Source organism: Barbus barbus (assembly GCF_936440315.1).
Source record: "Barbus barbus genome assembly, chromosome: 44".
NCBI classification, from domain to species: domain Eukaryota; kingdom Metazoa; phylum Chordata; class Actinopteri; order Cypriniformes; family Cyprinidae; genus Barbus; species Barbus barbus.
The window spans coordinates 21,211,123-21,283,211 of record NC_136722.1 but is presented as its reverse complement, the minus strand read 5'-3'; the positions used below and the strand labels follow the sequence as shown (position 1 = coordinate 21,283,211).

Here is a 72,089-nt window from a genome sequence, read left to right as displayed (position 1 = left end):
TCAACGGCATGGTCTCCACTTCCGTGAAACCGGAACGAGTGTATTTGTTGACACAGGAATTGCAAGCTCTGCTGGACAAAGGGGCCATAGAACATGTTCCCCTGCCAGACAGAGAGGTTTTTATACTGTACAAACTGTATGTGCTATTGCCCTACACCTAAACTTAGCCCTCACAGGAGACTTTCTGCATGTTTATTTTTAAACCCGTTTTACAAATGAGGACGTCCCCAAAGGGAGGTTTTTGGAGATTTTGTCAGGTTTACCTCACTTTTGGGTACAAATTTGTCCCCAAAATATGGTTAAGTAGGTACACACACACGCACACACACACACACACACACACACACACACACACACAGCTAAGGCTTTGTTTTATATATATATATATATATATATATATATATATATATATATATATATATGTGTGTGTGTGTGTGTATACAGCCAAAACTATCGTTACCCTTGGTAAATATGATCAAAGAAGGCTGTGAAAATTAATCTCCATTGTTAATCCTTTTGATCTTTTATTTTAAAAATTCACTAAAATCTAGCCTTTCATTGGATAATAAGAATTGAAAATGGGGGGAAATATCATTATGAAATAAATGTTTTTTCTCAAATACACGTTGGACACAATTATTGGCACCCCTAGAAATTCTTACGAGTAAAATATCTCTGAAGTTTATTCCCATTCATATTCACAATTTTGAGCACCCCAGGGTGATTATGAACATAAAATTATCCAGCCATGGCTTCCTGTTTCACATAAATATAAATAGGAGGGAAAACAAAGTCCAAATTCCCTTAATCATCCATCACAATGAGAAAAACCAAAGAATATATATCTGAGTGCAGCAGAAGATAATTGAGCTTCACAAATTAGTGAAGTGGCTTTAAGAAAAGAGCTAGAGCAGTGAAAATTCCCATTTCCACCATCAGGGCAATAATTAAGAATTTCCAAACAACATAAAATGTTACGAAACTGCCTGGAAGAGGACGTGTGTCTATATCGTCCTAATACACAGTGAGAAGGAGAGTTTAAGTGGCTAAAGACTGTCCAAGGACCACAGCTGGAGAATTGCAGAAAATAGTTGAGTCTCAGGGTCAGAAAACCTTTAAAAAAAAAACTGTCAAACAGCACCTACATCACCACATGTTGTTTGGGAGGGTTTCAAGAAAAATTCTCCTAGCTCATCCAAAAACAAACTCCAGCATATTCAGTTATCAGACACGACTGGAACTTCAACTGGGACTGGCTTCTATGGTCAGATGAAACTAAAAAAATTGCTTTTTAGCAGCAAACACTCAAGATGGAGTTGGTGAACACAGGGATAGAAAGTACCCAGTGTGTACAATGAAATATACTGCTGTATTGTTGATGTTGTGGGCCTATATTTCTGCTGGAGGTCCTGGACATCTTGTTTAGACACATGGCATCATGGATTCAATCAAATACCAACAGATAAAAAAAATCAATAAGTGACTGACTCTGTTAGAAATCTTATAATGGGCCATGTTTTGATCTTCCAACCGGACAATAATCCAAACACAAACCTCAAAAACAACACAAAAATGGGTCACTGAGCACAAAACCAAGCTTCTGCTGGCCATTCCAGTCCTCTGACCTGAACCCTGTAGAAAATGAGTGAGGTGAACTGAAGAGAAGAAGCACCGTCATGGAGCTGGGAATCTGAAGGATCTGGAGTGATTCTGGATGAAGGAATGGTCTCTGATCTCTTGTCAGGTGTTCTCTAACCTCATCAGGCATTATAGGAGAAAATTAAATTTAGAGCTTAAATTTAAACTGGCAAATGGAGGTTTCAAAAAGTATTGAATGAATTGTGGCCAATGTGTATCAGAGAAAAACATTTATTTCATAATGATATTTCCCTCCATTTTAAATTCTTATTCTCCAATGAAAGGTTTAAATAAAAGATCAAAAGGATTAACAATGCAGATTAATTTTCACGGCCTTCTTTGATCATATTTACCAAGGCTGTCGATATTTTTGGCCATGACTGTATGTATATATATATATATATATATATATATATATATATATAAATTGTATATTGTATATACACAGTATATTGGCCTGAAAAAATATATTTCAGGCCAAGCCTTTTACACTGTAAAATGAGAATAAAGAAAGAAAAACCATTTTTATCTAAACATTAAGGCTGTAGAGCTGTGTTTACCCATCACTTTGAAATGCTTTGAATTTTGGCTTTTAATATGCATGGCTGTCATTACCGTGAGCTGCTTTCCACTGCCAGAATTTTTACCCAATTACCTCCGAGTGCCTTTGCTTCTCTCTCCAATCAGAGCGGCTGATAACAAACATGTCATCAGACTGTCAGAGTGGCAGTTCATATGAGGGAGCAGCTGCCTCTTTCGCTGTCAATGTTCAAATATTTATATACGCTCTTTAGTGCATTATAATGAATGTAAAGTCTCTCTTTGTCCTGCATTTTGTGCATTTAGAGATAAAAAACAGTCCTTTCCTCACCTGTCAGTCTGTTGCTCAGAGTATTTAATAGTTTTAAATAATTGAAACAGTACTTAAATAATGATGAAATAGCTGTTTAAGCTGAAGTAACCTGTTTTTATGTGGGTGTTTGTGAGGATTGAACGTTCTCATTATAAGCAGCGATTATGTTTTACGTGCAGAGCTGAATGTAAACAAGCTGTAATTCGTTCTCATTAAAACCTTCCCTGTGATTATTTTGCATTCACCTGTATTTCAGACGGCTGCGGGAACAAGTTTATGATAAATGAGTCAGGAGTGTGATGAACAAGACATCAAACAGCTGCGTGATCGTGTAAAACATTCACTGTCATTCTTCTTGCATGTGATTAAGTCGTTGTGTCATGTTTAATGTCTGTTTGTCTCAAGTACACACAGAGAGAAAGAGGTGCTTTCCTGCAATACGCAACAAATTAGTGGTGGTGGGTCAATCTCAGAATTTTTTTTTTTTCTTTTTAATTAAAATATCAAATAAAAAAAGATTTTTATTATATAATACTGATTAATTATTTTAGGGATTAATGTTTAGTTAAAATATTTAATTAATAATAATTATTATTATTATTATTTTAATTTAAATGTAAATAAATAAAGAATAATGATAGTGTTAGTGGTGGTGGGTCAATCTCAGAAAACAGTATGTGGAAAAGACATTCAGATTTTTTGTAATACAAAATGGGAAAAAAATCTATTTATTGTGTTGCATTATATTACAGTTTTTTTAAATTGCTTAGACACTAAAAGTGTATATGTGCATGTACAGTATGTGCGAGAGCTATGACAAACTCCTGTGCTTCACTGCACTCTGAACAAGCAAAATACACACAAGAGTAGTGTTTTACATTTACATCTGTGTGTAATTTGGCATTTGGCTAATTATTTTATGTTTGTGTGAAGAGTTACTATGCAAAAATACCATTTTTAGAAGAGTTAAAACATTTTCAAAGAAGTATTTGCTTTTGCAAGATGTATGTGGCGTTTTTTATGTTGTGTGTGTGTTTTGTGGTTTTGTGTGTAGAGTTTTGAGTAATGGAGCCATAGTTTTAAAAACTGCGTGTACGCATTTTGAAAAAAAAAACTGTATTAATATGTGTTATTCTATTTAAAAAATAAAATAAGAAATATGCTATTATTAGTGGTAGTGGGCCATTCTCAGAAAACAGGACCATGTGTGGAAAAACATGATTTTTAATTTATATATATAATTTTTTTATTGGATAAAAATAAAACAAATCAAAATTTTTCAATAAAATGTCAAATAATTTTAAATAAAATTTTAAATGTAAATATAGAAACAAAAAGTAATAAATGTAATTATTTGTTATTGTAATTATATGTAATTATTATTATTTAGTTTTATTATTATTTATTATTTATTAGCTTTATTATTTTATTATGTTTGTTTTTAATTTCATTTAAATTTAAATAAATCAAAAATTATTTTTAGTATTAGTGGTGGTCGGTCAATCTCAAAAAATAGGTGTATAAAAGATATTTAGGTTTTTTATATCTAATTTAAATATAAAATGAAAAATTGTGATTTATTTATTTATTTGTGTATGGTTTATTCATTAAAAAAATGAAATAACATATTGTTAGTATATTAGTGGTGGTGGGACAATCTCAGAAATCAGATTCAGATCAGTATTTTATTTTGTTTTGTTTTGTTTTAAACAAGAACAAGAAAATTGCCTGATATTCTGATGGAAAAAACGAACATTAAAAAGTAAGTCATGGGACACAAATGGGGCACAAATGACACTGTTTCATGAAAACAACCCTCACTGAGTTCTTCCCTGTCACTTTGAATCCATCTTTTATGTGTCCCTCTCCCTAGATCTCCCTGTTTGTGGATTTTCCTGGAAATATCATTGCAGTGTGTCAGAAACAGAAGTCAGGCAATTAAGCCCTGTCATTGACAGCATTTCTTCAGTGTCCTTTTGATAAGAGCGCTCTCTGGAAATCAGAAGCACCATCACCACAGTCCGTCACCCCCCCCCCCCCCCCCCCCCCATCCATCCCACCTCCTAAATCAATCCCCCGCCGTCCCTGACATCAATCCCCCAGTGACGGACAGCGTCATTTGCTTCCATATCGATTGATTCTGGACAGAGAGTTTGGAAAGCGCAGAGAGCTGTAGAGAAGACAGAATGAAGCGAGGACTTCCATGCATTCTGCTCTGATGGTGCTGTGGAAAAAGTCAATATGCAATAAGCCAATATGAGTGCTGCTTGCCTGTGCAAAACTGTTTTGGTTTATTGCCAGGATGTTGCTATGTGGTTTTGGATGGTTGCTAGGTGGCTACTTATTGGCCTAATGCAGAAGCGCTCACCCTCAAGTCTCTGTGATAACCTAGTCTGGAAATATGGCTCAGGTCCCTGCTTCAGTGTAAGTCTATGGGATTTTTCTTGCCCACTTTGTTGCTCAGGAGGTGAAAATCGTGAGGAAAGCAGCACGATTCACGATAGCAATATCTAGCATAACCAAAGTTTACTGGGTTTCTGAAGTACTAATAGTGACGTTTGATTTGTCAAACTCTACTGTGTATAAAATTCAACTGTTAGCCACAGCTCTGTGTAGTATTTCATCAGCAGTTCAGCTTCAAATGGCCTCAATCAGATTTTTGAGCTGGAATTATTCATTTCATAATGTTAAAACTGACGTCATTTGTGCAGGGGATGGTGAGAGCTTGTGCTGCCGATATTGTTCCAGCACTTTCTGAAACAGCTTGCGACAGTGATGTATGTAATACACTGGCATCTTGCTGAGTGGCTGTCAGCAGTGAAGGAAAGCGACAGTGGCAATATTTTCTGGCGCAGACAGCTCTCCACTTCTGTATTGCATTTCCACAGCTCGTTGTTCATTCCAGTGGATTCCTCAAACAAAGTGCAAGGTGCAGATGCTATTTTGCTAAGCACCAAAACTTTTATTAGGGGGTATTAGAGACCCTTGTTTCCCTTGACACTTTTATAACCACCTGATTAATTATTTAATATATCATTAGCATAATCAATGAGATAATGAGATGAGACATGAATAACATTGTTATTAAATATTTATTTTTTGTATATATGTATATACAGTATATTTAAATTCCTATCTAAATATTTTTAATCAAATATTTAGAATTTAGTTTTGACTGAATATCTAAAGTTTTATTATAATCACCTGATTAATTATTTAATATTTTATAAACATAATCAAATTATTTTTACTGAGATAACACTTGAATAATATTATTACATATTTTTGTTTATCTATATATATATATATATATATATATATATATGTGTGTGTGTGTGTGTGTTTGTGTGTTTGTGTGTTATATTAGATTCTATAAAACAAAAAATAATTTTATGAAAACTACAGGTCTCTTTCCTTTTCTTTATTTCTTCAGTTATTTTTTTATTTTATTTTTTATAATTTTATTATATTTATTATATATTATTCATTCACTTAGTTATTAATTCAATACATTATAATTATATTAATTATAGTTATTATTAAATATATATTATTATGATTATTATTTTTTCAATACTAAAGGAATAAATACTCAATTCAAAACTACAAACCAGCTCTATCTCAGTAAATCCCATAGATTCTTTATAAAAACAGTAAAGTATCATATTAAAATGTTTGAGCATAACCTAATTAATATTCATGAAGTCTTTGTTATGCTGTGATATGAAGACAGCATGTTTCGTTCACAGAGTGATGCCTGATTCTTGCATACACGCACGTCTCTCTCTACCCAGCGGCATTATGGGTATTTTGCTAGAGCGTGATCGTGACTCAAAACCCAGGAAGTTTGAGGAAGCACCCGGGGTGTTTGGGTAACATTCACACAGTGTTAACCCTATGGCAGTGCTCGCTGTGCAGTGGCTGTGGTGGACTATCACACGAGGTGTAGGAGTTTCTCTCCTGTCTTCTCTGCATGTGATTGAGGGGCTTTTCAGGCTGATTGCTGCCTCAGTGCTCTAGTGTTGCACGGCAGGGCCTCGGCAGAGCCACACACACATTCACTGAGTTGGAAATCACACAGGATGTCAATTGGAGGGGATTCTGAGACTCTTAATGAGCTCATGGAGCGTGGACATTTTTAAACTTAAATCCTCGTCTTTTGTGGTTCATGAGCTGCCTGTACTCAGATCCAGACGTGCTGTTACTGGGAATCTATTGTACCGTAAAGGGCTCCTGCAGTGTGTGGTTTATATAGTAACACACACATACTCACACACACACACACACACACACACACACACACACACACACACTAACCCTACACCTAAACTTAGCCCTCACAGGAAACATGCTGCATTTTTAGATTTTCAGAAAACGTTATGCTGTATGATTTATAAGCTTGTTTCCTCATGGGGACCAAAAAATGTCCCCACAAGATTAAGATTTACTGGTATTACTATCCTTGTGGGGACATTTGGTCCCCAGGACGTGATGAATACCAGGTGCACACACACACACACACACACACACACACACCTCTATCTTTTTTGAGGGGGCAGCAGTGGCAGTTCTGGCTCACTTGGTGCCCTTGGCAAGATACGGGGAATACATTTGTGTTTAGGATTGCTTTTCTGGCAGAAAGTGTTTTTCTGGGCAGAATTCATGGGAGCTTGTGTTCAAATCCTGACCAAATATATTAAACAATGCTTTTTTCAAACAAACAAACAAACATTTGTTATTTATTTTAATATTAATAATATTAATAATTTATATAATTAGTTGATTTTATAAAAAAATCCAACCACGAACCACCTGCACTGACTTCAAGAAATATTTTTTGTATTTATTTAAAGAAAAAGTGTAGTAGTAGTACCACTACTACTACTACTACTAATAATAAACTATTATTATTATTATTATTATCTTAAATATTGCAAGTAAATAAATACATTTTTAAATATTTTAAATATTGTTTTAAATTGGAATACAAAAAAAAGTACTTTAATAACAAAAATTGGATTTGTTTGTTTGTTTTTATTAAATAAAAGACAAACACGAATAACAATTATTATTATTATTATTATTATTATAAATAGTGTAAATAAATAAATAATGTATTAATTATTTAAGATAGTTAAAATATTATTTTAAATTGGAATACAAAAAAGTAATTTAATAACCAAAAAAAAAAAAACAATTAATAAATCCAACCACACACCATCTGCAAAGACTTGTTATTTATTATTAAAAATGTTATTTATTTGTTCATTTAATTATTAACATCATACATTTTTTTTACTGTATAAAAAGAGCATCTTTGACAAAATGTTGTGATGTATTTTTCAGCATGTGCTGCATGAAGCTTCATATATTCAAGAGAGTTTCAATAAATAACACCACAAGTTCATTTATTCAACTAATACCTGAAACCAACAGCACCTTGATGGTAAAATCCATGCACTAAATAAGTTGAATTTCAATAGCCACAGCAAAGCGCAGATGGTGACCGGCTCCACTGGATTGTGGGTGGTTAGTGAATAAAGTAATTCACCCTTTAGCCTCCATTCGTTTTTTGCAGATGTGTGATCAGATTCGCCATGAAAGAGAATAACGTGCGGACAATTGAGAATCCCACAACCAGCTGCCGTAAAACACAGGCCAGCGAGAGATCAGCTGGCAGATTCTGGACGATCTTCTACAAACGCTCCGCACAAGAGATTTATCTGATAAGAGGGGCAATTTAACACATCTTTGCTGATTTGCGAATGTTCTCGCCTCCCTGTCCAGTATCATCAATACGGGTGCCAGTGCAGAGGCTCTAAATAACATGCTGCTGATTTGCCGGCCGGAGGAGGAGGAGGGAGAGGAGGCCCCTGTCCTTCTGAAAGATCGAGGTGGTGTAAAAGCGCTAACCTCACGGCACTGTAATTGGGCCTGGACATCAGTCACAGGAATGTTCTTAAGGGGACAGGCGGTACAAAGGTTGTATATTTGCTATTTTTTATTACAGCGCTTGTTCTCTGTCAAACTGCTTTTTCGGTTTCGGCCGCAATTTATCGTCCACGAAACCCCCAAGAGCTGCATACCCAAAGGAGAATGTTATTGCTCAAAGGTTTCACAGCACAGGAGACCTCAAGGAATAGTTCAAGCAAAAATGAAAATCCTGTCATCATTTCCTCACCCTCATGTCCTTCCAAACCTGTATGACTCTGGCCTTCATGGAGCACCAAAGTAAATATATAGCTTAATTCTCCACACAACAAAAATAAATGGGAACTCGGCAAGCTTAAAAAAAAAAAAGCACCATGAAAGAACCATAAAAGTGTCCTAACTGACTCGTGCACTATATTCCAAGTTTTCTGAAGCTGTACAATAGCTTTGAGTGAGGAAAAACTGAAAATTATAATAGTTATTTTCTTCAATATATATATATATATATATATAATCCAACCATGCACCACCTGCACTGACTCCAAGATTTATTTACTTACTTATTTGATCAAATTATTGTTATTAAAAAATAATTTAATAAACTATTATTATTATTTTTTTAATTATTATTATTATTATTATTATAATTTTTATCATCATCATCATCATCATACAATTATATTATTTATTGTATTTTATATTTAAAATATTATTTTTAATTGGAATCCAAAAAATAAATGTAATTTAATAAACCAAGAAAAAAACTTCAACTGCACACCATCTGCAGAGACATAAAATGTTATTTATTTATTTTTTAACACAAGATCAAAATGCATTTTTTTTACTCTATATAAAAGAGATTTGTCGAGATGTTTTGTTCTAAGTTTGGATGTAATGATAGACACAAATGAGACAATTATTGACATTTAAGGCTATAAAAAGGCTAATAAATAAGGCTCTAAAATTAACGTGGATCTGCTTTTTACTTTTTTCTTTCTTTTTTTTTTTAAAGAAGTTAATATATTCTATTCAATAGGAATGTATTAAACCAATCAGTTTTCTAAAGTTTTAGATTTTAAATAATTGCCTTTTTTGTTGTTGTTCTTTTTAAATTGCTGTTATTGGTTTTTTTTTTTTGTTTGTTTCTTTCTGTTCAAGGAATCCTGAAAAAATGTATCACAGTTTCCGCAAAAATATTAAGCAGCACAACTGTTTTCAATATGGATTATAATCAGAAATGTTTCTTGAGCAGCAAATCAGCATATTATAATGATTTCTGAAGGATCATGTGACACTTGGAATATTACTGGACTATGCTGAAAATTCAGCTTTGCATCACAGTAATAAATTCCATTTAAAAATATTTTTAAATAGAAAACAGTTATTTCAAATTGTAAGAATATTTCACAATATTAGGTTACTGTTTTTACAAATATTTTTGGTGTCTTCAAATCTTTGAGACATTGTTGAGATCTGTTCTGAAACTCACATGTGATCTTTTTCTCAGGATAAATATTAGAAACAAGATATGTACAGTAATTGGTGTTTTGGTGAGCAAACCCCACATGGGGTCACGATTCATGACCTTAAGGTTAAACTCTAAGTTTGAGACCCTAAAGTTGAGTTATGTTATACTTAAAAGTCCACTTAATCTCATTTCTGTGCAGGACAAGCAACTTAGATTTCAAATAATAATTATATTTTTCTTTCTGTGGGCAGAAATGAAAGAGAGGAAGTTGAAGAGAGTGCTAGAAAAAGAGGAATGTGCAGGTCTGTTCGCCAAAATGATCCCTGTCCAACATGAAAGAGTTTTCTGCTGTTTTTATGGCATGATCCCGTGGCCACATTGTGGCTTGGGAAATTACAAGAGGGCATATTTCACTATTCCAATTTCTGTCTCCATGAATGACTGCACACACGAGAGTGCGAGTGTGTCTGTGAGCGTGTCTGCGCGTGTTTGGATGTGTGAGCCTTCAGCCAGTACCGGTCCTAGAATGCAGGTAACCTTGGAAACTAATCCTATTTACAGAGTATTGGATCCATTATTCAAGCATTTGGTCCCCAAGATAAATAAATCTAATCTTCATTTCTCAGTGACAGTAGAGAGCTTTAAATTCTAACTGGCGTTTGAAGACGTCGACACAAAATACTAGTGTCGTTTGGTGATCAGATACAAACCTCGATGTGACACGATTTTTGTGAGTTTTCCTGTTTCATACCGAACACGAAAGCAGAGCAGCAGCGTATGCTGAACTTGATTTCTGGGTATTTCCTTTAATAAGTGTTATACATTAAAATAATGGTTATCAGGAACGTGCTATTCAGCATTATGATAAAACTGATTGTCTCTCAATCAGTTTTACATAAGGAAGTAGATAATATACATGAATTGTAACTCAGACCACAAACTTTATCAAAGAAAATAATTGTGAATATAAATGCCAAAACATGTATTTTTGATCTTTTACTAATTAAAATGTGCATATTCTTACCTACCTCACAACTCTCATTTTCTTCTCCATTAACACATGCTCAACATTGTTGTTGTTATTATTATTATTACCTAAAATTAAAATAAATTAAAATAGTAACTAAAATAAAGCTGAAATAAATAAAACAAATATTAGATGAAAAAAAAAACTGTACTTAAATTAAAATTAGAAATGTTGCTTTGGCAACTAACTGAAATAAGTTTAAGTATTAAAATTACTAAAACTAATAAAAAAATAAAAAAATAAGACTAGAAATATTAAAAAATCAAAAACTAATAAACATGATAAAAAAACATAATTACTAAAATTAAAATACTACAAAAAAAAGCTAATTTAAAATATGAATAAATCATATAATCATATATAAATAATACTAAAATAGCATTGACGCTCAAAAAAAGAATTGCATGATAGAAACTCACAATTGCGAGTTACAAAGTCAGAATTCACAATTCTCCGAAAAATTCGGATTTGCGAGATATAAGTTTGCAATTATAAGAAAATTGCAAGTTTATATCTTGCATTTAAGAAAATTTGTTTATATCTTGCAATTCTGACTTTAACTCAGTTGCGAGTTTTTTTTAAACAATTCTGCAAAAAAATCTGAATTGCGAATTTATATCATGCTATTCTGAGACTGAAGTCAGAATTTACAATTTTGCAATTGCGAAAAAAAGAATTGTGAAATGAACAGTTCCAATTACCTTTTTATTGTTTACTAGTATCTTCTGTTTATTGCAAAAGATTGTGATGATAAATAGTTTTATAGTCCAAAAACAGACAACTTGCATCGACCAGAAGTCATTCATTTTTGCTGCTACAATTTATGCAATAAACACTTTTCCTTGCATGTTTATTTCTACGATTTCAGATTTCCGAAAGCTATAGTGATGCAGCCCACTAATAACATTATGGCACCCATAAATAGTCATGCCTACTAGTGTCCTGTCGACCTCCAGCGATTACAATCACTGTCAGTGTGAACGACCCATCAGCGGCAAAATTCAACACTTCTGCAGCTCAACAAATACCAACTCGACGTGTCGTATTCGGTCAGCGCCTTTGATTCAGACACACTGTCTCACTAGTGTCTCCATGGAGCTGCATATTCATTCTTGCTGTCTTGTGAGAGTAGGTCGTTGACAGCGTGAGAGACAGAACATAATGCATCTCTGTCTCAGACAATAGCAGTCACTGTCTCTGAATGTGTGTGTGCGGGAAGGGGAGTTGGATGGCACCCAATGGGAGGATCTCGCTGCTGTTCTCTGATGTGAAGACTGACTGACTGTGTGTTCACTGAGTAATACGGAGACTGCATAAACCTGAGGCCTTCATTTACTCTCTCTCAGCCGCGCGCCGCTCGCTTTCTCGCCTTCACACCAGTGCGCTCACAGAGATTGCTCATATTCTCGCACATTTATAGACACAAATAAACACATGCATCTCTCACGTACACACACCAGCGCTCACTCATATTCTCACATATTCAGTGTGCTGGGCGGTGTGGATGTTAAAAACACTGGTGCTGTCGCTGACACGATCTTTTCAAAGAATCAGTAGGAACAAGTCTGTAGGCTATATACCATAAAACAGCAGTTTAATTATTGTTATCGCTCCAATAGCTGTTCTTTTATCATGATAAGGAAACAATACAGTGTCTAATCCTAAAATCTTTATGATGGTAAAATATGAAGGTTGAGTCAGGGACGTAGAATACACTGCAAGTGCTTTTAGAGAGTTTTTTGGAAGTTTGTTCCACTTTTTGTTAGATAAATGTAATATTACGTGAATAGTTAACCTAAAAACTGAAAATGTATACTCGCCCTCAGGCCATCCACGATGTAGATGAGTTTGTCTTTTCATCAGAACAGATTTGGATGAATTTAGCATTACATCACTTGTTTACCAATGGATCCTCTGCAGTGAATGGGTGCCGTCAGAATGAGAGTCCAAACAGCTGATAAAAACACACCACTCCAGTCTATCAATTATTGTCTTGTGAAATCAAAAGCTTCATGTTTGTAAGAAACAAATCTATCATTAAGACATTTTTAACTTTAAACCGTCGCTTCTGGTCAAAATATGAGTCCATAATCCATAATAACGCTTCCTCCAGTGCAAACGTCCACCCCCTGTTGTCCTCTCACATCAAAAACCAACTGACATATTTGTTTAAACATATTTGTTTTGGACTGTTTTTGCTTGTAAACAATGCTCTATCTGTGTATCTTTCCTAATTCAGAAGAGATTATTTTTCCACTGGAGAAAGCAATTTATGGACTTCATTTATTTTATTTTTACTTTTGAACAGTTTAGGAATGTTAATTGTATTTTTTTGTACCAGATCACCAACTTCCATTGTCCATCATAAATGATCTCCAAACAACATCGTTGAGCCAAGTGGGAGATGCTCCTTGACATTCTTTGTTGGCCTTTAACTTTCCTAAAAATAAGCCACAATTTGCAGTCAGTTTAAAAAAAAAAAGTAAAACAGGGTTTACAACAAGTGTAAAATTTTGAGCAGTACTTGATTTTGCACTATAATCTGGATTGGAACATGAAAGTGGTTTCTAGTGTATATGAGAGGTAGCTGGAGAGAAGTGGTTGAAAAATAAGAGTTGGCGACATGTTAAGGATACAAAGACAAAAATCTTGCAAAAAATCTTTGCCATAACATCACTGATAAATCATTCTCAGTAAGATCAGAAAGTTTCATTACAAAAGGGATAGTTCACTCAAAAAAGAAAATTCTGTCATCATTTACTCACCTTCATGTTGTTCCAAACATGCATGAATTCCTTTCTTCTGCTAAACACAAAAGAAGATATTTTGAAGAATATTGGTAACCCATCAGTTGACGGTAGCCAGTGAATTCCCTTTTTTTTTTCCATACTATGGCAGTCAATGTCTACCAAACTGTTTGGTCATCAACACACTTCAAAATATCTTCCTTTGTGCTCAACAGTGTTTGGAACAACTTAGTAAATGACGACAGAATCTTTATTTTTGAGCGAACAATCCTTTTTAATATGGTAAATATTGATGTCATGGTACCCATATCAGAGGGAAATGACAGGAGTGTTTTTCAAGCCTGACCCCAATGCTATGCTAAAATTGTTTGGTAGAAATATGGTTCCTTTTCCAAAAGGGATGCTTCACAAACTATAAAAATCTATATTATTAAACATTTCAACATTTATACAATGAAACAGCCTTTAAATGCTACACACACATTCCCTACAGCAGGTGTGGTTGATGTCGTTCCCATCATGTCTCTGCTTTACAGGAGAAGAATGACCGGGAAGAGTCAGACCAGCAATGTCACTAACAAGAACGACCCACGCTCCCTCAACTCACGGGTCTTTATCGGCAACCTCAACACCGCCATCGTGAAAAAGGCCGACATTGAGGTCATCTTCGCCAAGTATGGCAAGATCGTGGGCTGTTCGGTGCACAAAGGTTACGCTTTCGTCCAGTACATCAGTGAAAGGAACGCACGGGCGGCCGTGGCAGGCGAGAACGCCAGGATCATCGCAGGACAGCCGCTGGGTGAGTTCTTTTCTGCTTTACTGAAGCTGCACGACAAAACCGCTCTTTTTGCTCGGCTCTGCCCGACTGACAGACGTTCACAGGGGCCCGCTTTGCCTGAGGCGGATCCAGAGTGCGTTTGATTTGGCTTTGTGATTCTTGGACATGCAAAGTGTTTTTCAGTGTTTTGACAGTCGGTGGGAGAGATCGGCACTGTGCTACATGTCATTGTGGTGGCGTAGAAGTGACATTGCCTTTATTTTGGGTTTTACTGTAAAGATACTTGAGAAAATGGCAGTGGAACAAGAGACTTAAAGATAAAGTGTGTCATTGTTTTGATGCTAAAATACATATTTGTTCCAAGCTTAATGTGCAGAGGCAGCTACTGTAGAAGTAAACCCTTTGTAGCTTGATTTTCCTGGAAAGTGTAAAAAAATCATACTTGGTTGGTTGGTTATTTATTGGTTTGTTATTGAAAGACTAAAATAAATACATTTATTTGATCTTGCTGTTTTGAAAAAAACATTTATTTATAAGAAAATTGCTAATGAAATTAAAATGACATTTAAAGACAAAGTGTGTAACTTGTTTATGCTAAAATACTTATTCTGTCTAAGCTTAATGTGTTTTTGTATCATGACCTTTGCCAGGAGTTTAGAAGATTTCAGTCTTTTTAATTTGAAGTTGATAGGAGATGTACTTTCTTGATTAAAACATAGCAAGAAACAGCCAGGGGTACGTTTCCCAAAAGCAACTATGGTCGCAAGTTCCGTCGTTACCAATAGAGTTCAATGGAAGTAACGACTTAGCTAATGATGTTTTTGGAAAATGCACCCCAGATCAGCTTAAACAGTGGCGTGAGAGTTGGGGGCGGGGCTGTCTGTTTTCCCAACCCATGGAAAACAGGGAGAGAAAAAAAAATCATTATTTGTGCCTTTTTGTTTGTTGGCGCAGAAATTACACGCTTCCCTTTTCATTGAATTTTTTTAAATGCCACCGTTTTGTTATGTTTCTCAGAGTTTCATTTCTGAGCTCGTTTAAGCAGCATGTCTAACTTCGATCTATTACAGCATGTGCAGCATTGTGTATAATCAATAACCAGTGGACTTTCATTGTCAAATGACTATAAAATTCTGCTATAACACCAGGGAGCAGCACTATTAAAATAGGAGGCCTGACACATTACTTAAACTTCTCTCCATCCTCATTATACCACTGACCTGCTTTAAAAAACATGGTTTTATTTTTGCAGCGGAAAACATTTTATACATAATGCAAAATTTAGCCAGGGGACCCTCATTAGGATTGGCCACAGAGGACCTGCTGAGATAATATTTAGCTGGAGGTCAAGCTGTAAACATGAGCACTGCTCCACAACTGGGGATTTCTGCTAAATGAGGCTGTTTCATTAGATGTTAAAGTCAACATGAAATCAAAATTGAATGTTTGCTTTAACACGTTACTGGTCGTTATCATCTAAATTCAGTAACTTGGTTGACATCAATCCATCTCATTTTTCCATTCCCATTCCCCAACTGTCAGTCTTATAAGATTTTTCATTATCCAATCAATTCCTGATGGATGATATTAAGGCAATGTCTATTTAAACTGAATATAAAAATGCTGTTTTCACTAATCTACAATCCATCGGACAGATGTTTTATCTTTTAGAACACTAGTGTGTAACATTTTTTTTGCACTGTAAATATCATCACTTTTTGCACTTTATACAAATGAGCTATTTGTAGCTATTTTACTTGGTGCAAACAGTGTCTAACGTTGCTAGTAAATTTTGGGATCGATACGATTTTTAAAATGTTTAGAAATAAATCTTTTATGCTCACCAGGGCTGCATTTATTTAAAACAAATATACAGTAAAATACAGTAAAACTGTAAGATATTATTACAATTTAAAACAGCTGTTTGCTATGTTTTAAAATGTAATTTATTCATATGATGGCAAAGCTGTATTTTCAGCATCATTACTCAAGTCTTCAGTATCACATGATCCTTCAGAAATCATTCTAATATGCTGATTTCCTGCTCAAGAAACATTTCTTATTATTATGAGTGTTGAAAACAGTTGTGCTGCTTCATATTTTGCTTCATATCTTTTTTTACTCTTTAAATAACATTTAATAATGACCCACCCTACACTTTTGTTCTCATTGAATATTCATTTTTAGCAGTTCTACTTATGTAATGTCACTTCCTGTTGAATTTAATTAGTTTTCTTGTAAAAATGTGACACCTGCAGTATTATTTCTTACACATGGTCTGTATTTTTCTGCATTCCAATACAGCTTGCTGGAGTTCAGTGGAATTAGGCAGAGTTTATGCATTTTCAACATCAAGGCTTGTTGCCAGTTATCCATAAAGTATTATGCAAATTAGCATCAAAGTCTTCCGTCGACTACCAATAGGAGTGCAGACAGTGAAGCTCATGTGATCTGCCTCCTGATACAGTTGGATTTAATCCGTGCCAGTACAAACACAGGGACTACAGTCTCGATTCTATGTTTTGAAAGGCTCTTTGCTGCAGTTCTTCTCGAGTCTATCTCTCGGTTGTGTCAGCGGCACACAGAGGCTGATGTACGATCCCGGTCTCTTTCCTAATCTCCTCATAGTGCAGGCCCAGCATGTGGAGTAATGTAGAAATGCTGATATACTCCTCTGGCCGAACAACGAAGGCGAATTCCTTCATTACCACAGGTCTGCTCTGCAGCCCCTACCCTCCAACCCCCCCCAACCTGACCTGGTAATTCCCTAATGGAAACTAGTCGAACGCTGCAGATAGCATCACTCTGCTGGGCTGCGATAACACACGACTCACTCTCCTTTAGGAGGCACAACTACATCAGAGAGAGAGCCTTGCAGGATGTTACATATTAATGTTAGCCAGCACTTCGTACTGATAAGCAGCAAGGATATACACAGGTATATAAACACACATTTCTGAACAGTGCACTGCATGGGCTTCAACAATCTTTGACATTGTATGCAGGACGAAAAACTTTGGATTGTCTTTTTTTTTCTGAGAATCAGACAGTGATTGAATTGTTGTGTTCGTCTGTGTTCTGCTTTGTTTCCTACAGTATTAGAATTTTGCTTCTTATTATCAATATAGATTTTTTTGTTTATATTTTTTGTTTTGTAGATACAAAAAGTTGGACATGGAGCCAGTTTCAACATTATTTGTTCTTTAGACGTTCTTCTTTAAAAGAAAAAAGTATCATCTGTTTGTAAATTAACCCACTGAAAATGTGTACAATTTAACAATTTATTTATGAAAAAGAAGTAGGTAGGACCTTAAAAATGAAGAAGAAAAGTTTAAGAACCAAAATCTAAAAGGATATTAAGTATCTTCAATGCTTTTTGAGTTACAGCATGCAAACCTTGGGGGGAAAAAATAAAAAAAATGATTTTTACAAATTTTGAACCATCACCATTGTCACTATTGGCACATAATTCAACGAAGATTGCTTAAAAAAAAAAAAAAAACAGATTGCACTAATAGACATACCAATCTCTGTGTAAAAGTAAAATAAAAATGCTGTCATCTGTCATTTTTATCTTGTTTGGCTCCAAATCTCAAGTGAAAATTGTAATTTTATCTCCCTCTACCAAATAGTGGATTCCTCAGTAAATATTCATCCATAACATGTAATATTTTGGCTTTCTTCACTTTTTATGTTTGACTTTTCTTTCCAGAAAAAATTAACAAAAAAGAAAAAAAAAAGAAAAACCTATTGTAATAAATGAATAGTCCAAATACAAATAAACAATAATAAATAGTATGCATCTACTGTTATTATCATTATTATGCATACATAATATAAAAATAATATGCTTTTGAAATACATAATGAAATTTTTTAAAGGTGTTAGTTTATTAAATAAATAGTACAACTACAGTAATAGTTTTGTTTTGTTTTGTATGACTTGTCCTAAATTGCTGACTAAGTTTTTGGATGGATGGATAAATTAATAAATAAAGTAAGCAGTTTTTTTTTCTTCAAAACTTAGCCAGCAGTTTAGTTAATATCTTTATTTTCTCTTCAAGTAAATATGAGATGTACTTGCATGATTACAACATAGTTTGTCTCGGATGGTGCCAAGATGGCTGTCAAGTGAAACGACTTATTTTAAAAGGCCTTTGAAGTCATTGAGCAGGACATATGTGTGTGTGGGTGTGTGAAGGATACTGGATGAGAATGTGATGGACAGACAGATAGACAGAGCTCTGAAGGAAACAGAAAATGTTAGCGGCTGGCGTTCAGGCGTTTGTGTAGGTGAAACTCCATCTGTGCGTTAACGGCCCCAACAGTGAGAGGAATCTAAAATATTTTCATCATTTTAAAGGTCAGATAAAGGTCAGTATCGCTGGAAGCTATTTCTGCCATTATTATCAGATGATGTGCAAATCTCAACTCGGAGGGGAAAATAAATTCCTGATTGCCAATTAAATCCACACTCGCTCTCATCTTACTGAACTGACATCTTTTATTAGCGAGGCTGAGACCTGCGCCGACTTCCACTGAGGCAGTTGGGTGTGAGCCAGAGCTTTCCAACAATTTCCACAAAGCAATTGCTGTTTCTTCCTGTCAATGAATTGATCACAGTAATGGCACATTAGCAGAAAGGTGTGGATTAATCAGCAAGCCTGACTCATGTGAGCAATTTCAGTTTGTTGCAATCTCAAAGGTAGAGTACAATGGGATACAGACCTCCCTTAAAAGAAAAAAAAGTACTCTTTTTTTTCTTTGTCTAATGTATACCAATCGGAAATATATATATATGTGTGTGTCTGTGTGTATATATATGTGTATATATATATATATGTGTGTGTGTGTTTATAGTTCAATTTATTTTTGTTTGTTTGTATATACTTTGAAGGCAAGTTATTTCAATAAAATTATGCAACATTTTATTTATTTGGACTTTGTTTTTTGTCCTATAGAGAGAAGCTTGATTTGCGTAAAATAAATTTTTTTTTAAATGTAAATATAAGTCAATGAGGGGGAATATTCACTTTATATGCAAATATTTTTGATTAAACATGCCTTTTGAGTAACATTTTACCAAGTATTTATTCAAAATGACAAAGGGTGATACATTTAATATTCCTACTGTGTTATTACAATTTTTGAATGTGATCATTTTAAAGGGGTCATCGGATGCCCATTTTCTAGAAGTTGATATGATTCTTTAGGGTCTTAATGAAAAGTCTAAAACATACTTTATTTAAAATGTCTCAAATGTCTCACCCTTTTTACCCCGTCAAAATCAGCTCTGTTTTTAGCAAGCCATTCTAGTTCATGTTGCTTTAAATGCTAATGAGCTCTGCTGATCTCATCCCTCTCTTTCGTGGGGTGATGAGCAGTACTATTTACTTTAGCGGCAAAAACTGGCTAACTAGCACATTATTAGGAAAGGTGATTTGCAAAGATTCATAAAAACCCCTTATACTCACTTCTTCTGTAGGGTGAGACTGGATCACGAAGGATTCTCGCAAACATAGACGCATTTATGTAGATCGGGGATTGGCGTATTCCCTTCAAATGAAAGTAATGTTAATCCTCTGCATCTTCAGCAGCTCAGATGTCAGGAGTAAATGACGACTGCTTTATTCATTATTACATCCAACAACTAAACACCTCAATCGCTTAATCTGAGACATTCTTGTCTTCCCCTGCACCGGAGTCGACACAATGTCAGATGATGACAGCTCACTCAGGGCGGGTCTAAGGTAAGATGGCCTTGTCTATCAACTGTCGTGGGGGGCTGTACAGAACTACGTCATTCTGACAGGAATCTCAGAACAGCCTGATTCGAGAGAAGGGATTTTAAAACAGGGATTTAAAAAAAAACACTGCGTGGATCATTATAGGATGGATGTGTACACACACTTCCAACACACATTTATGTTCAAACAACTTGTGAAGTGAATTTTGCATCCAATGACCCCTTTAAGCACTATAATTTATTGTGACCTTAACCATGAGGCCACTCCCTCCATGTAAAATAACAAGATAACGAACTGAATACTATTTAAAAGCATATATCATTCTATTTGTGTTTAAATATAAAACTTGCTTTTCATAAGAAATAAAAATGTAAAAAGTGTAGAGCTGAGTTGAGTGTAGAGCTCCACTAAAATCATCCTCACCACAGGAGTGTTGACTTTCTAAATGGACTGTGTCAGACATGTGCTGCTGTACAGAATCTAGGTGGAGAACGCTAGAGAGGCTTTTCATTGCCTGCCAAACTTCATCTGTTGTTTGTGTATGTGGGATATTCCATGAGAAACAGAAACTACGCAGGGATCCACATTCACATCCTGAGAGTAATCTTGTTCATTCCTCCTTTTTTCCCCCCTGGGAGATAAAAGTTCATGTTCCACATTCAGATTAATTATACATGGAAGTATATAAGATGGCTTTTGAAATTAATTTCTTGTTCTCTCTGAAGCTGAGTCATGACAGAATTCTCCATCGAGACCTAACCTGTATATATGTAGGCAGACCGGGGCAAGTTGTCACATATGCCCCATTTAAGTAATGTTAGATTTTAATGGAAAGGTTTTTATTAATATCAGAGTGAGGTAAGTTTTCACATTGACAATTGCATTGTTTAATTGCAGCTTGTATTGTGACAACTTACTCCATATGCTTTAATGTGACAGCATGCCTCACGAAAGATCAGTGTGTTTATTTTCTCTCTCTGTCTCTCTGACTCTCTTAAGACAATCACTGTTATTTTAGTATTATTGAGATGCTTATAGTTTTTATTAATATGGTATTTTATTAATATTTTGTTTTAATATTTTTATTTAATATTTAATATTTAGAATTAGTTTTTATTTTTCTACTTTCATTGTATTTTCAGTTAAAGTTTTAATTTTGTTTTTTAAATGTGTATATAGTTTTTAATTATTTCAGTTTCAGTTTGAATTATTTTCATCATTTTTACATCATTTTTACATCTTAAATATATTTTTTTCTATTTCAGTTAATGTTGAATTTATTTCAAGTAAAAATTTTTTTTTTTTTTTATGGTTTTTGACAACTATAATAACTCTGCAGTCAAAAAAAAAATCCCAAAAAGTATTTTAAGGTATATGCTTACATTGACTTGTATCAAATTTATTGATTTCATTACATTTTTTCCTAGGACAACCCTGTTTTAATATAGCTCCATAGGAGTTTTATTGAATTCTGTTCCTGTTCATTAAGTTGGCATATCTAGAGAACTATAAAAAAATAAAATGGCACAGACACCGGAGCCTAAAAACAACAGTTGTGTGCAGGGAGTATTTACTGCTGGAAGGCAAATCTCATTATGATCAGACATTTTCAGAGGTGCAGGTACATCACAGGCTTTGTTATTCAGCCTCATTCTGTAAGGAAGCTTTCCTGCTGTCTCATTCCAGGTAAAGCTGTTTTTATGCTGTTACTACTGCAATAAAAATTATAGGAATCATCCTTCTAGCAGGCAAATTTCCACATGCTTAAGGGTCTCAAAATTGAGCACAATGAATGAACAGAGAAAAATCTGTGTCTGCTTTTGCCATGGTAACCACAGAGAACTATAATTACCCCCTTTCTTACCTGGTGCTTTCCCACAATGCTCTGTTTTAAAGGGCAATAGCAGGTCAGTAAAGATCTAGAAATGACAGAATAGCTCACTTGCCAATTTTATTGCACTTAAAAGTAAATCCAGGAAAAGGAAAGTGGATTTTAATGACAGTCCACAATGAATTCCTGGTTGAGAGATGTGTATGTACATTGCATTGCTGGGTTTTAATTGAAATATGCTGTCATAATTTTAGGTTTTTAGTTTTTCAGAAAAGCTAATTGTCATAACATCCAAGAAAATAATAAAATAAAGTAAAATAGAATAAAAAATGTACACACACACACACATATACTGTATATGACTATAATTTTTGAGGAGCTGCAAAACATCCAAAAATAATAAAATAAACTATTATTATGATTATTATATCTTGAAAAATAAATATAAAAGGAAGTATAAATAAAATGAAATAAAATATGTACACATACATACATACAAACTGTATAGTATATGTGTGTGTGTGTGTGCGTGCATACATATTTTATTTTAATTATACTTTATTTATATATATATATATATATATATATATGTGTGTGTGTGTGTGTGTGAAAAAATAAAGTACAATTAAATGAAATTGAATTAAAATTGTCCATAATTATGAAAATCATACATAATTGAGTTTTACATGAGCTGTTATTCTGTATTTTCCCTGCCAGACTCCATTGATTTCTGCTTGTGATCTAGACTCTTTTGGCAGTGTATTTCTGAGAGCTTCAATGTACTGGATTTGTCTTTGAACTCATTGAGCATCCTGTGTTGCGGCAATCTCAGACCAAATATTTCAAGGGCCAGACAAGGCCAGAAAAACATACAGCATTTTTGTTTTATTACAAAAACTATATATTTTTTTTCCAAGAGCTTTCCCCTCCGGCCATTTAGTGCCAGCCGTGGAGCATAAGTATTGATTCTGTTTCTAATACTCAGCCTTTACACAAGACACTAATCCCTGCTTAATAACAGAAACTGAGCAAAGGTTATTTCTTTGAGAAAACTGTTGAAAATGATCTGATTGCAGAAATTCTGTGACAGTATCAGAGCGTACCTATATTAGAAAACCAATAGTTCAGCCTCTAAGTTCAGATCGAATGCGTCAAAGCCACCATAAAATCGTTATTCACCAAATAAAAGATGCGTAACCATAATTTCAAATCTGACAGGAAAAGTTTGTGTGCATCCATATTATCGTCTGATGTCATCTCTTTAAAAGTGTGTGCATACAACAATCACAGAACATGTCAAATTTGTGGTAAACTAGTTCTTTTTAATAAATTTATAAAAAATAATAAAAAAAGATTCACAGCATGAATCAGCAGTTTGAATCAGACACATTCAGTCAGTGATTCATTCAGAGCCATTACTGTGTTCACAACTGACTCTCTCACTGAACCGCAAGTTATTTTTCTGTTATGTCCGATTAGAAATTAACTGAGAACCATTACTGTGATGTACATTTTATGTTTAGACGAGTCTGTTTACTATGAATGTTTGTTTCCAGCATGAGATAAAGAAATAAAAAAAGGTCATTGCAACTTTTTAATCTCACATTTCTGACTTTTTTTCTCGCAATTTAGACTTTTTTACTGACGTTTTAGAATTGCAAGATATAAACTCAAAAATCCAAGATATAAACGCTGAATTTCAAGATATAAACACAGATATATAAAGTTGCAATTTCCTTAAAAAATCTGAATTGTGAAATAAAAAGTCGCTGGAGGCTATATGACAAAATGTAATTGACGAATCGACGATACATATATATGTTATTCTAAAATGATGCAAATATATTTATTAATACATATTTGTAATAATGAGTATTTTATTTAATCAAAACTTAATTCATTCATTTATAACATGCAGAAATATTATTTTAATAGTAATATTTTTTGTCACAATTGTAATCACGTTCACATGATCATAAAATGGCGAGAACCATCTAACCAATTTAATCGGAATCATATTTAATTCGAGAGCTGTGACAGAGGGGGATATTTTCAGAAAATAATGAATTATTATATTTTAGCCTGTCATGCAAAGTTGTTGTATGACTTCAGAAGACTTGGAATATAAAAGCAAAGTCTTTTTCCCCTCAAGTTCATTAGAGTTTAATATCCCCTCTAGTGAAAGATGTACTGCAGATATTTACTTTTTTCATGAGATGATCTGATGTGAAGGCTTTGAATGAATTATAGGGCTGAAGTTCTGCTGGTGTGTGTGTCCGTAGGATGTGTTTGCCCCGGGTGAAGAGCTGCTCTCTCCTCAGGCGCGTGGAGGTTGTTCTGTCGGTGTGCTGCTTCCGCTTGTTCTCTCCATATTGACCTTCAGGATCCTTCAGTTCGGTTTTTGTGTTTGTGAATGTGCTGAAGTGAACTGCAGAGTAGATCTCTGTGTGTCGCACAGTGCCATGTCCGTTTACACATATGTTTGGTTCACATGTGCCAGTAGATGCCTCCAGACCTCTGGCTCCATTTGAACCATATCCGTTTCACAAAAATGCATTTTTAAAATAATATGCATTTGTTATTTGCTTTTGTCATTGAAATAATTATAACATTTAAAACAACTCCCTCTAAACACCAAACAAATTGAATTTCAATTAATTCACTAAAACCTATGACCTCTAGAAAACTGCACCATGAAACCTGTTCTTTTCATTTTTCTTAAAGGCATTAGAAGCCATTACGCTAGATTAACCATATGGACATTTGGGCACATGCCCAGGTGCACCACATCCAAGGACCATAAATGTTTTCATAGCAGGAAATGTGGCGCCTTGGCTAAAGACACCCCATTAAATCTCATAAAATGGGAAAATTGTGTTTCAAGTTTCTCTTGCAGTCAAATTGTCAGTGTCTTAGAAATATCACACACTGTTTCTTAAAAGTAACAGTTTGGGTAGATTTTTGGTAAGATTTTTTAAATGTTTCTGAAAGAAGTCTCTTATGCTCAGCAAGGCTGCATATATTTGATAAAAAAAAACTGTAAAAATAGTAATATTATGAAATATTATTACAATTTAAAATAACTGTTTCTATTTGAATATACTGTAAAATGTAATTTATTCCTGTGATGCAAAGCTGAATTTTCAGCATCCTTACTCCAGTCTTCAGTGTCACGTGATCTTTCAGAAATCATTCTGCTCAAGAAACATTTCTTTTTATAATCAACATTATGTTGAAAACAGTTGTGCTGCTTAATATTTTTGTGGCAACCTTGATACATTATTTTCAAGAGACATTATTTGATGATTAGAAAGTTCAAAAGAGCAGCTTTTATTTGCAATAGAAATCTTTTGCAACATTATGTCTTTAATGTCACTTTTGATTAACTAAATGCATCTTTGCTGACTGAAAGTATTAATTTGGTTTAATAATAGTGTTTTAGTGTTGTCTAGCCTATAACAACATGTACTGTATATAGTGTCATATTAATGTATTTTAGTTATGAGGTTTACAGTGCATTATTACTGTGCAGAGTCATATACATCACACTGTATCTTAATATTGCTTAATACATGAAAATAACCATTTTACTGAACTTTGGGAATAGGGTTAAAGGGATTGTTCACCCATGAACTTATTTCCTCACCTTCATTTTGAAGAATGTTGGTAAAACAGTTGATGGTAGCCATTGACTTCCATAGTATTTTTCCAATAATATGGAAGTCAATGGCTATCGTCAACTGCTGGTTTCCAACGTTCTTCAAAATGAACGTGAGAATGCGTAAATAATGACAATTTTTTGGGTGAATTTCAACATTGTATTATATTTATTACATGTTTTCTTCTTTCCCACAAAATTTTACATTTATGCATTTGGCATACGCTTTTATCCATGCAGCAACATTGCATTCAATAAACGCCTTTAAAATTTTTGATCAGTTCTTGCGTTCCTTGATCTTCCTTGATCTTGTTGCTGCAAGCGCTATACCCTACAGTTTGATCAACAGGAAAGCTCCAAATTACAGCAAAGCTGAAATGTAGTTTCAGATCAAACAATAACTGCTGGAATCCTGCTAAGAAAAGTCTGAACTGGAGAATAATAAGTTCTTTGAAGAACTTTAAAAGGTTATTTTATGACATCAGGCTGTAAAAGCCTTTTTGTTCCTAATTTAAATCTAGGGTTTTGGTTGTGTTGATAAAGAACATACAGACAAGCATGCGGTTCCTGGCTCTAGTTTCTGAAGACCTCATTCTGTGCTAAAGATGATGAGCTGCGGTGATGGATGAGGAGCCTCAGGGCAGCAGAAATTCTTGATCGGTACCGCGAGCCAGAGCGTGTGTTCCCTGGATGCGGTGTTGAGGACGCTGTACTGCTTAGTTGACTACAAAGAATCTCACGCCTGCAGCTACAGTCAGACTTGGGTTGCTAATGACATCTCCAGAGAGATGCACCTGTAGGAGACAGTTAGCAAGACCCCGGGATAGAAGACGTCTGCTTACGAATGTCTACAGCACACCCGTGAGTTAAAGCCCATCTTACATGCTCAAGGTTTCAGCAGGCCAAGACTAATCAGAGTTCATGTTTTTTGACGTGCTGGGAATTGAGATGCTGCACATATGAATTCATACACATGCATCGAATGTTTTTGTTGTTGTTGTTGGTTTTGCAATTACATAGCACAACTGCTCTCAACTGGTAATAACAATAATAAATATTTCTGGAGCACCAAATCAGCATGTTGGAATGATTTTTGAAAAATCATGTGGCATATTCAAATAGAAAATAATTATTATAATTGTAGTAATATTTCACAATATTACTCTTTTTACTGTATTTTTGTATCAAATAAATGCAACCTTGGTGAGCATGAGTTTTCTTTCTATTAAAAAAAACTTACAAGTGTTAGAACCAAAACTGCATCCTTTAATGCATTTTTTTTTTTTTTTGGCAGATCATGTTTGTAACTGTAGATGACATATGCTTGGACAATCCATCATTGGTTGAATTTACAGTACAGGTTCATCGCTAAGACACTAGCTCAGTTGAACTTCAGGGTTAAAGGAGGCAGATCGGTTCTCCAGATGCCACTGAGTGCAGGAATCGGATGAAAAAATCCATGTAAACAGCATTACAGTGAGAGAAATCCAGCACTCAGTCATCGTTCGTGACGTTGAGATACACAGGAATGGCCTGAAAATGCACTAAAAAGAATCACCATGGCAAGAGAGCAACTATAAAGGCCAGACGCATGGAGCCAGGAGAGGTCAATATCTGTCTTGCATCTTTTTATTTCTACTTTAATCTTGCATTTTCTCTGCATCCCTTCTCCTTTGGATAAAGGTTCTGAACCTATTTTGGTCTGCGACCCTTTTTAAGTGACAAAAATTCTTGCAATCCACACCAATAGCCTGATTCTGATTGGATGAGACTTGTTCAAGGCCATTTAAAGTAATACTGAGTAATTAATTCTATAAATAATACTGGGTAATTACACAAGGGTTGCCAGGTCTGTGTAACAAAAATAGGCCCAGTTGGTACTCAAAACTATTCCAATGGAAAATGGCTAGCAAAATCACCCCAAAATCACTTTCCAGGGGGTCCCATCTTAGCTGAAATCATGTTCCGGTAGCAGCAGGGGTTTTCACTTCTACCTGTGGACTTAAAAACCGCAGACTTGGCAACACTGAATTACACTCTTAAAAATAAAGGATTTCTTGTCGGAAGAATCGTTTATTCCAATTTATTATGATCAATAATATAATAAATAAAAGCCAAATATTACAGTCAAAGAAATGTCCGTAAAAACAGGACCCAATATATTGTGTTACTTTAAGAATACATTTTGTTCATGGGTGTTTTAATTGTATTTTGAATTACACATTGTGTTGTGTTGTGTTTAAAGTTAAAGGAAATGTCTGTAAACTTAACAGATAGTATCCTGGAAAAAAAAAAACTGCAAGTATCTTTTTTTTTGTTGTTGATGGATTTTCCAAAAAGGCTTTTAAAGAGATTCAAAGCCTTCATTTCTTATATGCACTACAAAAATAATCAATTCTGTGCCTAATTGCAAAACTATTGTGTTCACTACATAATAGATTAATATGAATGTATTGTAAATCTATCATCCTATTATTGCTCTTGAATCTTGTTGTGTTTCTAAAAGTACAATGAAGAGACAGAAGTCATAATCAGTGTCTTCATGTACAGAATTGTTCTCTCGTTTTCTTGGAAAGTCTGTGTATGAGAAGGAATGAGAGCCAGAAAGAGGATCAAATATGTGTAATCATTTATTGGCACATGTAGAGCAGATCTCATACTCCAGCTGACATCATTGTGTGCTATCTGAAGTCTATCTGCAGCGGGAGACACTTAGCTCCGACAGTCTTCCAGACGTCTATCTGTCTTCACCACTCATTGACCTTGTGAGCAATCGCAATGCATCCTGAATGATTGAGTGCGTCTGTGTGTGTGTGTGTGTGTGTGTGTGTGTGTGTGTTTGTTTGTGCGCTCATTAAAAGCAGAACGAGATGACTGCTGAACAAACAGCATTCTCATCTGACGTCCCGTTGGCCGTGATTTGTGGCCCGCTGGCTTACGCTGCAGTCTGCTATCAGATGGTCACGGCATCATACATAATCGAGAGGGAAATGGGGTAGATATCACCTCTGTTTGTGGTATTGTTGAAATCTGAGTGTGATTGTGTTGTTCCAGCTGTGATTACAGAAGGTCACTCAGACCTGCTTCACAAACATTAAATTACAACAGGGATGAAAATGTAATTGAAATCCAGCTCCACTCTTGTTCAAGGATTGGTATCTCATTCATATGCAGGATATTAATCCCTAATGCACTCTCTCACTTTGTTGTGCAGGTTGTATAAGCTATGCATACACACACATACATGCAAATTATACATGCATAATTTGTCAGGGTTCAAGGATCCTATTATTATTTAGGTGAATCTGTCACAAACTCACAAAACACATATGTATTTAACCCCAAAAATATGTATTATTATTATTATATATATTTTGCCATCTAAAATATTTTTACATGTTTTGAAAGAAGTCTCTTATGCTCTCTATATATATATATATATTTAAATACCGTAATAAAAACATAAATATTATTATAACTTAAAATAACTCTTTTCTATTTTAATATATTTTAAAATGTACTTTATTTTTGTGAGGGAAACTGAATTTTTAGCATAATTCAGTGTCACTTGATCCTTCAGAAATCCTTCTAAGATGATGCTCAAGAAACATTTCTTAATATTATCAATGTTGAAAATAGCTGTGCTGCTTCATATTTTGTGGAAACCATGAGATTTTCTCCAGTCTTTGATGAATAAAAAACAGCATTTAATTATTTAATTATTTATTTATTCATTAATTAATTCATTCATTTAGAATGTAATTCATTTGCGTTTTTGTTTGCTTGTTATTTGCATAAATACAAGAAATTGCAAAAATGATATTTAAGACCATGTAACATTATTTTCATGAGAGTTAAGCACATTTTGCCTCCAGATCTTGTTACAATAATGTCCAGTGAAAATTCTAAATCTTATTATTCAAATTATAATTAGAAAAAACTAAATGCCTTCATACTGTCAGTGAATCTCAGTCACCTCAGTCACCACAGTCACTGCAGTCCTCAGCACCCAGGTTAACGAGATCACAATCACCTGTATTCTGATTCCGCGCACCTGCTACAGCCAATCAACCTCGACTATATCAACACACTGCCCGCACTCCTTCCTTGTCCGGTCTACCGTTCACTACCCGAACCTTACTTACCTGCAGAGTTCATGCCGTGCCACCGTTCCTGATCTCCACCGTTCCTCGGATTCCTGCAAACCTCCTGAGCCCTTCCCTCCATCACGGACAGATATACTCACCTCTTGGCTGCACTCACGTCCTCCTCACAGTTCCCCTCAGTGACGTTCAATAAAGACCTCAGTTTGACCATATTCCTCCGTGTCTCCTAGTCTGTGTGCTGACACATACATTATTGTAGTATTAGTTTTACTCCCTTTATACCAAGAAATGCTTTGTATTACAGTAATTTTATTAATATAATAATAAATTCATGCAAAAATTGCTGTTATATTTAGGAAACTTCCCACTGAGCATAGATGGATAGATAGACTGATTGATTGGTTGATTGATCTTAAATAGACTTTATTTTTTAATGCAAACATAATTTCTGTTTTGATTTTCCAGAGAATTGTGACCTGGACTTCTTTTCGTGATATTTACCCATATGCAGATTTCTCTTTCAAAGAAAGCAGCAGACAGCCGTGCACTTGAGGATTTGCTATTCACGGCTTTGATTTACAGCTTGGAATTTCCTCACACATGAATTTTAATTTGTAATCAAAGAATTAGAGCTGTTTGTCCTAACAGTGCGCTCAGATAATCCATTTCACTTTGCCCGCGCCGAAGCTCTGGCCCAGTGTGTAATAAGCATATTTTGGCACATGAACCCCCTCGGCACTTCTCTCCTGGGTTTTATTCTGGACAGCGATGTCTACAGAATTACCCAAATTAAACACAACCAGCTGACAGGGTTCATATGCCTATAGTCACAGATGCCAACCTGATATGAAGACGAGAGCTCTGTTCCAAACATAGTGAGCTGCCTACATAGACAGCATTTTAAGGCATGAATAACATAATGGTGCCTTAAGATACTTCTTAATTCTTTTGTTAATTCTGTATTTTAAATGGATATTAATCTTCTTTACCTTGCAATACAGTCGTTTACAAGCTGCACATGCAAATAAATAGTTGATAGAAGACATTTGCAAGTTTTGTTTCTTATAGTGACTTGTAGGTAAATATCCACTTCATCCAGCACTGTTATTGTTTTTGTCTTACAAAATATCCTTTCACCGCTTGGAAGTGGGAATTCGCTGCAAATGATTCAGTGTGTGAGTGAACTATCGTAATGAATCAAACTGAACTGCAAACAATTTCAGACCTTTTTTTAGGGTTTCTGCGGGTTTTAATAAGGTCTTAAAAAGTTGCCCGTCCACAATTGAAAGCCTAAAATCAGAGAAGAAAGTTTTAAATTCACAAAAACATGGCAATAAATGTTTTACATGCAATTTAAATACATGTACTGCAAATAAAATGATATCTTTCACAGTATTTTTGTTTTGCTTTCCAATACAAATATCTAAACACCCTTAAATCAATACACATTTGCTTGAGAATACATCAATATGAAGTCTTGTTTTCCTAGAAATTGGACAAAATTAAATGAGACTTTGCTTTAAACAAGAACAAATATCTGTCCCTTTTTTCCTTTGAATTAAGTGACTACTTAATTTAAGTTCATGTTATTTAAAGTTAATGTCATTAACAGAGTTTTTTTGTAAATTGTATTTTCAAACTTTCAAGTGTTGCTAATACAAGACATTTACATTTAATATAAATATATTGTCTTCCATTAATTTATTCCTTGAATTTGTGTTTTGTTCTTTAAAAAGTCTTCAATTTGCCTTTGTAAAATCTGCAGAAACCCTTTTTTTAAAAACCGACTAGTCCATTTGACCGATTAGATCAAATGATTGATTCATTTGTGGCATTGTTTCTGATTCTAGTCAGCTGGTAGAAAACACCCATGACATGATTGCTAAAATATAATCAGAGAGAATGATTCTCATGTTAATATTACTGGGGCTCGTACTCCAGTAAAAAGGCTCTAGCGTGTGTATTTGTGGTTTGCATTATCCTGTGCCCTGTAAACATTGTCCCTGTGCCATGCCATGCAATAAAAAGAACACAACAGAATTCCTAAGTGTTGGGTTTACTGAAAACAAACATGGCGAGTTTGTACACAGAGGCCGGTTTTGGACGTGAGGCCTTTCATTTCTATTAAAATGAATCAGCTTGAGCCCTCTGTTTGTTTTGATGCTGTGCCCCCCCCCCCCCCTCGTATGAGACTGGCCGCGTTTTCTCAGAGCCAGAAAATCCGTGGGTAAATATCAGTGTGTGTGTATGAGTGTGTGTGAAATAAAGAAAGGTGAGGTTTTCATTCCCAGCGCTCCATTCGGAAACTAGATAATAAAATGTGTTTGTGCCAGATACAATGTGGCCGTTATCTTGTGACGGCAAGGCTTGAAATCGTACAGAACATGCTCATTAATTGATAATAATATCTGTAAGAGAAGAAAAGAGGTAAGATAGGCGACAACCGGCATTATTATGACACAATCAGTGGCATGCATTCAGACATATCTCAACACAACTGATGATTATGCATAAGCCTCACAGGGCGCCCTGAGGCGGAGAGCGTTTCAGCATTTATTTGCGACCACTTTTGTATATTCAGATGGCTCCTTCAAATGCCATGGAAATCGTAGTCAGCCTGGGCTTTATTTAGAGCGATTCTCATTGGCATCATCAGAAATGAAGATAATCTCCGATCAAGATGTCTTTCTGCTTTCTGATAAACACAATATGTGGTTCTTAACAAGCGAGGCACAATTTTGTTCTTCACAGTCAGCAGGGAAAACAATGTTAATTGCAAATAAAATAATGTTAATTGCACATAGATATGGTAACAAAACAAATGGGCCTTTAAATGGGATGAGAAATCCCATAAAAGCTGTGTGTCCAGGCAAATTCTTTGGTATTTTGGTGAAAATTCATGCATTATCTGATGAAAAGTGAAACATTAAAGTGATGTTTATAATGTTACAAAATATTCCTGTTTCAATTAAAATATTGAGCAGCACAACTGTTTTAAACATTATTAATAATAAAAAATACTTGAGCACCGAATCAACATTTTAGAATGATTCCTGCAGAATGTGACAAAACATTTCAAACACACACAAAAAAAGTAAAATATTACACACACACACACATATATATATATATATATTAGTGCTGTCAAATGATTAATCGCGAATAATCGCATCCAAAATAAGTTTGTTTACATAATATATATATATATATATATATATATATATATATATGTGTGTGTGTGTGTGTGTGTGTGTGAATGTGTTACACACACATAAAAAACAAAAAACAAAATACACACACATACAGTATATATTCTGAAAATATTTACATATACATTTATATATTTATATTATTATGTTTTATATTGTATATAAATATATTTAATATATAAACATAACATATTTTTCTTAAATATATACATGCATGTGTTTGCATTTATATACACATAATAAATATACACAGTACACATACACATATTATGTAAACAAAAACTTTTATTTTGGATGCGATTAATCGCTTGACAGCACTTATATATATACATTATTGATTGATTGATTTATTTTATTAAATGACATCAACCACCATTTTCACTAAATCTGCTACATTTACATCAGTAAGACGTTTTAGACAAATGGAAAAAAATAATTAAAATAAATTCCTGGTCTTACTGACAAATGATGGATATTAAATGGGTTGCAAAACCAGTAGAGAACCACTGATCTAAAAGAGCTGCGGATGACTGCTGATGAAAGTTTATGTCTTTCATTACTGTTGGATATAATAAAGAAGGCCTCTTGAAGTCCAGGTTCAGTTTGTAACATTACACTGTAGTTTTTACTTTCAGATGAAGCTGCAGTGAGGAGGTGCAGAAGTCAAGCCAGTTTAAAAACAGCCATTAAAATTCTATGCAGCTCATGTCAAACACACTTCAAAGTGCCCTTTAATGCAAATATGAATCACAGATCTGACCGGCTCGACGGGGGAAGGATGTACGTTTTAAATCAGTATGATTTAATGATAACAGAATGAATATTAATGCAATTCAAAACTTCTGGATTTCTCCCCGGTTCTCAAATCCTCACATCTTCACATCCTCATCCTCACAGTCTCATCTTCATCTTCCAATCCAGTCTCACAGGATTCTGCAAAGCCTCAGATATCCTCAGATATTATTATGTATTTAAATGATGCTGTCAGTTGTTTGAGGAGGACAGAAGCAGGGACAAAAGCAAAAGGATATTTTTCATTACAGTACTGAATGAATATATAAGTTTGTGTCATTATTCTGCACACGACAGCAGCAAAATTAATTTCGTGAATTGAATCGCATTGAATTGAGTGCATGAATGAGTTTCGAACAAGCAAAGCAAGGAGTCAAGGTTTGGCCGATGAGAAAGGCAACATTATATCATCAGTAACTGTATGTTTCATAAGTAAAGTGCTTTTCTACCAAACATTTTCATCTTTGCATAGACACTGAAACGTATATTATTTTAAAATATTGACAATGACAAAAATGTTTGATTTTACATACTTTAGTAGGTTAATTTTATTGTATTTAATCAATCAGATTAGTATTTATTGTACAATACCATCACATTGTATTTAATGCATTTACCTTATTTTACATTCAAAGGGTTTCATTTCATTTCAACAGTATTTTAATTTAAATAAAATATAAACTTTTAATTTTGCATTTAAGGCTGTATATATTTAATCAGTAATAAAATAGTAATAATTTTAAATATTTAAAGTCACTTATCTATTTTAAATGTAATTTTTTTCAAATTTAATTCAAATTTATTCTATTTATGTAATTTATTAAGCTGAATTCATTAAGCTTCATTGTCACATGATTCTTCAGAAAGCTGATATGCAGTTTATATGATTAGTTATTTAATTTAATAAAAACTTTTTATTTATATTATTATTAACAGTATATACTGTTAATAACTTAATATTTTTGTGAAAACCAATATTTTTCAGGACTCTTTGTTGAATGGAAAGTTTAAAAGAACAGCATCTATTTGAAATAGAAATGTTTTGTAGCACTATAAATTTCCCTATAATGCATCCTTGCTGAACAAAACTTTTCAGTCCATCCATCCAGCATCCATAGATTGATAGATAGATAGGGAACCACATGTGACGAGAGGACAGAAAATGAACTTACATCCTAAATGCAGAGGTTTAATGGAGATGTTAGCCGGGCCTTTGAGCACACAAACCTGCGAGACCTTTTAAATCTGCTCTTTACACTCAAACACACAGCATCTTAGTTTCCATGAAGTGACAACACCTGACCTTTATCTGCAGGTGAACAGACTGACTCACACACCTAGCAGAAGTGTATTAAACACACAGATCATGATGGTACGGGCCTTTCATCAGTGCACTGGCTGTAATGACTCTTACTCTGTAAGTGCTGCGGAGGAATCGGGTCATTCGCCGGGAATCGCACTTGTATTCTTGAGATTTTTCCTTCTGCTAATTATACATAAAATAGATTTTAAAGTGCAGAAAGTTCACGACTGCTGTGACCTTGACAGCCATCGGCTCTGCATCAACAGCGTTTATGCCGCAGTTTGGCGTGAAGCTGCCATAAAGGTCTTTGATCTCCTGCTGATGCCTGAAGGAAATACAAAAGATGTTCCATTTAAAAGGAGAAAAGTCATGGGGAGGAGGAAGGATATAGGAGAAGCCAGGGGGAAACAAGACCGGGGATGTTTCCTGCAAATATATAATGCCAAACGAGAGATTCGTCCAACCTCCAGCTTCCTCTGGCTCTCAATAGCAGGAAGGAGTCAAAGAGAGTAATGTGTGATTTGCCTCAGGTTCCTGGTGCAATCTCAAGTAGGGGCGACCCAGAGTTCCTCAAATCCCATTGCCGTCCTGTCACTGCGGTGGCCCTGAGCAAAACACTTATCCAAGAGTCTTTACCTGCAGTTAAAGTAGTGATTTGGAGGCTAGGAAGGGAAAATCACTAATTAGGTGTCTTGTTTGGGTTAGACAACACTGAAATTCAATGAAGAACAAACAGAGACTTTTGCACAAGGGATGGGAAGATTGATCTTGAAGTATCGATGTTTGGCATTGAAATAAATGCGTAAAAATTTTTAATTGGCTTTATAAGCTAATAGTTGTTTAGGATAGGAGCTATTTTTCTATTTTAACATGCAGAAATGTGTGCAAAAACACGAAAAGTGTTCAAATCAAAAAAGAGCAGATAATTTTTTTACATAAAAAAACAACAAAGCTAAATATAAAGTATTTCTTTCATTTTATTTGTATAAAAATGTGTATTATTTGAATAGTTTGTAACACTTTATGTATAATGCATTATAAAGGGTTATTAAAGCCTATTATGCATAATAATTATTAATAATGTGTGTTGTAATGAATCATATCTTGTCGTAAATAATTATAACCGTATTTAAAGTGCAGCGTGTAACAATGAATCGATAAGTGTTATTATGTATTAACTGTGGTTACATTTATTCATGAGATGGTACAGTGCATTATAAGGTGCATTACAAGGCATAATTAATGCATTAAAACTATTTTATAATGCATTAGACTCAAAGGCTTTAAATAAAGTGTTACTGAATAGTTAATGGATGTTAGTATGTTAGTTATTTATGTTGTTAAATATAAAAAGAATGCATATTAAATATGAATTATTAATATTAAGTACCAAAATGACTAACACTGAAATAAAAATAAATAGAAATATTAAAAAACAAAAACTAATAAGATGACAAAAGCTCAAACTAAGACTTAAACTGAATATAAAAATAAAAGCTAATTAAAATAGTAATTTATATATATATATATATATATATATAGACACATTTTAAACCGCTCAAATGTCTGGGGCAAATAATTTCGATTTTTTAAATGTTTTTTTAAAGAATATATTACATTACATAAAAACAAAAATATTATTACCATTTAAAATAACTCTTTAAGATAATAGATTTAAAATGTAATGCATTAACTTTTTAAATCAATTTTATTCTGGATTGTTTTTTTTCTAAATGAGTTTTATAAATAAGAACTCATTTATTTCTAGTCGCATATGAAAATCTGAGCAACATCTGAGCAAAATTATAGCAGATTGGAGAGTTTATTATTCTTACAGTGCGTTCGGGGACAAGACATGTCAAGTGAAATCACATCAAGACCTTCACTGTCATGTGAATAAAAAGAGGTTACGCTGTAAAATGAAATTTCTATTCTCCATCCTTACTTTACATTATTGAAGCAGCGGCGGTCTGGAGTGTTAAACAAACTGACCCTTGACCTGATCTCACGGTGACATTATTATTATGAGCTCCTGCTGGATTTATACACTTCATATCAGCCAAGAAAATGAATCCATATTCCTCCCCATTCTCATCTCCCAACTCTGCTGTCACATGTAATTCTGTCTCTAGATAGGATGAATAACTCTTGATGGAGACTAAATCAGATCGTATTAACTAATAATTTCTTTGTGAAATTGTGTGTCAGACATCTGAAACGCTTTCAGGACTGAATTTTGATGCTCATTTCCCATAAGAACTTATACATAATGATCTTAGAGCGCCACATGGTGGTTGATATTAGAATTAAAGCGGAAAATCAATATTGGCTGGTCTTTCTTGACTCAGGCCATCCAGATCATCAACTAGGGCTTTGTTTACATATATAATCTCTGAAGTAACATCTTATGTGTCTGTCTGATTGTGAATTTGACCTTAATACTGAGCTTGCTACATGAATTGGATTCATATATATCAGAAAAGGGTAAAACCTCTCTCAATTTTCTGCGTAATCTCCCTGAGATTAATTTACTGAACGAAGACTGTAAAGCCATTCCCACCATCTCTAATCCCTCTTATCTTCAAAAGCACCTTCCCGTTTCCCAGCAGGAGGAAGAGTGTGTCTGAATTTATGACAGGCTTCAGATCGGCCTGCTCTCAGCACAGAGACCTGAATTAGATTAGCCAGAGTTTGAGTCCATGAGTGCACTGACCCCAGACCAGCTCATAATCAGGAAGAGACCAGACTAGTGTGTTACGGTTCATACAAAAAGATGAAATCAGAGGCCAAACTCATTCATGTGGAACAGTGTTGGCTTTCTTTATCTTTTCCTTTTGGGTGAATCTTATAAAAACATGTCTGAGTCACAATTCACCCCGAAATCAAAAGAGAAAAAGGTTTTATATTTTACAAGAAAATGTAACCTATTTTTGGACGACTTGAGTATGGTGGCATTGCTTTGAGGTGTGTGTGTTGTTATGATTCCCATTATTCCCAATGTTGACTCTCATTTCTATATTAAATTAGTGCTCTCAAATGATTAACAGCGATTAATCACATCCGAAATAAACGTTTTCGTTTACGTAATATATGTATGTGTACTGTGTATATTTATATTTATGTATATATAAATATACACACATACAGTATATATTTAGAAAATATTTACATGTATATACATTTATATATTTATATTCTTATATTTTATATTATACATAAATATATTTAATAAACATAACATATTTTTCTTAAATTTCTACATGCATGTATTTGTATTTATATATATATATATATATATATATATAATAAATATACACAGTATACACACAAATATTATGTAAACAAAATCTTTTATTTTGGATGTGATTAATCATGATTAATTTAATTAATTAAAAGCACTAAATAAAATGTATAATATATAATATGTAGTATGGGAACAGCAGGACAGGAGAAGTGCAAATACATTTAAACATAATATAATATATTAAATAAAATATTAGTATAAATAAATGCATTTAAATATTTTAAATAATTACATCATGTAACTCAATTTTTTTTTAAAGAAATCTCTTTTGCTCACCAAGACTACATTTATTTGATCAAAAAGCCAATAAAAATGGTAATATTGGAAAATATTATTACCATTTAAAATATTTTTTTTCTAAATGAGCTTGAATAAATGAGAACTCCATTAATTCTAGTCAGATATGAAAATCTTATAATATAGCCTACTTGGAACAATATATTACTGGTAATCAGAATTTTGTTTTGTTTTGTTTTTGATCTAATTATATATATATATATATTTAAGAGAAAATGAATGGATACATTTATAATTACATTTAATGATAAAACAAAATCTAAATAAAAAAATAAATAAAAAATAATTATTTGGCAATGATCAAATCGTGAAAATGGAAAAAAAAAAAAAAACATGTCTGAAAGATTTTTGAATGTTATATTAATTAAAATCTGTATCTTTATAATGTAATCCGAACATTATATTAATCAGGTCTTATTGTCTTATTTTGAAATAATAAAAAAAAAAAATCTAAAAATGTGTCTTTAAAATAACACAAAATATTAATAATGACATTTATATAAAATAAATTGGTTTTAGTATTCAAAAGAATAATCGTATGCTCACCAAGGCTGCATCTATTTGATCAAAAATACAGTAAAAACAATAATATTGTGAAATTTTTTTTTTCACAAAAAGTTTTCAATTTTTATGTATTTTGAAATATTTCTTCCTTTGATGGCAAAGCTGAATTGATGATCCCCCAGAAGTCATCTAATATGCAATACACACACAGGAGTATATATTTCCCTGTTCTCTTGCACTTATTTGCCTTTTCTTTCACCTGCAGTGTCTATCTCTCATGGCCTTTTCATTATCCTGTTCCAGTCTTGCGTTGGTTTGTGGCTTGTGTGTGTGTGTGTGTGTGTGTGTGTGTGTTTAAAGGTCACATGCTACTGTCTATCTCACTGAATAACTTTTAACTTCAATCTGCCGACAGTCCGTTACGGTGCTCGGAGTCTTCTTTCCTTTCAAACAAAAGATCCAAATCCATAAACATCAATATAGACTTGATAGACCTTCTCACACTGCAGTTTGAATATATAAACTCAAATCAGATTTGATTTTAGCATAACCTATTCCTTCAAGCTGCCTTTATTATAAACTTCTACCTTTCATCTTCAGTCCTTCTGCATGTGTTGTGGTGAGACTGTCATTCACTGTAGTGTGTTGCCATGTACCATCCATCAGCCACACTCCATTAATCCAGGACTGTGTGCCATCATGCTGGATATCAGCTCCACTGAACTGAGCAATAGGGAACAATACTGTCTTCATTATTACTTCTATTATTTGAAGGAAGCATCCCGGTTGGGTGGAAAAGAATGGAGGTTATCGTAAAAGACCCCTAAAGAGAAATAAAATGTTCTCTGCTGCCTTTTTCTCTCAGCAAATAGGATTCCATGCTTGATGCTTTCACTATTTTCCAGTGCTATTATTTGTTGGGATATTCGAGTGTGTGGTTGTGTGCGTTTGTGTGGTCCGATGACTGACTCTGCAAGCGATATGACACTCCATTAAATCAGTCAGACCCCAACGACTGTTTAAATGGCATTTCAGTGTTATAATGGGATTTTGTGCATCTCTAGAACTCTCTGTCCCATTATGAGGCTATTATCGGCTATATATCATCACTTTATCCATTTACAACCATTAAGCTCATTTTTAGTTGCCCTTTAATGTCTCTAGTTCTCACAGATAAATAAACAATCGAAAGGAATTATTTTTAGAGGACATGTTGCCACTGTGAATATGAATGGTAAGCATTACTGCACTGCTTTTTCTCTATAGGAATAACCTCCAAGTGAGAAAAAAAGATTTCATTATTAAAATCTGCCTCAGTGAAGATGGCATTTACATGTGTGATTTAAAGGGATAGTTCACAAAAATAAAATAAAATAAAATGTAAAAATATTATCGAACGAGATCCAAGGTTTGCTTTTATTATATTTTTTAATTAATTTTACTTAAGTTTCTAAAAATGCATTTATTTATTTATTATCCTTTTTTGGATCTCGACTGCCTCATTTCCATGCACTTTTATTGTATGGAAAAGAGTGGCCAATACATTCTTCAAAATAATTTGTTATGTGGAAGGGATAATGTTGGGTAGAGGTTTGTGAACTGATTCACAAGAGAAAACATGTTGAGATTTCATATATCTTCACAGTTTTCATGGGAATCATAAAATAAATAAAGTGCTGTATTGTATTATCCAGAAGATGGCGCTGTTGTGTTTCCAAATTGCTGCTGGAACAAAACAGCAATTGTCTACCCATGTTCATGCTATTGCTATACCTATGTTTATGCAATTGTGGACACTAACAATTCATAATTGAAGACAGATTACACCCAAAACACTTCTTTTCAATAAGATATTTCTCAAAAGATCAAATATATCCTGACTTGCCCAGACATGCATTCATTTGCACCCCTCTCTTTCTTTATTTGCAGTTCTCTTAAGTCAGAACTGTTGTCACTTCTGTTAAAAGATCAACAGCAGCTGTCCTTTAAATGTTCATATAAAATGTACTTTTAAATAAGGTCAGATAATTTGATTACATTATAGAAAGTCCTTCATTGTCCTGCTTTTTGAAAAGCAGTAGCCTATTTGGTCATGTGCAAAGTAGGACAGGATATGCAGATGTTGCCAGCATTGTTCTGGTGTCTTTCTCACTGCAGTCAGATTTTGAAAAGTACATTTCGATGCTATTTTGGTCATAACAACCCACACACTGATAGCCATGCACTGACAACTAACTGAATAAATCACACATTATGAGAAGGATATGACTGTGCTTTTTCTTTCTCTGTCTCCTTAACAACACAGTCGCTAGCAGCAGAAAACATAACAATACTGCATGATCATGATATAATCAAGATCATAATATAATCAAGATATAATCAACTTCACAGAGATGAAAATTGTGGGGTGCTTTTAGGGAAGAACAGGCATGATTGCATCACATTTGGTCCAAGCACCTAACCTAAGGGCTTTATGCAACTTTATGCAAATGTTGGCTAAAAACTACAGTTGGGTGTGAGATTGAAATGCTTGGATCACATTTAATGATCCTGAATGTGAGGAGAGAGTGATGCCAGTTTGTAATGAAATTGGATGCTGGCAGCTTTTCTTTCCTTATTCTGAGAAACTCAGATGAGATATTTGATCTGAGCACAGAGTCCAGACATTTTGTTAGATTTGCCAGGGATTGTTCCTTTTTGCTTTGTTGAACATCTACATAGGCAATTATATATCTGAATATTATTGCATGCAAATATGCCTCCATATTATTAGACACTCTTTGAAAAAAAAAGTAAAAAGTTTTGAGGAAATGCGGGTGTAATGATTTTTTTGTATTATTTATGTATGTATGTATATATATATATATATATACTGTATATATATAAAATTAAAAATAAAAATTTGTCCACATAAATATTAAATTAATAAAAAATATATTTTAAGTTCTCATGAAAGAAGTACTAAAAATATTCAGGAAAAGTTAAAATGAGCATTCTGTAATATTATATATTTCAAATATCTGTTTATGAGGTTTTTTTTACCCCCTTTCTTTTAACAGTGACAGCCATAAATAAATAAATAAATACTTAAAAGCTAATTTCTTGGACGAGGTACCTGTAGGCTTTTAGTATTTTGCATAAACTATACTTTAATGGATATAAAGTATATAATAATCGTCAGGTAGGCCTATTATTTTAACGTCCATACATCTAAATAAGTGCATTCAAACTACACTTGGATACTATACTTTAAATCAAAATATATATGTCTATAATGGATAGTCTATATAATCGTCAGGCGTTATTACTTTTAACGTCTATATATAATCTACTATCTAAATAGGTGCATTGCATACAAATACTGTAAATGGTTGACATTACTAAACTTACCATAACGAAGGTCATGAATATTAATGAGAACATGCTGACGTTCCGTGGTAACCTTCCAATGAAGAAGACTTTAATCTTGAATATTAAACATTAGTGCTGACGTCACGTGGTTGCCGTCCAATTGTTAACGACTGGCTCATGAATATTAATTAACAAGCCTTCACCGTAGAGGGAGCAGTATCTTATTTAGAAATATAGAAAAGCGCCCCTTTCTAGACCCCGTTAATGGTAGCGTCCTCTGTGATAGTTGGTTTCGTTTCCTCACCTTCGGAAAAACAGATCAGTTTGTACGGAATCGCAGCCGAGGTCCGGTCTTTTCTTCCAGCGCGCGAGCAGGATTCTCAAGCCGTCAAACTGGAGCCCTACAGAATGAGCATGTTTAAAGGGAAACGTCGAAATCACCGGTGTAAGTTTACGACCATCAAGTGTAACTTTGAGAATGTGTTGTTTTGCATTCAGTGCATTTCTCAGTATTTGCATAAGCTCGCAATTAGTCATAGAAAGCATAATGATAGTAAAGAACGGTATAGTGTATATGTTTGTATCTTTTCCATGCCCTTTCTGTCCGTATCACCTGCTCAGTTCAGTTGCATGTTGGCAAATTGTCAGTGTTGTGCATGAGCAGCGTTATCTGAAAGATAAGACATCCTCATAATGCTGAATCCATTACTGAAGTGGTCTGATATGGGAATCTATTCAAACCCTTGGCAATTCTATTATGTGTTATTACAGCATGATGGTTGTATTTTGATATTTTGGCCATTCAAAGGAGCTGAAATGACCCATCTTGTGTGAATGGACGGTGTCATTGTCCTCCTCTAATGTTACATTGAGCCAGAGTCAACTAAGTTCCATCTTTTAATGGTACTTTTAATGACCATTGTCCTCCTCCTCCTCATCATCATCATCATCATGACAGATCTGTGCAGGTAATCCATTAGCTGCAACTAAACTTGAGATGCATGTTAAACAATGACATTGTGCACATACAAATGTGTGTTATGAGCAGAGATATTGTAGTAAACTAAAACCATTAAAATAAATGTTAACTGAAAAAAGCTAGCTGCTGAGGCAACGTTTCTCATTTTAGTAACTTGATTTACTAAAATAACTAAAACTGAAACAAAAATTAACAAACTATATTAGACATATTTTCAAATAAAAATACAATATTGGCTAAAATTTAAACCAAAATTAAAATGGAAAATATAAAAATGTATTCAAAATATTAATAAAAACTATAATGCTATATCAATGTCTGATTATGAGGATAGTCTGCTTATATTGGGGTTAAGACAGTGCTGATTCCTAATTCTGTTAATAGGTAGTTGACTTTTTTATGATTTTTTTTACAGTAATTTTTATGTGTGAAGCTTTAATGAGCTCATGTTAATTTAAAAACTACACTCAGTGTTTGCCCTCATAAAAAAACTGTCACACTTTGGGACCATTTAAAATAAACTATCAAAAATAATGAAAAACTAGCATATTCATATACACTGAAAAACATTGGTGGTGAAAACAATTTTCACACAGAAATTGGTAGTGCATTTCACAATTATTTACAAGGAAACAGCCAGTAACACATTTTTAATTGAAGCAAGACCATTTGAATGTCTTAAAGGGGTGGTTGATTGCGATTTCACTTTTTAAATATTAGTTAGTGTGTAATGTTGCTGTTTGAGCATAAACAATATCTGCAAAGTTACGATGCAAACAGAGATATCGTCTTTTAAAATTCTAGCAGTTTAATGCCTTCAAAAACAACTGGCAAGGGACTACAACGAGTTACTTCCTGGGTCCGATACGGCACGGACCCAGATAAACCCTGCCCCCGGGAACTGGCAGCAAAGGGTGCGAGGCCATGCTGTGCTGTGCTGCTTTAGAGAAGAGGAAGAGAAAACTAGGGGTGCATGTAAAAATCTATTCATTTATGAATCGCAATTTTTTTTTTTTTTTTTTTTTTTTTTTTTTTTTCATCTCCAACAAACTGTTCCAATTATACACTTATTTTCACATAGCTACGAGAAGCTTTATGCATGGATGCCCATGCAGTTGCCATGCTGTATTAAGGCTTTATTTAGGATAAAACTGTATATTAAAAGCTAACAGAAGCAGTAGCACTTACAAATAACAGCATATCTAAAAGTATGAAGCAACAACAAACAAAAAACATACCATTAAACGCCATGCTTGCACAGGTTCTGCGCAGTCGTCTTCACTAATATCCTCTGCATCTAATTCGGGCTCAAATTGATAAGCTATAATATAGATGACGCCATTGTTTGCAATACAACCAGAGCACAGGCTGCTGAGCTGAGGGACGGGACGTTCAGACATGCAGTAGAGGTGGTTTAGCCAATCACAACACACTGGACCAGGTAACCAATCAGAGCCCATCACGTATTTCTGAGGGAGGGGCTTCATAAAAGCAGGAAATTATCGGGGCGTTTATCAGAGAAGGGAGAGGCGTGGAATAAAGGTAAATTATGCGAAAAATACATGTTTGACTGCACCCCATAAACACAATCAAGCCTAGAAAAAAAACAGTCAACCACCCCTTTAATATGACCGTATTTGACATCTTAAAACAGACTGGCAACCGTATTCTGCTGCTGCTGTGTGAACATAACCATAAATAATCTACGAAAACCTTATGTTAAACAGAAGCTATACATATCTGTATCTCAAGATCTTCGACACCCATAAGACTCTTAAAACTAGCACACTCTAAAAGTAGAAATTTCTAAATTTATGAAGTGCCCCACACTACTTTGCATCCCTCTTGACATTCAGATGTGCATTAGGAGGAGAGAGTCATATAAAGAAAATGATCTAAACAGAAGACTAGAGTTGTTGTTACTGCTCAGTTACTAATAATAGAGAGATTTCATTGTGCTATTTTTATTAGGAAATCTTTATGAAACCTCCAGTTCCTTCCAGGCCTGTTGTCTATTGTGTGATAACCCTGTCAGTGCAAGTTTATAGATCTCAGAGCCACAATGCACATCTGATGGATGGATTTGACCTGGTCATCCCAATGGGCTGTGAGGAATGGGGCAGTGAGTGTGACGGTGATGAGTGTGGACTTGGTCCCAATCGCTGTTTAAATTTCACAAGAATTCCTTGTAGTCGCATGTCCTCTGGCCTCAAACGAAATTTATATACACAGACAGCCAAAATTGTATGGTAAAGTAATGCTTATATTCATAGAGTATAGTTTGTTTAGTCCTAACTAAACTCCTGCAGATGTTCTTGTTAGTTAATTGGTTTTATTTCAGCTAAGAGATATATTAGATCTGTCATCATCACTTAATCGTGTAATTCATTGCATCCTGTTCTGGTCTTGTAAATTCCCAAAGCCCAGCTGTTGTACCTGTTGGTGCCATTAAATTCCAGCTATGTGTATGGCAGATGTTTTATGGTGCTATATCAGATGGATTATTTCAATAGTGACAGGAAAACAAAGACACCGAATGAGTGGAAAAGCTTTGAGACATCCAGTCAAAAACTGAAGTATTCTTGGGTTGTAAATGTAAAAAGAATGTGCTCTCCCAAGATAATACATGGGCTTTCTTTAACCGCGTCTGCAAGCTTTGCTCTTAATTTTGTGGAAATTCCAGCCAATCAGAATGTAGGCAATTTACAGCAACAGGCACAATGCAAGGGGCCTTGATCAGTGTTTTTTCTTCTAAACTGCACCATTATAAAGTTTTACGCACTTCCACAAAATTCAGTTAAATTTACATTAAAAACTGGCAGCTGGGGTTTAGAAAAATGTACCATTACAGGTACTGTATGTAAAATTTGGTGACTGTATTTTACAGTTTATTTATACCATTATGAATGTAATGAATGCCAAGCTAATTGAACTACTTAAATCTGCCTTGTACATTATTATTTAAAGTGTTTCTATATAATATTATCAAATGTTATTTACTATGCAGGTTGGTATTAATATTATTATTCATACTATATTTATTAATATTTTAAATCAGCTTTTATTTTTACTTAAGTTTTAGTTTTTTAGTTTTATTTTAGTAATTTACATTTTTAAAATTTTAGTTTTTTTTTTTTATTTTAGTACTTCATTTAGCTACCAAGGCAACACTTCTAGATTTCGTTTTTTTTTTAAGTTGAAAATTTTCATCTAATATTTGTTTTATTCTATTCAATTTTTAGTTTTAGTTAACGATAACAACATTGTTGTTATTATTTATCTTTTTATTATTTATTATTATTATATGTTAAGTCTTTATTGTTTTTAATTCTATAAGGTTACACATTTTTATTAAGAAAATTGTTTTGTTTGTTTTTTTTATTGTAAAAGTACATGTCTTAAGGAGCAATTTATATATAATTAAATCAAATAGAGATAAATTATATGGTATTACATTTTTTAGTTACATATTTTCTTCTAAAAATCAGGAAAATTATAGTTGTTTTCCATAAATCTCTTTTTTTTTGTATATGTTAATTTTATAGTAAAATAATTAATGTTTTACCCAAACATTAAAAAAATTTTTTTTTTTCTGTTTTCCTATGTGTCACATCATGTCAAGGCAGCATAACTACTCACCAGCCCACGATCATAAATTCATAGTCTTTAAATCCTAGCTGGACTTGAATACTGTGGTTTCATTCTAAAATCTCTCGCTGGTCTGTGGTTCAAAGCGTGGTAACAGGATTTTTTTAGGATGAGTACTTTGCCATAACTGATTTAGTGCAAAGGAAAATTCTTAAAACAGATTATCATCAAAAGGCATGATCGCCTCATACGGCTGGATTATCAGAGCCAACACGCACTGGAGATGTTTATGTTTGGTTTAGCTACTCACATCTCGCCGCATGCGTCGGATCACGGCAATAAGCCCGTTAACACCCCAATCCCTCAGGCGCCTGCAGTGCTTTGTTATTTACTCATTTAAAGCAGAGTTTGTGCTTGATGTCTTGGCTTTTCATGGCAACATCATATTGTCTGCAGCAGAGTTAGGGCTTCATATGCGATGAGGCCGGTCTGCCTACGGAGGTCCCTGCAGTGCTGAGCTTTAACATTTCACCGACCACCTCATGTAGATGCAACTGTACAACTTCAAGAAATAAAGTGCAGATGAGTGTTGCCAAACGTGGCACATTTAATTAGGTCAGTAAAGGAATTTTAAACGAATGCATAAGTAAGCCGTGGAAAATCTCTGCATTGACTCTTTTGTGGTCGTTACGTGTGTTATTAAAGGAATAGTTCATGCAAAAATGAAATTAGCATCATTTACTCCCCTTCATGACTTGCTTTCATTCGTACAACACAAAATACGCTTGCATGTTCGGACTGATCTTTTGTTCAGTTTCCAAATAGCGCCTTAAAATTAGACGAGATGAGAATGAGATGCTGTGTTTTGTAGGCGATAACACTGAGAAAGATAGACATGTACACCACATTTCATGTCAAATCATTAGATGAATCAACATAATTATCAGTGTACCTCCTGCTGAATATCAGGTTTTAAATAGACGCCACATGGGGATGTATATGGCTGGTAGAGTGTGTGTGTGTGTGTGTGTGTGTGTGTTATAATAAGGTGTGTGAGCGTGTACCTTACGCTTGTTGTGACTTTCAGACGTGACAGTGTGCTAAGTGGAAGAAAATTAAAGGTTTGCTGTAAGCAGCAGTCTGCTTGTTCTTCTGTTTAGCAAGCAGTAAAACTGATGGCAACTAAGGATAAATCAGCACCCAGCTGAGGTGTGTGTATATATATATACAGGTACATCTAAAAAAAAAAATAATATCGTGAAAAACTGCATTTTTGTAACTTATTTCAAAAAGTGCAACTTTCATATATATTTTAGATTCATTACATGTAAAGTAAGACATTTCAAAAGTTGTTTTGTTTTAATTTTAATGATTAGAGCTTACAGCTCATGAAAGTCAAAAATCAGTATCTCAAAATATTAGAATATTTCCTAAGATCAATCAAAAAAAGGATTTGCAAAGCAGAAAAGTTCAAGTTCTTTAAAGTATGCTCATTTATGCACTCAATACTTTGTCAGGGCTCCTTTAGCACAAACTCCAGCATCAGTGAGGAATGACATGGAAGCGATCAGACTGTGGCTCTGCTGAGGCACTATTGAGCCTTCAGCTCGTCTGTATTGTTGGATCGACTGTTTCTCATCTTTCTCTTGAAAATATCCCATAGATTCCATATGGGGTTCAGGTCAGGCATGTTGGCTGGCCAATGAAGCACAGTAATATCATGGTCAGCAAAGCACTTGGAAGTGGTTTTGGCACAGTGGTCAGGTGCTAAAGTCCTGCTGGAAAAGGAAATCAGCATCTCCATAAAGCTTGTCAGCAGATGGAAGCATAAAGTGCTCTAAAATCTCCTGGTAGACGGCTACATTGACTCTGGACTTGATAAAACACAGTGGACCAACACCAGCAGACGTCACGGCATCACTGACTGTGGAAACTTCAAACTGGACTTCAAGCAGCTTGGGTTCTGTGCCTCTCCACTCTTCCTCCAGACTCCAGATCTTGATTTCCAAATGAAATTTACATTTATCTGAAAAGAGGACTTCGGACCACTGAGCAACAGTCCAGTTATTTTTCTCCTCAGCCCAGATAAGATGTTTCTGACGTTGTCTCTGGTTCAGAAAAGTGGCCTTTTCCTGAAGACATCTGAGCGTGGTGACTCTTGATGCACTGACTCCAGCTTCAGTCCACTCCTTGTGAAGCTCTCCCAAGTGTTTGAATCAGCTTTGCTTGACAGTATTCTCAAGCTTGCGGTCATCCCTGTTGCTTGTGCACCTTTTCCTACCCAATTTCTTCCTTCCAGTCAACTTTGCATTTAAAATGCTTTGATACAGCACTCTGTAAACTGGCTGTTTGCTGTAAATGCTGTAAACAAAGCATTTTTTAACTTTAAATTATTTAATACATTTATTTTTGTTTACTTGATTTTAAAGTAACAGACTTTGCTGTGCTAGATACATAATTTATTAATTTTACAATTTAAACTTGTTTATTTTAAGTTCAATTATATTAATACATTTATTTTGCAATTCAATATTTTATTTTATTTTGTGTTTGCTGACAAAGTTTTAATTCTAATTTTAATTTGTGAATCTATCCCAGTGTTTGCTGACAACGTGGTTAGTAAATAGGCCCTAAAAATATAAGATTTCATTCTAATTTTCAATTTTAATGAATTCGTGTTATGAATTTGTTTCCTCCACTGCATTCCAGTTTTGAATAGAATAATTGCTGTGCACAAATGTTGCTTGTAATTACAATAGTTTGATTCTGTTCATTTCACATCCATTCCACACATATTTCAGTTTCACCGATCGCCCTTTCGTTCTCTCTCTCCTTCTTTCCTAAAAAAAAACATCCAAGTATTTTGAACTCAGAAATGATTACAACTTAATGCAGTGGTTCTCAAATGGCTTTACAATGGACGTCAAGTGGTCATGATTGCATATTACAGTGAACTTCACGGGCCCAACAATGTGCAAAATTAAACACCATAGGTTGAATAGGAAAATTACCGTTTTGTGATGCATAAGCAATACCAGAAGTGTGGTTTACTGAACACACACTGGGAAAAGTATTGCAGTAGTATCAGCCATATTACTTATTACCACAAAATACAATAGAGTTTGATTGGATGCACAGCTGAAGACGTTTGTCTTATTTTTTAAAAGTTGATAAGCCTATTTGTATTGTTTGGTTACATTCTTTTCATTTACATTTTGTATTGTTTTCCTGATATCCACAACCAAACCAGAACAAACCTGTGTTAATAAACCGGAGATTCAGAAGAGATCCTGACCCCATCATTTCCACACAACAAACCCTCTGTGTATTTATTCTTTGCATAGTCAACCACCGCACAGAAATTGCTCCATTTTTGTGATGTAACGGTTGTACACTACTGCGTTTGAGGTGTGTTTGGAAGGTCAAACTGATAAGAGATCAGACAAGGTGCAGAAAGATGGAGGTTGTTCTTTATTCAGAGAAAAAAGGAGCATGATTTACAGAAACAAAACAGCTTTGCATTCTTGAGAATTGTTGCCTGTCAGATTAAAACTATTACACAGGAGACTGTCTCATCACATTAACTATGGACATGTTCCACTAACATCTGACAACCAGATGCTTTCTGTCTTCATTTTGAACAGTACATCTATTTTTTGGGGGGAATTTGCTTGAAAACTGTTATTGTGCATATTTTTCTTAACTAATTCCACTAAGTTTGAATACTTTTTTCTAAAGGCATTGAATTATCAACATACTTTTTGGTAACATTTCTTATGTTAAATAACAAAGGTTTGTGAATAAGGACTTGGTTTTGAATAGGACTTGTTTCAGATGCCACGCATGTCTCTTTGTGAGTGCCCGCTTCAATGGAAAGCTTTCATGGGGCTACGATCCAAACAGTGAAAAAGCTCCACTCTCCCTCAGCCAACACAGGGTTCAGGACCATGGAGAGCTCCTCTCGGCTCGGCCTGTCTCCAGGCAACCATTAGAAGTCCTGCGAACAGATGCAGATGAATGAAAATTTTCCCTCGTGGCTAGAGCTGCGTCCCCTCTGTGCCAACCATCAATTAGGGAAAAATGAAAAATAGACATCACTCTCTTGCATCTCTCGGGTACCGCATACATCTGAAGCAAACAAACAAATGCTTTATTAAATAGGAATCAGAGTCTAATTTCTCATAAAAGCATGCTGTTGGCAGAAGTGACGTTGGCTAGGCCACGTCTGAGTCACTTTGTGAGGTGATGTGCTTGAGCATTTACCCCAGATCTGCATATATAACAGGATTTCTGCAAGGAGATGCTTTCTGAAAAGGCTTCATGTTTTCTGTAAAATTTTATCCTCTCGTTTTAATCCAGTAACAGGAGCTTTGTAAACATGACAAAACATCCTTGTTTATGTTCAGTGTATTTGTTAAATGAATAGTTCAGCCAAAAATGAGTTTTTCTTCATCTGAACAGATTTTGATAAATTTAGCTTTGTATCACTTGCTCACCAATGGATCTATTGCACTAAATGGGTGCCGTCAGAATGAGAGTCCAAACAGCTGATAAAACATCACAGTAATCCATAAGCAATCGACACGACTCCATCATTTAACATCTTGTGAAGTGAAAAGCCGTTTGCAAGTAAAAACTGTCTACAACAGTTCTAAACAAATATGTAGGTTGATTTTGATTTTCAGAGGACAACAGGAGATGGACTTTTTCACTGAAGGAAGCGTTATTATGGATCATGCACTCATAAGTGACGTTTTAAAGAGTAATGATGAATTTATTACAAAGTGATGTATAATTTTCACAGCTCAACTGTTACTAACCACTTGGCACAGTCTGTCCATATCTATCAGTGTGAGAAATCAGAGCTGCAGAATAAAATGTGACTAACCATATTGCATTTATCTTAAAGCTGTTCTATGGCAGAGTTTCCCCTCTGAATTCCCTTGTATTGCAGCGGTGGAGGGTTTTTGTGATGAATGCTGCAGACAGGAGTACTGGGTTGTGTGGGTCAGAGAGTTGAGATAAGTCTCACAGATGTTCTGTACTGTGGTAATGCTCAAGGATGATGGTTTGATAAAAAAGCTTTAATGTACATATAGATGCACCAAGGTCAAGTGCTTCAGCATTCCTTCTCTTCCTATTCATCTCTTCTCTTTCTTTTACTGCGGCAGTGAAATTAAGTTATTTTAGCATAGGTTTTCATCTAAAGTTCTTTGAAAGATGTACTCGATGGATAAACACAATTGACTGAAATTTAAATTTGACCCCAAAATGTATTTACATATGTAAGCCACACAAAGGAATAGTTTGAGAAATTTGAAAATTTCCTGAAATTTACTCATCCAAGATGTTGATGAGTTTGTTTCTTCATTGGAACAGATTTGGAGAAATTTAGCATTGCATAACTTGCTCACCAATGGATCCTCTGCAGTGAATGGGTGCCGTCAGAATGAGAGCTGATAAAAACATCACAATAATCCACACAACTCCAGTCCATCAATTAATTTCTTGTGAAGTGAAAAGCTGCTTGTTTGTAATAAACAAGACATTTTGAAATTCAAACCACTGTTTTCGACAAAAATAATCTGTAACGGTGTTTTATTCAGTCCTTTTTGGGTGAACTATTCATTTAAAAATGTATGAATGTCATTGCATTAGTTAATAAAATACCAAACCATGTGGCAATATGACACAAAATGAGTTGAACCACATTACCTAAACCAGCGCTGCACCGTTAATAGCTTTGTATGCAATGGCGATTCACAAAAATTCAGTTCTACAAAAATTCTGTATGTGAATTGTGTTGTAATGGACTGCATTTCTCATATATATCTCATTCTAAGAAGTAGATTGCACAAAATCAGTTTTAGAGAACAGTTATTTGGGAAAACAAAGTTCTGCAGTATTTTCGGAATAAAGGATGTTTTTTTACTTGTTTTACAATCCCAGGGCTCCAAATTATTTGCTGAACATCAAACAGGCACAACATCGTTCTACCCACCACGCTTGAGTCATTAAAGGCTGATTTAGAGAGAAGTTGCATGGATTTATTTACCCGGCCGTGGTTTGAAAACCAAACCCGACAACCTCAGTATGCAATGCGAACTCATTACTACAGGTGTTTGATTCTGAAATCTTCTGTGTTTCTGCAGATATTAACATGGCCGGAGAGCCGAAACCCTACAGGCCTAAAGCAGGATCCAAACGACCCCTGACTGCTGTCTACAGGTGAGCGTTTCCTATTAAATATAGGCACTGTACTTATATATAGATAACATACTGCAGTGTAAATGAAATGCATTTGCTGTTCTTACATGCTCCCTTGTTAGGAGAGCTGAGGTAGAGCGGATTAAAGTCTGGTTTGTGTGGCTGAATGAAGCCGTCAGCACATTTGTCTTGTTATCAGGTTTAGATAACAGAACAGCCCGCGGTCTGCGATTATCAGCACATTCGTTCAATTGCTGAAGTTGCAGTTGTGTCTCACAGGTTCGGTTAGATGATTGAACCCTTAAAGGAAGCAAAAAGCTCTCCAGACACATCAGTGAAAACTAACCAAGCAGAAAATGAGTGAAAAATCAATGTTTGAAAAGGTATTAAGCATTTGCTGCTGTATTGACAAGCTTTTGTCTGGATTCAGAGCTTTTTATAGTGAACAATACATACTAACTAAAGCTAAATAAATAGTGACTGGACTGTGAAACAATTACTGGATTAGTTATGTTTTTGTCCATAAATGTAATGGAATTTTTTCCCTCCTTTTATTATCACTTAGCAAAGAATAATAGAATCATAGTAATGAGACATTAAATTATGGATTTTGACCAATTTAATTACTTATGAGCCTGAAATAGTGTCTATCCAAGGACTTTAGCTTTTTTGGTTCTTTTTTTTTGTGTGTGTGTGTTATATGATTGTATTTTACTTTAGCTGATTCTAGGTTTTAATTATTTATTTCTCACTCTCTATATATTTTTTAAAATTCATTAAGTCTTGATTTGCATTTCAAATCAACTAATCCAAACCAATCCATTATGTAATCGGAGGTAGGCTTAATTAAGTAGAACAGGAGAAAACAGACAAAGAAGAGCTTTGAATGTTAATTAGTTTGGAATGAAATGGTCAGCGAAACGAAGAGATGCCTATAATAGAATATAATGACTTAGATGACCCGAAATCATCCTCATTTCCAGGTTCTATAGTTGACAGGATATTCATAATATGCATGGCATATATTTAAATACACAATTGCATTAAGTTTGACCTTGTTTGCATCCTAAATTGCTCTCCGGATGTTATTGTGCACAATTAATCATTAGTACATGTTATGGAAATAGGAAAACATAAATTAGCAATCATGTATTTATAAATTAACATTAACTGTATATAAACAAATTGAAAGAATTTGTGGGACCTGAAGGATTTTTCTGAAGAACAGCAGGTAGTTTAACTGTTCAGGACAAACAAGAGACTCATGAACAACTATCACTAAACAGAAAAACCACAGCTTTGGATCGTTCAGGTAACAACACAGTATTAAGAATCAAGTGTATGTAAACTTTTGAATGGGGTCATTTTTATAAATTCAACTTATTTTCTCTTGTGAAAAAAATAAATAAAATAAATAATAATAATAATAATAATATATATATATATATATATATATATATATATATATATAAATGAATGAATGAATGATGCATTTATTTATATATATATATATATATATATATATATATATATATATATATATATATATATAAAATACATTTTCATATTTGTATATTTAATTATAAATATTTACTGATTTTATTTTTAATATTGCTACATTTTATATAACAATTATTATATTTTATTTTATTTATTTATATATATATATATAATATATTTTATAACTGAAGTAATATAATATTTTTTTTCTTCTGATTTGTGAGTAATGTAACAGCGTGTGATGGAAGAGTGCTAAATTTAAGTTATGTCTGTAGGCTAAGATGGTGAAGATGAGGGGCAGGTTTAGGTCTCAGGTGTAAGGTATGATTTAATATAAATGAATGTACATGTGTATAATTTCAAGTGTATGGTTTGACATATTAATGTATATTTGGATGTATGTATGTGTGGGGAGTGTTGAGAAAACAGTACGGGGAGAAGGGGATCATAGGTGTACAATAATCATAGATTTTATTTGTGTTATAACCAGCAGGGAGAGGCTATTCAAACTCTGTAAGACTTCAATGTCCCTTGACATATCAGGTATAGTGTAGTGTTGCATGTGACTGGTGTAAGTGATTTTAGATGCCTGGAAGTTTGGTGGAAAAAAACACCTAAGAATAGATAGTATGTGCAGTGAGAGACTCAGCTTGTTGTTATTTCAATAAGCAACACTGGAGAGCATCCCATCTTCTGTTAGACCTGCCAAGATGTGCAGCCAGCCTATAGCACAAAACAATGACGTATTAAAGCAAATAAGATTCAACACTATTTATGGCTAATCAAATAACCTTTTCGTTTGAACTCCTTTCTTAGTAACATTTTCAAATCATGCAACATAACATTATGAAATTCATATTTCAACTTATGGCTCAAATGCTAAAATTATAAGCTGTAAAGAATTCAAAATAGCGTTTTCATTCATTTCCTATTGCACTCCACTGTACATGAAATAAAAATGACTGAAGCATGCCTGTTGCTTACCTTGTCAGTTGACATTATAAGTCTTCTGAAGAGATGTTTGGTGCTGCTGGTGCTCTAAAGGGTTCACACAAAGTGTACTGGTTGAAGTCGAAGTAGGGGTCACACACAAACTGGAGAGTGTCTGCCTCACTGTCAAGATCTAAAACAAGCCACAGTCTAACTCCAGGAGGTTTCTCACTGTAATTAATAAACGAAGCCGCTTTGATTGCTGCAGTAACTGTGTTCATGGGAGCTCTGCATGCTGTCTGAAGGCTCAAGATATTATTGATTTGTCTGTCAGCAGGGTGTTTAAATAACGTGTAGATGGATGGGATTGTTGTCAGATGATTTGAGTTTAACACATTTAAATCTCAGGTGTAAATTGATTAGTGTTCAAGTGTAAAATCTTCATGGCAGATCAATTGAGCTGTAAATATAAGTCTAAATCAAGGGGCTAATTTGTCCTCCATCACATCCTGACATAGCAAATCGCACTTTACACTGTGCCTTTGTTTTGTCTTTTTCAGTGGTTATGAATTTGATTATGATTACTACAGGGATGATTTCTACAATAGGTATGTATGCATTTATTTACCATTAATTTGACTGCACACATTTTGAAACACTCAAGTCCTTCAGCAGCATGATCTTTCATGTATTACTTGAATTATGTATTAAAAATTATGCGTACAAATTAGGGCTGTCAGTTGATAAAAAAAATTAATTAATTAATTCCATGACGTTTCGATTAATTCAATTAATTTGACTGAAAATACCCACAAAAGAGCTATTTAAAGTTATTTTTGTGTTAATCAATTAGACATTACAAATTGTAGCTTTAGAAAGAAATATTTTATTTGATTCAACATAAAATTTATTACCCAAACATTTAAGCTACAACAGCCTAACGTAAAATATGGAACGTAAAAGAAGATAATTTGAGAAACATCTCGTATTTTTTGTTCATACAATGAAAGTCATTGGTAACCAAAACAGCTTTGTTACCAACAGTTTTCAAAATGCCTTCAAAAAAGGTTTGAAACGACATGAGGGCGAGTAAATAATGACAGAATTTAATTGTTTGGGGTGAACTATCCCTTTAATGTTTTAATTTTATTATTATTATTTATTTTTCATGAAATGATACTCTAAATTAGAAACTAAATCTGCCAGCAGGTGGCGGTAAATGTCTTTGAGTCATTCGATTCAAACAGCTGATTCATTCCGGTATGAAGTAAACGGCTCTCTTTATGAATGGGCCTTTGAATCATTGGTTCGCACGATTCGTTTAAAACACGAATTCATTCAGAAACTAAACACCGCTGAATTGCTCGGAGACCCCCAACAATTCTGCTATGGCTTTACAATTGTGCAAAAACCATTATATTATGCAATGTTAACTTCTTATTTACTGAACTGTTGTATAAAATCACATTTGCACTCGTGGTATTCGGACATAAACTGCACTCATCTGATATTGCTCTAGCTGCTGGTGGGATATTGCTTATCGCTTGATATAAATATGAGACAAAAACACACACAGGGGCATTTTGTGCACCAATGTCTTGAATTTTAGGGCATAACGGCATTTATGGAGTTGTTTCGCTGCATCATATTTGTCAATAGTCAAATGTAATGTAAGATGATGTACAGGTCTGGGGGCGGGCCAGTGCATTAACTGCGTTAAAATATTTTAATTGTGTTATTTTTTTTATAACTAATTAAGTTAACGCGTTAAACTGACAACCCTAATACAAATATATAAACATAATTAAAAATGGCATTAACACACTGTAAAAAATGGCTGTGATTTTAACGGTAAAAAACGGTGAAAATGCTACAGTAAAAACCTGTTAAATGGTTAACGGTAAGTTCCTGTAAAATTTACAGGGAAAACCGTAAACTGACATTCCCAGAATTCCAGCTGCGTTGTATTTCAAATTTTGTTTGAATTTGATGTTTTTTCTTTTAAATAACTGTTTCTTCTTAGTTTTTTTCTTATCAGTTATGTTTATTAGGGTTGTATGTTACATCTAGTGTTTTTAAATGAATGTTTATTTGAAAAAGATGGATGACGCGTCTCCGCTTCCTTCCATTATAGAAAAGTGAAGCCAAAACATCTCAGTATGGCCGCTGCCATCGTGAGTAAATTACGTAATTTGGAGCCCGAGTCTGCGCAGTAGAGGTTTGTTTGGAGCCCGAGTCTGCGCAGTAGAGTCATGAGGTGGAGCCGCAGAATCAAACTCCCGCCCAAACTCCCGCAGACCCAATCAATCATAATTATGAATTATGAATTATTATTATAATGACACGCACCGTTTTTATAGCATCAAATTACTAGCTAAAATCAAACTTACCACAAAAACGAACAATTGAACATATATCAGCGTGATAACAACTACCTTAAATGACCAAAATCATATTTTGGAAAATTGTATTGGAAGTGTCATTTTTTTTGTTATGACTCAAGTCCCACTCGTTTACATGGAGAGGGCGGGGTTTATGACCTGTACTGCAGCCAGCCACCAGGGGGCGATCAAAGAGCCCGCAGCTGCACATTCCAGTACGAGTGATGGTGTTTAGTGCTTGTGTGAATGACACTATGCACCTTCTATATATGTTATTATTTAACAGCTGCTTGTGATGGGCTTTGGTTCATCATGTGACTTTTTCATCACCACCTGCATTTGGTGATTATCAAAGGTACAAAACAGATTTCAGTACATTAATAGATTGGTATATTAACATTATATCAGTTAATGAAATTACGGTGTTTAACTGTAAATTTAAGTTAAAGCCATAAAACCTAAAATGTTGTTACTGTATTTTTTACGGTAGAATTCTGGCAGCTTTCAGAATTCACAGCTGCCGTTTTTTACCGTAAATTTTACGAAAAAAAATTTCAGTGTAGATAATCAGTGATTTTATTTATCTTAAACACCTACAGTTCGTCTTTGGAAGAATTTCAGAGAAAGCAGATATTGTGGAGAAAAATTCATAAGCTTTGAGTAAATGGAGCTCATGTTTAATTTCTAAAAAGCCCTGTTTTATTTCACTCTTTTGCTTCTAATGATCTCATCTTTTATTAGCAGAGACATTTACTAAATGTCAGCTGGGTGGAGAGCTGTGAATATCCAGGAGAGATTGATGCGAGAGCAAGTGCATGTCCCTTTGTTTGACATTTTCTTGTACCTCCTTTCTTTTCTGTAACTTCTTTTGAAAAATTTGCCTGCCATGATGACGAATTTCAAAAGTAGCTCCTCTAATTGCAGAGAAACCAGAATCTAGGAGTCAGAAATGTTTTCGGGGGGTGAAAGTCCTTTTAGAAAGCCATATAATTCAGAATCAAAAGCCTGGTTTTGAGTGTTAATGATGTTATGACGCCTGATTTAAACTCTGCACATCTTCTTTGGTTCTTTTATCCGGTTAGGCTCTTTGACTATCACGGACGGGTGGCTCCTCCTCCGAGGGCAGTGATTCCTCTGAAACGCTCACGAGTGGTGCTTCCATCCACTCGACGCGGGAAGAATTCATTCCCTATTAAAACCTCCTCCTCCACTTCCTCAAGACCACCATCATCATCATCGTCCTTCTCCTCTGGGATGAAATGTAAGCCATAATAAATATCACATAAATGTCTTTAAAAAAAGAAAACTTGGAATTCAATACAAGTTCACAAAATAACTTGTGGCTATAGAATAAAATATTTAACTGAGTAAACCCAATGTTGAATTTACATAAATTTTAAAGGGGACCTATTATGCCCCTTTTTACAAGATGTAAAATAAGTCTCTGATATCCCCAGAATATGTGAAGTTTTAGCTCAAAATACCCAAAAGATCATTTTTTTTATAGCTTGTTAAAATTGCCACTATAGAGTATGAGCTAAAACGCATTGTTTTTGAGTATGTTGCTTTAATGCAAATGAGCTGGTGCTCCTGGAAAAGAGGGCGGAGCTTCAAGAGCTCAAGCGCCAGCATTATCAGTGCTAGCCTTTGCAAATAAACATTCCACTATTAATACAAGCCTGTTATCTTTACAGAAAACATACTGTGTTTCAAAGTCCGCGAGCTGATTATACTTTAAAGGTCCCACTTCTGATCATGAGCTCGACAACTTCAAGCTATCGACTCACATTGCTTTCATACGCAACTTTTAATTAACACATTCCTATTCACAATCATTCTGATAGCACTTGAAGGCAGCATCAGTGAAAACAGGCAGAGACAATGATAGATTTATTAATTAGCCTTACAGAGTGCCGAGAAGCTCTTTCAGAAAGGCAATTTGGAAAACAAACGCGTGAAACTTACTTTGTCTGGAGCTGACGTTCGCGTTGGTATTGATTCCTAAACATTTAGGGGACGTTACCGATTTTTTCCCGTGATATTTCCTTTGAAAATGAAATTTAACCACAGTGTCCGCAGCTCAGATGGGGGGAGATTATGGTGACTTCTATGTTCATTAGTGCATCCCAAAACACAACACCTGTAATGGGTCGTTGGCGCTGACATTGTATATATCTCCAGTAATGGTGGACCGCAGCTTCTCACTCAGGGCTGTGATTATGCTAATAGGGCAGAGAGCGTCACAAATGGGCGGGACTTCTTCCTCTCGGTGACGTGAAACCGCTCATTTGGAGAGACTGTTCATGATTGATTTGTTTTTATAAAAAAAATGAGTGGGTGGATTTTTTAAATTATAGTCTGGTTGTTGCCACACAACTGTGTTCAAAAAAGTACTTTCTTTCTTTTCTGTAGCTTCTTTTGAAAAATGTGCCTGCCATGATGACGAATTTCAAAAGTAGCTCCTCTAATTGCAGGGAAACCAGAATCTAGGAGTCCGAAATGTTTTCGGGGGGTGAAAGACCTTTAGAAAGCCATATAATTCAGAATCTATTTGTTTTTATAAAAAAATGCGTTGGTGGATTTTTAACATTATAGGCTGGTTGTTTTCACACACTGCGGCCACACAACTGTGTTCAAACACCTTATAAAAGTGATTTTTGTATAATCGGTCCCCTTTAAGGAAAGAAAGAAAAAAAAAACTTTGTGCATTTTTTTTTCTTGTAGTAGAATATGTGTGCAAATATATGACAGGTCAATTTCTCGCAGACATGTTGCTCTTCTCTCTTCACAACAGTACACGCTGTCCTGTTCTCCTCTCAACCTGTCTGAAAGCACAGAAACCATTATCAGTACATGCAGTTATAAACGAACACTATTCCAGGCTCAATATACAGAAACAAGATATTCTGTTTTCACAAAGGAAATGCTATGAATTTAATAAAAATCTGCAGTAATATATATAAATATAATATAATATTTTTTAAATATTTATATAATACCAATTGCCTGATTTATTTTAATGTGGTCATAAAATACCTATTTTTCCCATATAAAGCTAGATATAAAAAACTATAAAAAAACAGTTTGATTTCTTGTATTGTTGCAAAACGAAAGCTAAATTATCTCCCTACTCCAAATGCAACTATAAGACATGAAGGTATTAAGATATTATAAACATTAACATCATGATTTTCTGTAAAGCTGCTATGAAACGATGTGAAAAGAGCGATACAAATAAATTTGACTTGACTGAAGATTGTAAATGCCACTTGGAAAAAAATGTCATGAATGCCACTTGACTTGGTATTTTGGTGTGTAATGCAAAAGGACAATAATAATACAGTGCATGCTGCAGGAATCGCTCCCACAGATCCACAATGCGCTGTGGCACACTATATGACATCCATGAGATTTATTCCTCACTGCCAACTGCTGGTTTGTTGTCTGGCACAGGCGAAACATGCCGGTCACTCAGTAGCTCTCTCTTACAGGTTACACCGAGTGAAAAAGAGACGTTTTATATTTCATGGGAGCAAAAATCAAGAACATATTGATTTTTTTGTAAGCACAGAGCATTCTAAGATTTGCGGCCGTCTGAAATGCTCCTTTAATTCTGCCTGGGATGCGAGCCAAACGGCAAGACAGAACATCATGCAGTTGTGTTTGTAAATTAGAATTCATAATACTAATTCAGATTTTATCTCTAACCCACAAGTAGCAGCTTTCACAGCATCTGTCAGCATCCCGCCGTCTCCTCCGAGCGCGGAGCTCAGAAGTTGAGATTAGCCGTGGTGCATGACACTAATGCTCTTAGCTGTAGTGCTGTGGCCTCTCCAGGGGCTTTTCTTATATCAGTGCAATTCACGGGCAAAAATATCCATGGCATGTACACAAAAGTGCCACTGTTTACCTTAATCTGCATTTCACTGGAGTTCTCCCTTCTCTTCACAGCGCAAACTGGAGATTAGATTTATACCACACCGAAATAGCATTTAATTTGGCTCGAAAAGTTTACTTTGGCTGTTTTGCTCAAAACCACTTAATATATTGCTAAATATATAGTCGTTCCTTGTTTAAGATCAGAATTGTGATGTTTTTCATTGCCGCCAAAACACTGATTGCTATGTAGTAGAGGAGCTCTACTGCAATTTGTGTCCCAAATAGAGGTCAGACACAAACCAGAGTGACATGAATAGCAAAACCTGTTTTGTTTGCCTGTCTGTGAAATAATTTCGGGAATTTAACTTGTGCTGTGACATGCTGTACTCCATCTCAATATTTCAAACAGGATTTTGCTAATTCTGTTATGCATGAAGCTTTTTGGCTTCTTATTAATACCATGAGCCTGCATGGAATATTTGGACTTTTTCATTTGTCACACTATAAGGACCATTTAAAATTAACTGCTGGCAAAAAGGTAATTAAAAAAAAATTAAAAACCAGTTACAAGACATAAGATATAGGGCAGACCGGGGCTAGTAATCAAATTTTTTTATTCCACTGAATATTTCTCAGGGTAATTAACATTGCTGTCTGTAAGATTTTATTAATGTTTTTGAACTCTTATGCCCACCAAGACTGCATTTATTTAAAACAGTAAGATTGTGAAAATATTATAACTTTTTCTATTTTAATACATTTTAAAATGTAGTTTATTCCTGTGATGCAAAGCTGAATTTTCAGCATCATTACTCCAGTCCTCAGTGTCACATGATCCTTCAGAAATCATTTTAATATGCTCAACAAACATTTCTGATTATTATCAGTGTTGAACACAGTTGTTACTGAATATTTCTGTGTAAACCATGCATTTTGTTCTTATGATGAATAGAATATAGATAATAAATAGGAAGTTAAAAAGAACAGCATTTATTTGAAATAGAAATCTTTTTGGAACATTATGCATGTCTTTACTGTCACTTTAGAGCAATTTAATGCATCCTTGCTGAATAAAAGTATTAATTTCTTTAAATAAACAAATACATAAAAAAATAAAGATATGATGTTATGATATTCAAATCTTGTTTAAAGGACAAAATTCACAGAAATTACTATAATTAAGAGCGCTTGGAAGTTGCCTTACACTCCTAAAAATAAAGGTGCTTCACAATGTCATAGAAAAACCTTTTTTGTCTAAATGGTTCCATAAAGAACCTTTAACATCTGAAGAACCTTCCTGTTTCACAAAAGGTTCTTTGTGGTGAAAGAAGGTTCTTCAGTTAATAAAGAGGTAAGAAAGAGATGGTTCTTTGTGGAACCAAAAATGGTTCTTCTATGGCATCGCTGTGAAGAATCTTTTAAGCATCTTTAAGAGTGTACAGTTACTGAGATATGGAGTTTGTGACAACTAGTCCCTGCCTCCCCTAGACTTTCATTACATTTTAATCTAGAATCTTGATTTTTTTTTTTTTTTTTTAAACACGTTGTGCGTCATAATCCGTCACATTTCATGTACGGCGTGTCACAAATCCTCTAAAAGATTCACAAGTAAACAGCTTGAAACAAGTGATAAAAGAGAAAGTTTCACCAGCCGTTGTCATCTGTCAAAAACAAATTGATGCTCAGCTAGTGTTTCGTAGGTTGCCCAGATTAAAACTCCTTCAGAATTCACATTTGCAAAGCTTGAAGGCAATTTTTCGACACGTGTTGTATTTGGAGCTTCAGAGCTATTTGAATGGTTGCACACAGATACGTTCATTGAATTTCAGTAGATACGACGCTCTGTCAACTAAACACCTACTCACGCAGAGCTTTCTGCCTCGGGCGGGTGATGGCAGGTGACACCATTTTGTGAGGTAGTGGAAAAGCTGGCAGCGGTGTGACAGAAGTGCTGGGTCATGCTGTGTTATCAGGGCTGGAGGCGGTGACAGCAAAACGACAAGCTTCAGCTTTCTCAAGGAGGGGAACGGCTCGAAAAATACTGGGAAATACAGACTAATGAATTTTTCAACAAAGCATTTATATGTATCCTGGAGCTCCAATTATCACAAAGAAGCAGGTTTTTTGTGTCAAGAGGTGCAGCTGAAGGTTTGTCATAGAGATCCATTCAACCAACACTGCATTTCCCAGTCATTTTTCTAGCATCGTTCAGTATATTAAAGTAGTAGATTTTAGAAAAATATTAGTTTTTGCCTAATTCCTGAATGATTCATTGTTTTGTGAATTATTAAATAACTATGCGTCCCTGAACGAATTGGCTTTTTTAAACAAATTCATTTGAATGAATGATTCAGTGACTCCCTCATAAAGACAGTCTACTGTTTTGTTCATGAATGAATAAACTTGTTGAAGCAGACAAGTTATATTTTTCAAAATTATGTAATTTAACAAGGTATTTAAATGTATCTATTAAATGAATGATTCAAGGACTCATTCATAAAGAAGCCACTTGTTTAGTTCCTGCGGTAATTAGTATTTTTGGTTGAATGAACCATTCAGTGACTCTCTCATAACGATAGTCTGGTATTTCACGAATTTATTAGCATTCTTAAACAAATCACTAAAAGAGTCAATGACTTTAAAAAAAAAAGTTTAGTTTTTTTGGTGAATGAAACACGATGTTTTTGAACAGATCGCTTAAATAATTCAAAGGTTTAATCATAGTTACTTGAGTTTTTGAATTAATAAAATTTGATGATAAAAAATGATTTAAGGATTTTTTTCATAAAGAAGCCACTGGTTTAGTTCCTGCATGAATTAGTATTTTTGTTGAACAAAGTGGTTGAACGAAACATTCAGTGACTCTCATAAAGATGCCCTGTCTCAAATGGAACACTTCATGTGCACTTGCGGTCTTACGGAATTGGCCGCCGCGTGCGCATGTCCGTTAAGTCCATGAGACCGTACGCTGTCCCATTCCTCATTTTAGCATTCAGAAGGGTGCTCACGAGCGCCTCCTTTGCGGCCGTTATGCGCCCTCGATCTGCACTTCTGCTGAGCCCAAACTGGGGCGAGCGCCACGGCAAGCTTCTACCCGACAGTCAATGCGGCATTACGTCACAAAGTGCGGACTCAGAGGAAGGCAGGGCCATTTGGGACAGGGCCATAGTCTCTTGAATTAATAATCCATTAATCCATTAAATGAATGATTCACGGTTTTAAACAAATCACTTGAAGGAATGATTCAATGACTCATTCAGAAAAAATATTGTTTCGTTTGTGAATGCTTTTGAACAGATCAATTGAATGCTTCAATGGCTTAATCATAAAGACAGTCGCTTGTTTAGGTCCTCAATGAAGTATTGTTTTTGAATGAATAATTTAATGTAAAAATAGTAACTAGTTTAGTTCCTGAACGAATGATCTGTTTTTTTTAACTAATCAGTTCAACGACTCATTTTTACATTCCACCTTGTTTGAAGATGTCTAAACCATTTTTATACTGATCCAGTGTTGGATATTATTTGCTACCCCTTTTTTCAGCCTATTTGGGTTTTCCTTTATGACCAAGGTCATTCTGGTCTGCCCAGAGAGGCCTGCTGATTTGAAGTGTTTATTAGATTCGGTGTGCGTTCAATGGTGTAGTCATCTGAGGGAGATTAATCTGACAGCTGTCAGATGGAAAAAAAGCAGTGGACATATTTAAAGCACTGAATAGTCACAGAAATTAGCAGCATGAATTAAGCTAGCAGGCATTGAGTAGACTTTTCATCCCATGTGTCGCAGTGGATTCATTGCATGGAGAGTCTTTCAGGGTGACCAGGGGCTAAACGTCTCATGAAGTCAATGGTCATATAATGCCGGATTTTAAACTGTATAGTTTCTCTTTCGGACTGAACTACAACGTAAGTGTTAGCAGACTAGATCTATAGCCAGGTTACAGTTGAAGACATCTACAGTGTAAAAAAAAAAAAAAAAAGTTTATATAGCATAATATAGCAACGATTATCAGAGTATGTTTTACACAAAATTCTGTCTTTCTACTTCAAAATTTCATGTTTAATTCAATGTGTTACTTTCACTTTCATAATTATGGTACTATATTATGATACTAGATAATTTACTAGAAATGTCTGAGTGAAAATTGTTTCACCATTTTTTTTTTTTTGTGTACAAACATTACAGTAATGTTTTATTCCATTTTTGCAACACACACACACACACACACACACACATATATATATATATATATTAGTGTTGTCAAACAATTAATCACAATTAATTGCATCCAAAATAAAAGTTTGTTTACATAATATGTGTGTGTAGCGTGTTTATTTATTATGTATAAAGACGCACACATACAGCATATATTTTGAAAATATTTACTTGTATTTACGTGTATATATTTATATTCATATAAATTATATCATATATAAATATATTTAATATAGAAACGTAACATGTTTTTCTTAAATATATACATGCAAGTGTGCGTATATATACATAACATATGCAAACAAAACGTTTATTTTGGATGCAATTAATCACAATTAATCGTTTGACAGCACTAATATATATAATATACTATTTTAAGAATATATTTATATATTTTGCATAACATTTATATATTACTGTATGTAATGAACAGCATGTTAATATTAAATCCCAGGGTCAAGTAACAGAAAGAAAAGCTTGACCATGTGTATTTCCAACAGGCTGAAAAGAGAAGTCTTATTAGGTTTTATTGACTGATAAAAGCCATATCCATGAAAACACGTGGAGTAACATGGTCTTACTTGCATTGGCTGATATCAACCAGCGTGTCTGAATGAGATTAGGGATAAAACTAAATTAAAAACAGCAGGACAGGGAATTCTTTGAACTGCAGCCCTGAACAAGTCTTCTTCAGACTTGAATTATCTGTGATGATAGAAGGATGAGCATAGCGCTGTAATCTCCTCAGATCTTAACTCGTGTGTGTTCAATGCATTTTCTTTTGCAGTGAAGTCCGATCAACTCCAGACTATCAAACGTGAACTGACTCAGATCAAGATGAAGATCGACTCTCTTCTGGGTCGCTTGGAGAAGATCGAGAAACAGCAGAGATCCGAGTGCGGTGAGACAGACAGAGAACTATAAGAGAGCAGGAATAAAATCCAGTCTAGTGGGATAGGGTTGCAAACATCGGCTCTACGGGGAGAAATATTGGGAGCGTATATGCGCTATCCATCTCTGTGACAGGCGAGGAGACAGCGGCCAATTTATCAGAGCTGTTATACTGGCAATCTTGCACTGTTTTACTATAGCAAATCCCATTTTGCTATGTTCGCCAGTAGAGGAGAGCACTGTTTTCATCTAGCAGACACACCGAGGAGCAGCATAACGCTAGTCGCACATTCACGAGTCAAACGTTAGGTCTATTGCATGGGCTTGATCCATACAGATTCAAGAAAAATCATAATTTACTCTCCTCATGTCGTTCGAAACCCATATCACTGACTTTCTTTGGTAGAACTTCTACAGTTTATTGTAATGTAAAGCCTACTGTATATTTTCTAAGCAAATTTCCAAGGCCGCTAAATTATCAGTCTGATCAAAATTTTGCGCAACCTGTTGCACACAATCTATTACATTGCTTCTTTCATTTAATTGATAGTTTAGACTTTTTTAGCAAGTAAAAAAAATACTTTTAGTATAATTATAAAAACAGCTTGTGTTAATCTTTACTTATTTTTATAAAGTAAACATAAAAAAAATTTTTTATATTGTTAGTAATATTTCAAGATGAACACTGACAGGACTGAAACAATTGAAAAAAAAACAATATCCATACTTTTTCAAATAAGATATGGAGCTTTGAGCATAAAACTAAGCATTTAAATATCATAGTAGTAATACATAACTGGGAGATATAGATTGAACAATTATTTATATATATTTTATGTAAGTTGTCTGCTATACTATTATAAAGATCACATTGATTTACATTCTAAAAATTATTAGAAAAGTATTTTAAAAATTTAATAATCAGTATTCACTCAGAAATTGCTAGTACATTTCACACATAATTACAAAGAATCAGTAAGAATAAAACATGAAATTGAGAAGTAGATAAATACACTGAAATAATATTTTATTGTAAAACGTTCTCCAATAATCTGTTAAATTTAGAAATCTGAAAAAAAAAAACATTTTATAGTGAACTTTTTGACCATATAAATATCAGCATTTGCATTAAAGTGCATATTTTTGCTCAGTTTGAATAAAACCGAGATGTTTTTTTCCTCCTCAAGTATTCTTACTGTATCATACTACATAAAATAATATCAAATATGATATTCAACAACAAACACATGCATTTTTTTTAAATGTATTTTTAAAAGTTCAATAAACCTGTTCAGTTAAAAATATATATATATATTCTGACTATTATTTCATGTCAGGCTTTAAACGGGTTTAGAATGACCGATTTAAATTTTTTTTGAGTGAAAACATTTAAATTTTTACATTTAGTCATTTAGCAGACGCTTTTATCCAAAGCGACTTCCAAATGAGGACAATAGAAGCAATCAAAATCAACAAAAGAGCAATTATATGCAAGTGCTATCTTTTTTTTTTTTTTTGCTATCTAAATTTTTATGTGAAAAATAATAATTTTGGAATGGAAAAAAAAAAGTAATTTTTACTCATATTTGTGAGATAAGCCATAATCGTCTCATATCTCTGTGTCGTTCCTTCAGAGTCTCATAGGAAATATGAGGACAACTGCGACTCTTTGCACGAGGGGTCGATGTCAGAGGCGGCAGACAACTCCGGAGAGGAGGGAGGGGAAGGACAGCTGGATGCGGAGGCGGGAGAAATGACGGATGGTGGCGAGGATGACTACGATGAGGAAGGCAGCACTGATCTGGTACGTTGGCTCCCCACGGGGCCTTACTGGCAGCAGTGGCTCTGAAAAGCCCTGCTGAAGCTAATTCTGCAGATTTATTCATGGTTGCGGACATGAGAGACGCAGGGCCGGGAGAGCAGAAGCTGACGGGGTTCCGCTGGGCTGCTTCCTGCTCTCTTAACCCTCACCTGTCATGCTCTGTAATTAAAACCAAGTCAGAACCTCTGGAGACACTGGGGTCCAGCAGCACCGCGACCAACAGCAAAGTCAAATTAAGATTTAGGATGTGCTTCCCACTGAGGAGACAGGCTGACTGTGTTTTAATGAGCTCCTGCGTTGGTTAAACTGGAGGGAAACATCGAGGCGAAATCCCCCTGGAAAGATTCCCAACAGTGTTACAGACATTTCAGGTCAGAGCGTGACCTCCAACACAGCTGGGTTTGGTAGATACCCAAACATTACGGATACAAATTGGCTAGACTTTTTAAAAGAAACTCAACAGAATGGATTTTGGACCCTGAATATGTTTCTACAAAAGGAAACTTGAGGTCACAGGATTGTTTATGTATTATAATGAATGTGAGTACTGAGCGAGTAAATCTCAAGGTCTTTTGAGATCCTGAGCTGCTCTTATAAGCAGATGAATGGCTAGACTATCAGAATACATCTGCTTTTTTGGTGCCATGCAGCTTTTGTTAATATTCATCTGCCCATCTGAGAAAGTATGGGTTGTTAGATATGATGTGAATGAGATTGAATAAAGTCTTCATGGACCACCTGAGGCATTTTACACACAAAACAGTTAGATTAATTGGATACCTCTTTTCGATCTGGTACCAAGTTAAATACTGTACCTCTTTTAGATGGAAAGTTGTTTTGTAATTTCTGGGGATAAAATGGATAGTTCAATACACTGAAAAGCCATAATTAAATAGGTCTAAACTGCAAATGATCAGAACGTAACAAAAACATATTAGTCTTTTCACAGTAATATAACCTGTGGAGAAATAGTTATTTATTTGAGTTAAACTATAGTTATAGTTTTCTATTTTAATATATCGTACAATGTAGTTTATTCCTGTGATCAAAGCTGAATTTTCAGCATCATTACTCCAGTCTTCAGTGTCACATGATCCTTCAGAAATCATTCTAATATACTGATTTGCTGCTCAAGAAACATTTAGTATTATTAATGTTGAAAACAGTTGTGCTGCTTAATAGTTCAAAAGAATAGCGTTTTTTTCAATTAGAAATCTTTCGTAACATTACACGTCTTTACTGTATTTTTCTTTATGTATATATTCTGGTATGGTTATGTGAGACTAAAACTGCTTATATATCTATAAAAGTGCATTTCTAATTTGAAAGATCAGATTTTGCTGAGCTGTTATGTATTCCTAAACTATTTTTTTTTTTTTTTGTGTGTGTGTTTCAGATGGAGAATCATGTGTCTGATATTGACAACTGAATGTAAGTTTATTTTAGACAGTATATGTGACCCTGGACCACAAAACCAGTCATAAGGGTCAATTTTTTTAAATTGAGATTTATACATCATCTGAAAGCTGAATAAATAAGCTAGGACAATAATTGGCCAAGATACAACTATTTGAAAATCTGGAATCTGAGGGTGCAAAAAATCTAAATATTGAGAAAATCGCCTTTAAAGTTGTCCAAATGAAGTTCTTAGCAATGCATATTACTAATCAAAAATTAAGTTTTGATATTTATGGTAGGCAATTTTCAAAATATCTTCATGGAACATAATCTTTAATTAATATCCTAATGATTTTTGGCATAAAAGAAAAATCTATAATTTTGACCCATGTATTGTTGGCTGTTGCTACATATATATACCCCAGCGACTTAAGACTGGTTTTGTGTCACATATATTCTTACTTTCATAAATGCATTATTTTCTGAATCATTTTCATGGCGACTGAATGAATCATATTGACCACAGATACATATAAGTGCAATACAGTCTTGTTTTCAGAGTTCTACATCCACAGAAGAAATCAATTCTGCATTGAACAGAAGACGTGAAACTCTGTGAAGACGGACATCTCTTCTCAAAGAGACCATGAAGGCTCTGGATTGGCTGATTAGATGCAGAGCAAATATTTTGACAAGTTTAGCATCTGCTAGTCACTTCCGCTGTTTTTCATTTAATAGCATCTGGGACATTCAATCATATATGATGTGCATATAAAAAGCAAAGTAGTTCACATTTAATTGTGAAGTTCAACTTGCAAACACTAAAGTTTGTTTTTTCCCTCAACGATAATTTTCCTTAAGCAAACATGAAAGGTTTTTACAGTCTTTGTGTGGAAAATGAGCCTTAAATGCCAGAAAAATTGAATGTGGCATTTTTGAAACCTTCAGTATTAACAGAGAACTTATTTAAATAATTCTAGAATTTTAATGATTTTAAAATATGAGGTCTGACAATGAACATGTTTCATTAGAAGCCAAAACTTTTTTGTGTCTGCTTGTTTTTGATTTATTGCGTCTGTATCCCCATTTTTCTGAAAACATGTTTGTGTGTGTGTGTGTGTGTGTGTGTGTGTGTGTGTGTGTGTGTGTGTGTGTGTGTGTGTGTATAAAATCTGATTGTGTAATTGTACTCCATGGATCAAAATACATATAATTTTCCCAGACCAAATCAAGTTCAATAACTAGTCAAGTATTTGGTTTAATGAACACATTTTAGCTCCATACTGCCATCAGACGTCTTAAACTTAGACACTTCAGGATGAAATATTGTCAGACCGCAGTAACTCTAAAAAAAAGAATTATGTCTTAATGTGTCATAATTTGTAATGATACTGTAAAGATGATATTGTCACTGTATTTTGTTTTTATCATGCATAGCTGTGTGTAAATCAGAGCGACATGTAATACTGTTTCCGTTCTCTATGATGTCATTCAGTATGGAGTGTGTTATAATGAACTCTATTTTTGTATGGCAGATTTACAGAAAAAGCTTCAGAATATTCATATCCGTTCTGCTGACATGTTCATTCTGCTACTGTACATAATTTGTTTGTTTAAATCAGAATGTGGAAAGATGTGTATAGCATAAAATCCATTGGGATCCATTGGGAAAATTTGATTCTTTTCTATATTTTGAAATCAGTTTCATGTTTGAGAGAAAGATTATTCTATACAGTTTAGGTCGCTGGTCTCATAA

General features: G+C 34.4%; 1 protein-coding gene across 3 annotated transcripts; it reads left to right on the top strand.

Moving 5' to 3' along the window:
* Positions 1 to 14,183: 14,183 nt before the first annotated feature.
* On the top strand, positions 14,184 to 70,962 carry LOC306863177 (RNA-binding Raly-like protein; the record flags this gene model as incomplete). Of its 3 annotated transcripts, none has more annotated exons than XM_079406389.1 (8): positions 14,184 to 14,463; positions 53,263 to 53,338; positions 56,308 to 56,355; positions 59,211 to 59,389; positions 67,010 to 67,123; positions 68,748 to 68,917; positions 70,332 to 70,366; positions 70,893 to 70,962. In XM_079406389.1, 7 exons carry the CDS (start codon positions 14,184 to 14,186, stop codon positions 70,362 to 70,364), a joined length of 900 nt encoding a protein of 299 aa, XP_079262515.1. In that variant the 3' UTR covers positions 70,365 to 70,366; positions 70,893 to 70,962. The 3 variants fall into 3 exon arrangements, with proteins under 3 accessions (XP_079262515.1, XP_079262516.1, XP_079262517.1); XM_079406390.1 differs by lacking the exon at positions 14,184 to 14,463 and adding an exon at positions 42,709 to 42,988; XM_079406391.1 differs by lacking the exons at positions 14,184 to 14,463; positions 56,308 to 56,355 and adding an exon at positions 42,759 to 42,988.
* Between the last annotated feature and the right edge of the window lie 1,127 nt (positions 70,963 to 72,089).